Genomic DNA, 72089 nt, shown 5'->3' on the forward strand with positions numbered 1-72089 from the left:
AGCAGGGGGCTGGAGCCTGGTATAGCTGGGCCATGTGCTGCTAGGACTGAGCAGGGGGCTGGAGCCTGGTATGGCTGGAAGCTGATAGAGCTGAGCTGGGGTAGGCCTGAGCCGGAGACTGGTAGGGCTAAGCCGGGGTAGGGCTGACCTGGAGACTGGTAGGGCTGGGGTGGTAGTGCCCAACGGAGGTCAGGGGCCGACTGGGTTCTAGAATACCATTGAAGTTGTGGGTCTGTCCAGTATACTGGATGTAGGCTTGACTTTCTGACCTTTACTACAGCCCCTGGGTCAGACCAGGTGGTAAGGTGGCGAGGTAGCGGATGATGGTGGAGCCTGTAGGCCGCTGTGCTGGGATCCATGGGACTGGGGGATAGTGCTATCTAATCCGTAGGACTGGTTTGATCTACCCCTACTACTCATGGTGCAAACTGGTCTCTAGAGGGTTATGTGATATATCCGGAGGCGCTGAAGTACCGGAACAGATTGAGAAAAAAAGAGTCAAACAACGTGGCAGCCTGCTGTCTGTGGGGGTAAAACGGAGAGCACTCTGCAAGGTGCTATTAATTCAAAGCATTTTAGACGTCACTGCAGTATGCCACATACTTGAGTATAGCTGCAGGCCTTACACAAGTCCAATTTTCTAATAGCCTAATTTTCTAGACGTCAGTGTGCAGTGACATTTAGACAACACCCGCCATATGCACAAATACTCAGCAGTGGGGCTCACAAGACCCACATTTCATATAATTTTCAAGACACCAATGTAACAGTAGAACAGATATCACAATATCAGAATATAACTTCAAATAAAATATATCAATGTAGGCTACATCAGAACACACATATGAGAATATATAGGCCTCCTGCCTCTGTGATAATATGAAGCACATGTCATATTCATGTTCTTTGCTGGAAAGGTAAAGGGGAAAAATGTCCTACCTTAGTTTTCAAAACCTCCCACAATGACTCTCCCCATGTCAAGTCCATTTACCTCCTAAGAGTCAACTTGCTCAAGGCCATGTGCGGGCATGTGGCTGTGATGTTTAGCCTCCTTCTAAGGCTGTTCTGAAGACTGGCTGTAGTGTGTATTTACATTTTTGTTTGTAGGTTGTCCTCTTTAGCCTTGTCTACAAGGCTTGCTGCCACCAAATGCGCCTTGGTTCAGGCATGATCAAAACCTTTTTTCTGAGGGCTCTTTGTTGTTTTTGTCTTTTACATCTGATGCATAGAATGTTAATTCACTGTACATTCCACCCACTCTTTTGCTAGTTAAGAGAATTGCCTACCTCCCAGCTCCAGTCTCCCTCACCCGCTGAGTCTGACTAGCTAGGAGGCCTACTAGCTAGTGGAGGTGCTGATGCTGAACTGGTTTGATTAGCATCGCCTTCAGGAACAGTTTGCCCCTCACTCCTCTCCCCTGACGCTGACAGTTCTCTGGCTCGTTCTGTTTTCGATTCACCATCTTTCTCTGGATTTTTGGGCTTAAAAAATGTCATCCCTTGATTCTCTTTTCTTATAAACTTTTATTTGGTTTTACCACAATTCAAAATCAGTAGGGAGACGACTAGACTACGTGACGTGATTACGTCGGGACCTCTTCACTAACTGACCAGCACTACCAAGACCTGTGTCAAGATCAGTCACTTACCCTACTGGCCATCCCCATAACCTCAATGGACAAATAAGAGAGCAGGTCTGGAATCAGTGTAGCAGGATAGGATGATTACACAGAAGGATCACAAGGCTTTTACATGGTCTTTCTGGGGGGCGGGATAAATAACGAGGAGGCAACTTGATTTAATGCTGATTGCTTTTATTAGAATGTTACAGTGCGAACAGTGAAATAATCAATAAATCATGGTTCAGGATATAGAACAAAAACAGTGGAATCTGAGAGGCAGGATCCGGCTCAAATTAAACACTGCTTTTGAGCTTTTATTGAAAAAGGCTTGTTGGTCTTTCGTCGGCTTCAAATGATGAGAAATGCTTTAGCAGGAAGATGGAGTACTTATTTTTCACGTCTTGTGTTAAAACGTTGGCCAGATCTTTGACGTGTTTGGCTTGGGAACTCCTGTGACGTTCAGCACACTACAATGCAGCATTGGGAGAAGGAACTTTAATCAAGATTCTGTTATAGACCGCAGCACACATGAATCACTCAGTTGCAATTTTGGGATGTAAATCTTGGGACAAACGCAACATTTTGTTTGATGCATGCCAGCAAAGCCACTACACAACACATCACTAAACTATACATTAATTGCACTATAACGGTGACAACCGTTGCTCACAAACTAAATACAGCTGTCCTGACAGCGCAGCTTTCCTTTCAGCACCATGGAGTGAATCCTTACCACCGTTACACCTGGCTAATAGCGGTAACTCATCTGACAGCGAACAGTTCATTCAGCCTCATTTACTGACTTTTTAAAGCCATAGCTGTTATGGCTGACTTGTTTAAACAAATGTGGTTTCTACTGATTCCTTGTGGATTTGTGTAAGTCGATAAGAACCTCAATATCCTTCAATAAATACGAACGGCAACATGAGTTTTGAATTTTGAACTATACACAAACACTACATTTTTGTTCAGTAAATTCACAATGTTCTTATATCATTAACACTTAGCTCTAAGAAGAAGCAAGTGGAAGCAAACAAGCTGCGATGAGGTAGGCCTATTCGTTCAGCAATTTCAAAATGGACACAGATTCAGAAATACAGATAGATTCAGAGAGAGATGTGCTTAGCCTACCATTTGAGGTATTTTCTTAGGCCTATGTGGTCTAAAAAGGAAGTTAAATACAATTACGAGGATCCACTTTTGTAGACAATATACAGACACACAGACACCGCATTGCATTTGGTCTCATCTGACCACAACACTTTCACCCAGTTGTCCTCTGAATCATTCATATTTTCATTGGCAAACTTCAGATGGGCATGTATCTGAGCTTTCTTGAGCAGGGGGACCTTGCGGGCGCTGCAGGATTTCAGTCCTTCACGGCGTAGTATGTTACCAATTGTTTTCTTGGTGACTATGGTCGCAGCTGCCTTGAGATCATTGACAAGATCCTCCCGTGTAGTTCTGGGCTGATTCCTCACCGTTCTCATGATCATTGCAACTCCACGAGGTGAGATCTTGCATGGAGCCCCAGGCCGAGGGAGATTGACAGTTCTTTTGTGTTTCTTCCATTTGCGAATAATCGCACCAACTGTTGTCACCTTCTCACCAAGCTGCTTGGCGATGGTCTTGTAGCCCATTCCAGCCTACAATCTTGTCCCTGACATCCTTGGAGAGCTCTTTGGTTTTGGCCATGGTGGAGAGTTTGGAATCTGATTGATTGATTGCTTCTGTGGACAGGTGTATTTTATACAGGTAACAAACTGAGATTAGGAGCACTCCCTTTAAGAGTGGGCTCCTAATCTTAGCTCGTTACCTGTATAAAAGACACCTGGGAGCCAGAAATCTTTCTGATTGAGAGGGGGTCAAATACTTATTTCCTTCATTAAAATGCAAATCAATTTATAACATTTTTGACATGCGTTTTTATGGATTTTTTTGTTGTTATTCTGTCTCTCACTGTTCAAATAAATCTACCATTAAAATTATAGACTGATCATTTCTTTGTCAGTGGGCAAACGTACAAAATCAGCAGGGGATCAAATACTTTTCCCCCACACTATATATTTAGCAGCGGTAGGCGTTAATTTGACGTGTGCAGGACCGCTTGCAGCTGTTTTTTTAGCACATGTTGGATCGCCTGCAAGCACATTTGAACCCACTTATTTGACGCGTGTAGGCATTAATTTAGCGAGTGAAGATGTTAATTTAACGCGTACATGCGTTGATTTAGCGCCTGCACCTGTTTACTTTACACACGTAGCATTAAAAAGATTGCGTTTTGACCACGTGCTATAAGACCCAAACGGCGTTCAGGCACCAGGATAAAGTGACGTATGCGTTAGATCTCTCTCATGATGGACTGGACCGTATCAGAGGTTGATCCCTGACCTCCCAAATCAGCTGTGTGTGTGTGTGTGTGTGTGTGTGTGTGTGTGTGTGTGTGTGTGTGTGTGTGTGTGTGTGTGTGTGTGTGTGTGTGTGTGTGTGTGTGTGTGTGTGCGTGTGTGTGTGTGTGTGTGTGTATGTATATATATATATATGGGTTTAGGGAAAATTTAATCAGTTTCACGACTGGATACATTCAACCTAAATTTATCTTCCGTATTTAACCCATCCCCTCTGAATCAGAGAGGTGCAGCGGCGTACCTTAATTGATGTCATCAGCACCCGGGGAGAAATTGTTGTGGGGGTAACCCCCTTGCTCAAGAGCTGAACAGCAAATTATTCCACCAGGCAGACTCAGGGATTCGAACTTGCAACCTTTCGGTTACTAACCGCTAGGATACCTGTCGCCCCTGTCGTCTAGTTTATGTCGTCTAGTTTGCAGTAGTCTAATCTTGAGGTGACAAAAGCATGGATTCGCTTTTAAGCGTAATTTTTTGACAAAAAGTTTTTGCAATTGTAAGATTGCAAAAGATGGAGAAAAAAACCTGCTCTTTTGTGTAGTCTCAGTACTATGATAGGGTCTAAAACCAGGCTGGAGCATTTCTAAATAAATGATTTGTCTTCAGGAAGGCAGTGAGTTGCTGAGCAAAAGCTTTTTGTACATTTGTTTTAGTGGAATGGGAGTTTCGATATAGGATAATAAATAGTCAAAGAAAATTCTGTGTCAAGGTTTGACTTTTTCAGGACAGGCTTTATCACTGCCACTTTTAGTGAGTCTGGCACAGATCTGGAGGATAAGGAGACATTTATTATGTTCAACATAGGAGTGCAGAGCACAGGAAGTAGCTCTTTCAGTAATTTAGTTGGAATAGGGTCCAGTAGGCAGCTGGAACATTTAGAGGTCATGACTATTTTCGTGAATGCATCGAGAGATACAGGATTATAAAAACTTGTGTCTCCATTGATCTTAGGTCCTGGCAGTTCTGTGCAGACTGAGGACAACTGAGTTTTGGAGAAATACACAGATTCAAAGAGGAGTCTGTAATTTGATTTCTAATGACCATGATCTTTTCATCAAACACGTTCATGAGTTCATCACTGCTGAAGTGAAGTCCATCCTCTCTTGGGGAATGCTGCATTTTAGTTAGCTTTGCGACAGTATGAAAAATACATTTTGGATAGTTTTTATTCTCCTCAATTAGGTTGAAAAGTAGGATGATCGTGCAGCAGTTGATATTGCGCAGTACTGTCTTACCCAGCCAATTGGAAAACTTCCAGTTTGGTGGTGCGTCTTTTCCGTTCCAATTTCCTGGAAGCTAGCTTCAGGGCTTGATGTTGCTTGATGTCGTTTTTAAGTTTTGGAGGACTTTCTTAGCGGATGTACAATCATTGCAAATTGAATTATGGGGAGGTTCAGGCCCCTGAGTGAACGTAATTGTACACTTGCAAACTCGACTAAAAACAAGGGCTGAGGGGCTTACGTTGCAAACGTCCATTGCTTGTCTAATCATTTGGACCGCCTTCCAAAATTTACATTTTTAAATGTTTATTTTTATTAAACCTTTATTTAACTAGGCTGATGAGGATGGGGATTGGTGATGGTTTTAGGGATTCCCCCAAGGGCATAAGGAAAGGGTAAGTGGACGAGGGTTTGTTTTTTTATGAGTTTGACCTGCAGCCAGGTTTTCAATTTACTCTTGAACATTGTACTAGTAGCACAAGGTGCAATTTCGAAATTGGGTAGTGAATCAGTTGTTTCCCTCTTGTCATGTGAGTCATTGTTAACCTTAGTGAGATATTTATAACCGATCAACTAGCCCATATTTAATTAGCTAGCTTTTGTAGCCCATTGATTTTGTTGTAATGTTTGAGTCACTCAGTTAACCATGAACACATCTAATAAATGGCAAAATGTGTAGAATTGCAGGAAATAAGCTTTAAAATGCCAACAAGAGTGGTGTGAAAAGTTTGTGTCATGGACAGTGCTTGTGATGAAATGGGGGCATGAGGGAAAAAGTTTTTGGATCACTAATATATACTTTGTAATCATGAGTAAACATGCAGAGTTTGTATCTATATACTTTTCATCATATATACAGACTAGATTTATGTGGTTAGTTATATAGTTAATGTAACACAAGTATTTATTTTAGTCATATACTAGCAGTAACCATTTAAAAGTGAATGTATTAAGTATTTATTTTAATAGTAACTGAATCTGTTTATGTGGATTTATTAAGATAAATATCTCATATTACTATATTGTATTAATGTTATTTATTAATTGTCCACTCATCTCTCATACACACGTTTCTGTAGGCAAGCCAAGTGTCCTCTAATGTGGTAGCTCAGGTTGACCACTGGAGGCTGATAATTGTGCTGTGAAGGAGACAAGGCTTCTGTGACTTATACCTTTGTGCGTGTGTGTGCGTGTGTGTGCATAAAAATAACAGTCACCAATACAGTTGATAAGAATATATTGTAAATACAGTCCATTGATTAAGAACAATACATCAAGATGTTTTCATTAAGTTTAAAAAAAGCCAAGCACATCTGTGGCCCTGAAGCCTTATCTGTAGGCTATAAGAGAACTAAACAGGTGGAATTAATACATCTCCACAGAAGTGGACCTCTGGGCTCTGAGTGGGGGTGTGTCACTTGCTGAAGTCCCATTCAAACTTGGAACCAAACAGAGAAATGGATGTTTTCTTCCCAATAGAGAATCCTGTACCCAGAAATTGTGCCTCGATCCCATCCTTGCCTACTCCAAAGCCTGTATCAGCTGCCAGACGCACTGTGGCTGTCGCCTTCCCGTGGGACACAGAGGCACCTAGGAGCTCAGCTGTGGCCATGGCTTTAACTCCTTCATTAGTTATCCCAGCAGCAACACCGGCGCTGGGCAACCTGCCCTCCACCTTCAACTCGCCACCGAGGTCTAAATGAGTCTTTCCCAATTCGTAGTCAAGGTGCCCACTAACTCCCTTTTCCTTCGATGCCATACCACCAACACCCATGTTGGCCAACTTGGTCACCGACCTCACGCCACCGATGTCCAATTCACCCTTATACACTCCTGCCTCCCCGTGCCACTCTCCTTCCCTGTCTACCTCGTGGTCATACATCGTCTCAATGGATGCCTTTACAGGTATACTTGTTTCCTCGCTCCTTTTCATCTCTTCAATGGCAGTGATGACTAGAAAAAACACAAGACAGATGTGGGCACAGGAGAGAGATAGAGAGAGAGAGAGAGAGAGAGAGAGAGAGAGAGATTGAGAGAGAGAGAGAGAGAGAGAGAGATATGTAACAGCAACAAAAGTAATAGAATGACATTATGGATAAAAGAATGGCCAGTCTATGAGATCAACATGGTTGGGGTAGGGGGCAGTATTGGGTAGCTTGGATGAAAAACGTGCCCAGATTAAGCTGCCTGCTACTCAGCCGTAAACGCTAGAATATGCATATAATTAGTAAATTTGGATATAAAACACTCTGACTTTTAAAAAACTGTTTGAATGATGTCTATGAGTATAACAGAACTCATATAGCAGGCAAAATCCTGAGAAAAAATCCAACCAGGAAGGTTTGTAGTTTTTCAACGATAAAGTGCATATTTACATCCAAAAATCTCAGTTTATATTGGTGCTTTACGTTCAGTAATGTTTTGCTTCCAAAACATCCGGTGATTTTGCAGAGAGCCACATCAATTTACAGAAATACTCATAATAAACATTGATAAAAGATAACATACAGTAGGCCAACTCATTCTGTTCTTCTAAAATACATTTTCTTCACATCATAATGTTTATTTAGACCTGACTAAAATAAATAATGCTAAATGTGTTTACGTTAAAGGTAAATTACAGTGAGACCGGCAGCCTTTTGCATGACAATAACCGTCTGACAAAATGTAATGACCGCCACAGCCCTAGATACAACTCAATATTAGGAAGGTGTTCCTTCCTGTATACTCAGTGTACACAGTCATCCTTTTCTTTTTTTTACAACCCCAACCTCACAAATACTTCTCCACATAGTGTAAGTGTGGTGACACTAAAAGTTTGTTCAGAGTAGGTTCGTTTGATAATTACCTTTCTGCTCAGTCTGCAGCTGTTCTCAGGATTGGAATATTGAAGTGGATGTGATGTCCTGCTGTTGCTGCGCAAACATTTATAGTTAAACTTCTCTGTTATTATTAGCCCATGAAGTCGAACCAACCAATTAGTGTTCATGGTTTTATCAGAGGAGGGGACAGGAAATGGATAGGCTGGGTACTAAACGGTTTAGCTAACATACAGTATAAACGTACAGTATAAACGGGAAAAATAAACAAAAAAGAAGTGGGCACCCAACATCCCATCCCACTCCTCCAAACCCACCTAACCAACATGTCTCCATCCTCTAGCCCTATTCTATCAACACGCTTGTAGTCTGCGTCTTAGACAAATATGTTAACTCTTCCAATAACTCTGTAAAACCCAGCAGTTATTTTAAGAAGTAGAAAGTGAAAGTGTGGGAGCAACAGACTCTCTTGGGGCTGTCCCCCCCAATCCCCTGTGGCATTTTGAACTTTGAACTCACTGTTATAATAACTCAGTCAAATCCAGCAGTGATTTCTAAGAAGTGGAAAGTGAAAGTGTGAGAGCAGAACAAGACTCTCTCGTGTGTGTGGACATGTTTAACTATACTTCTGGGGACCAAACATACTTTGACACAATAAGGGTTTCTCGTGTGAAAAATAGCTTAAAGTCTGAGTACAATCCTCTCCCCTGTAACCTTTTCCCAGGTCGTTGTTGTAAATGAGAATGTATTCTTAGTCAACTTATCTGGTACCAGATGGGTTAAATCCAAAATAAATAAATGTCTGCAAGAACATAAGGGGAGGTGTTGGAGCGAACCATTAAGGAGAGAGCTGAGCATTAAATTGGTCTGGTTGCAAGGACATGCACATTAAGAGAAGATGACACCCAGGCCTCATGACACCCAGGCTATACTCTATTTTTGAAAGAGTACATTAACCAAGACCATACAAACATTTATGACAGCTGGACATACTATGGTCAGTAGGATACAGAAAGAAAGATGGAAGCAAGATAACTTTTTTATTTTATTTTATTTCACCTTTATTTAACCAGGTAGGCTAGTTGAGAACAAGTTATCATTTGCAACTGCGACCTGGCCAAGATAAAGCATAGCAGTGTGAACAGACAACACAGAGTTACACATGGAGTAAACAATGAACAAGTCAATAACACAGTATAATTTTTTTTTAAAGAGTCTATATACATTGTGTGCAAAAGGCATGAGGAGGTAGGCGAATAATTACAATTTTGCAGATTAACACTGGAGTGATAAATGATCAGATGGTCATGTACAGGTTATATATTGGTGTGCAAAAGAGCAGAAAAGTAAATAAATATAAACAGTTTGGGGATGAGGTAGGTAAAATTGGGTGGGCTATTTACCGATAGACTATGTACAGCTGCAGCGATCGGTTAGCTGCTCGGATAGCAGATGTTTGAAGTTGGTGAGGGAGATAAAAGTCTCCAACTTCAGCGATTCTTGCAATTTGTTCCAGTCACAGGCAGCAGAGAACTGGAACGAAAGGCGGCCAAATGAGGTGTTGGCTTTAGGTATGATCAGTGGGATACACCTGCTGGAGCGCGTGTTACGGGTGGGTGTTGCCATCGTGACCAGTGAACTGAGATAAGGCGGAGCTTTACCTAGCATGGACTTGTAGATGACCTGGAGCCAGTGGGTCTGGCGACGAATATGTAGCGAGGGCCAGCCGACTAGGGCATACAGGTCGCAGTGGTGGGTGGTATAAGGTGCTTTAGTAACAAAACGGATGGCACTGTGATAAACTGCATCCAGTTTGCTGAGTAGAGTATTGGAAGCTATTTTGTAGATGACATCGCCGAAGTCGAGGATCGGTATTATAGTCAGTTTTACTAGCGTAAGTTTGGCGGCGTGAGTGAAGGAGGCTTTGTTGCGGAATAGAAAGCCGACTCTAGATTTGATTTTAGATTGGAGATGTTTGATATGAGTCTGGAAGGAGAGTTTACAGTCTAGCCAGACACCTAGGTACTTATAGATGTCCACATATTCTAGGTCGGAACCATCCAGGGTGGTGATGCTAGTCGGGCGTGCGGGTGCAGGCAGCGAACGGTTGAAAAGCATGCATTTGGTTTTACTAGTATTTAAGAGCAGTTGGAGGCCACGGAAGGAGTGTTGTATGGCATTGAAGCTCGTTTGGAGGTTAGATAGCACAGTGTCCAAGGACGGGCCGGAAGTATACAGAATGGTGTCGTCTGCGTAGAGGTGGATCAGTGAATTGCCCGCAGCAAGAGCAACATCATTGATATTTACAGAGAAAAGAGTCGGCCGGAGAATTGAACCCTGTGGCACCCCCATAGAGACTGCCAGAGGACCGGACAGCATGCCATCCGATTTGACACACTGAACTCTGTCTGCAAAGTAGTTTGTGAACCAGGCAAGGCAGTCATTAGGAAAACCGAGGCTACTGAGACTGCCGATAAGAATATGGTGATTTACAGAGTCGAAAGCCTTGGCCAGGTCGATGAAGACGGCTGCACAGTACTGTCTTTAATCGATGGCGGTTATGATGTCGTTTAGTACCTTGAGCGTGGCTGAGGTGCACCCGTGACTGGCTCGGAAACCAGATTGCACAGCGGAAAAAGTACGGTGGGATTCGAGATGGTCAGTGACCTGTTTGGTGACTTGGCTTTCGAAGTTTGGGTCCAGGGTATCACCCCCTTTGAAGAGGGGGATGACAGCGGCAGCTTTCCAATCCTTGGGGATCTCAGACGATATGAAAGAGAGGTTGAACAGGCTGGTAATTGGGATTGCGACAATGGCGGCGGATAGTTTCAGAAATAGAGGGTCCAGATTGTCAAGCCCAGCTGATTTGTACGGGTCCAGGTTTTGCAGCTCTTTCAGAACATCTGCTATCTGGATTTGGGTAAAGGAGAACCTGCAGAGGCTTGGGCGAGTTGCTGCGGGGGGGGCGCAGAGCTGTTGGCCGAGGTTGGAGTAGCCAGGAGGAAGGCATGGCCAGCCGTTGAGAAATGCTTGTTGAAGTTATCGATAATCATGGATTTATCGGTGGTGACCGTGTCACCTAGCCTCAGTGCAGTGGGCAGCTGGGAGGAGGTTCTCTTGTTCTCCATGGACTTTCAAGTGTCCCAGAACTTTTGGGAGTTAGAGCTACAGGATGCAAATTTCTGCCTGAAGAAGCTGGCCTTTGCTTTCCTGACTGACTGCGTGTATTGGTTCCTGACTTCCCTGAACAGTTGCATATCGCGGGGACTATTCAATGCTATTGCAGTCCGCCACAGGATGTTTTTGTGCTGGTCGAGGGCAGTCAGGTCTGGAGTGAACCAAGGGCTGTATCTATTCTTAGTTCTGCATTTTTTGAACAGAGCATGCTTATCTAAAATGGAGAGGAAGTTACTTTTAAAGAATGACCAGGCATCCTCAACTGACGGGATGAGGTCAGGTCGATTAGAAAGGCCTGCTCGCAGAAGTGTTTTAGGGAGCGTTTGACAGTGATGAGGGGTGGTCGTTTGACTGCGGATCCGTAGCGGATACAGGCAATGAGGCAGTGATCGCTGAGATCCTGATTGAAGACAGCGGAGGTGTATTTGGAGGGCCAGTTGGTCAGGATGACGTCTATGAGGGTGCCCTTGTTTACAGATTTAGGGTTGTACCTGGTGGGTTCCTTGATGATTTGTGTGAGATTGAGGGCATCTAACTTAGATTGTAGGACTGCCGGGGTGTTAAGCATAACCCAGTTTAGGTCACCTAACAGAACAAACTCTGAAGCTAGATGGGGTGCGATCAACTCACAAATGGTGTCCAGGGCACAGCTGGGAGCTGAGGGGGGTAGGTAGCAGGCGGCAACAGTGAGAGACTTATTTCTGGAGAGAGTAATTTTTAAAATTAGTAGTTCGAACTGTATGGGTATGGACCTGGAAAGTATGACATTACTTTGCAGGCTCTCTCTGCGGTAGACTGCAACTCTTCCCCCTTTGACAGTTCTATCTTGACGGAAAATGTTATAGTTGGGTATGGAAATCTCAGAATTTTTGGTGGCCTTCCCGAGCCAGGATTCAGACACGGCAAGGACATCAGGGTTAGCAGAGTGTGCTAAAGCAGTGAGTAAAACAAACTTAGGGAGGAGGCTTCTGATGTTGACATGCATGAAACCAAGGCTTTTTCAATCACAGAAGTCAACAAATGAGGGTGTCTGGGGACATGCAGGGCCTGGGTTTACCTCCACATCACCCGCGGATATGAGGGTGCGGCTAAAGGCTATCAAAACTGGTCGCCTGGAGCGTTGGGGACAATGAATAAAACTGATGACTAACACGTGAAACATAAGCATGCAATGGATGACAGCGGAAAGAGTTCTAACATCATTATATCCTAACCAAAAATAATAAAAGGTCAAGGGAAGCTATTTTCATATAGAGGGAGGGGACTCTATATGTTGTGCAAAGACAGATTCCTATAAAGGCAGGACTCTGTAATATGAGAGGATGTTCTCTTTCCATGGAGGGGCTCGGCCCTGTTATGTTTGTGATGGGGTCTTTCCATGGAAAGGCTCAGTTTTGCTAATTTGTATTAAAGTGTATATTAAATTCACAAGTTCTTTTAAGAGTGTTATATTTCTGAGACGATTCTCCACGACAAAGGGTACCCTTTTGACCTGTTATTGAAACAGTTTTGTTGGTCTTTTGTAGGCTTCAAATGATGAGAAATGTCTGGCCGTCTGGGTTCGAGGGGGCCGGGATGGCCTTCTGGGGGGCCGAGATGGCCGGTGGGCTTTGGGAGGCCAAGATGGCCGTCTGAATTTGGGGGTCCGGGCGTATGAGCTGTAGGGGGCGGCGGCGGAGGCCACTGTACAGGGAGTGTTCAGGGGGTATAACACACTGGTCATTGTAGATGGAACTCTCTGGGGGTTTGGTCCAATGACCAGTGGAAGTACAGGGGGAACACTCTGGAGGGGTGGCACGTTGGGTTCATGACTAGGTGTCTGGTATCCATCCCATCTTGACTGAGGATGGTTGTAGCTGGCTGGCTGCTCAGGGTAGGCATAGGGAGCCTGGTAATGCTGAGCTGGTTGTTGGACTTAGGACTTGTAATGCTGAGTTGGTTGCTAAGCTGGAGCCACTGGGCTTGGTGCTAAATAAGGTTGGGCTGGGAGCTGAGCTGGGGTCAGGTAAGGTTGGGCTGGTAGCTGAGCTGGGGCCTGGGCTAGGGCCTGGCCTGGCTGGGTCAGAGGCTGATGGGGCTGAACTGGGGCGTGGGCTGGAGCCTGGTATAGCTGGGCCAAGTGCTGCTAGGACTGAGCAGGGGGCTGGAGCCTGGTATAGCTGGGCCATGTGCTGCTAAGACTGAGCAGGGGGCTGGAGCCTGGTATAGCTGGGCCATGTGCTGCTAGGACTGAGCAGGGGGCTGGAGCCTGGTATGGCTGGAAGCTGATAGAGCTGAGCTGGGGTAGGCCTGAGCCGGAGACTGGTAGGGCTGACCTGGAGACTGGTAGGGCTGAGGTGGTAGTGCCCAACGGAGGTCAGGGGCCGACTGGGTTCTAGAATACCATTGAAGTTGTGGGTCTGTCCAGTATACTGTATGTATGCTTGACTTTTTGACCTTTACTACAGCCCCTGGGTCGGACCAGGTGGTAAGGTGGCGAGGTAGCGGATGATGGTGGAGCCTGTAGGCCGCTGTGCTGGGATCCATGGGACTGGGGGATTGTGCTATCTAATCCGTAGGACTGGTTTGATCTACCCCTACTCATGGTGCAAACTGGTCTCTAGAGGGTTATGTGATATATCCGGGGGCGCTGAAGTACCGGAACAGATTGAGAAAAAAAGAGTCAAACAATGTGGCAGCCTGCTGTCTGTGGGGGTAAAACGGAGAGCACTCTGCAAGGTGCTATTAATTCAAAGCATTTTAGACGTCACTGCAGTATAGCTGCAGGCCTTACACAAGTCCAATTTTCTAATAGCCTAATTTTCTAGGCGTCAGTGTGCAGTGACATTTAAACAACACCCGCCATATGCACAAATACTCAGCAGTGGGGCTCACAAGACCCACATTTCATATAATTTTCAAGACACCAATGTAACAGTAGAACAAGTATCACAATATCAGAATATAACTTCAAATAAAATATACAGTGCCTTGCGAAAGTATTCGGCCCCCTAGAACTTTGCGACCTTTTGCCACATTTCAGGCTTCAAACATAAAGATATAAAACTGTATTTTTTTGTGAAGAATCAACAACAAGTGGGACACAATCATGAAGTGGAACGACATTTATTGGATATTTCAAACTTTTTTAACAAATCAAAAACTGAAAAATTGGGCGTGCAAAATTATTCAGCCCCTTTACTTTCAGTGCAGCAAACTCTCTCCAGAAGTTCAGTGAGGATCTCTGAATGATCCAATGTTGACCTAAATGACTAATGATGATAAATACAATCCACCTGTGTGTAATCAAGTCTCCGTATAAATGCACCTGCACTGTGATAGTCTCAGAGGTCCGTTAAAAGCGCAGAGAGCATCATGAAGAACAAGGAACACACCAGGCAGGTCCGAGATACTGTTGTGAAGAAGTTTAAAGCCGGATTTGGATACAAAAAGATTTCCCAAGCTTTAAACATCCCAAGGAGCACTGTGCAAGCGATAATATTGAAATGGAAGGAGTATCAGACCACTGCAAATCTACCAAGACCTGGCCGTCCCTCTAAACTTTCAGCTCATACAAGGAGAAGACTGATCAGAGATGCAGCCAAGAGGCCCATGATCACTCTGGATGAACTGCAGAGATCTACAGCTGAGGTGGGAGACTCTGTCCATAGGACAACAATCAGTTGTATATTGCACAAATCTGGCCTTTATGGAAGAGTGGCAAGAAGAAAGCCATTTCTTAAAGATATCCAAAAAAAGTGTCGTTTAAAGTTTGCCACAAGCCACCTGGGAGACACACCAAACATGTGGAAGAAGGTGCTCTGGTCAGATGAAACCAAAATTGAACTTTTTGGCAACAATGCAAAACGTTATGTTTGGCGTAAAAGCAACACAGCTCACACCATCCCCACTGTCAAACATGGTGGTGGCAGCATCATGGTTTGGGCCTGCTTTTCTTCAGCAGGGACAGGGAAGATGGTTAAAATTGATGGGAAGATGGATGGAGCCAAATACAGGACCATTCTGGAAGAAAACCTGATGGAGTCTGCAAAAGACCTGAGACTGGGATGGAGATTTGTCTTCCAACAAGACAATGATCCAAAACATAAAGCAAAATCTACAATGGAATGGTTCAATAATAAACATATCCAGGTGTTAGAATGGCCAAGTCAAAGTCCAGACCTGAATCCAATCGAGAATCTGTGGAAAGAACTGAAAACTGCTGTTCACAAATGCTCTCCATCCAACCTCACTGATCTCGAGCTGTTTTGCAAGGAGGAATGGGAAAACATTTCAGTCTCTCGATGTGCAAAACTGATAGAGACATACCCCAAGCGACTTACAGCTGTAATCGCAGCAAAAGGTGGCGCTACAAAGTATTAACTTAAGGGGGCTGAATAATTTTGCACGCCCAATTTTTCAGTTTTTGATTTGTTAAAAAAGTTTGAAATATCCAATAAATGTCGTTCCACTTCATGATTGTGTCCCACTTGTTGTTGATTCTTCACAAAAAAATACAGTTTTATATCTTTATGTTTGAAGCCTGAAATGTGGCAAAAGGTCGCAAAGTTCAAGGGGGGCGAATACTTTCGCAAGGCACTGTATCTCTATAGGCTACAGCAGAACACACATATGAGAATATATAGGCCTCCTGCCTATGTGATAATATGAAGCACATGTCATATTCATGTTCTTTGCTGGAAAGGTAAAGGGGAAAAATGTCCTACCTTAGTTTTCAAAACCTCCCACAATGACTCTCCCCATGTCAAGTCCATTTACCTCCTAAGAGTCAACTTGCTCAAGGCCATGTGCGGGCATGTGGCTGTGATGTTTAGCCTCCTTCTAAGGCTGTTCTGAAGACTGGCTGTAGTGTGTATTTACATTTTTGTTTGTAGGTTGTCCTCTTTAGCCTTGTCTACAAGGCTTGCTGCCACCAAATGCGCCTTGGTTCAGGCATGATCAAAACCTTTTTTCTGAGGGCTCTTTGTTGTTTTTGTCTTTTACATCTGATGCATAGAATGTTAATTCACTGTACATTCCACCCACTCTTTTGCTAGTTAAGGGAATTTTGTTATCAATGTTCATACATTTCAATGAATCTAATCGATCTGCAACATAGAGTTTGTAAAGATCTGGTTTAAATGAAACAGAATTTCCAGCTTACAAAAGTCAACTCAATGTTTATTCACGAGAGCTCTCAGTTGATATACAAAGACATTCATTTTACACCATGCTTCTTACTTACGCACACACATGCACACTAACATTAGGAGAGCTATCTTCTTCTCCAGAATTCTCACCACGGTTTATCACTACCCAGCCAACAGTTCCATTCCCCCTAGATTAAGGAAACCTGGAGGGGTACTCCCTGTCCTATCATATCGTAAATTCTAGCCGGGTCGGTTCTAACACAGTTTAATTGTTCTTCGTGTTTTCTTTAGGCACACACATTCTTTCCCCAGTCCAACCTAGTTGGACTTATGTTTAATATTTGTATTATTCCTTATATATGCTACACAACCTATACTCCCCAATGGTTAAGTTTCCGGGTAGAACTATTTAATCATTATCTTTAACCTTATAAATTATTTTATCACTAGTTTAATCCCTCCAGTCATCTCTAGACCAAAGCTCCCAACCTTTTTGCATGTTGTACAGCCCAACTTTGAATTCTGCATGACAAGCCAGGGGTTATACGTTTGCTTGTTCTTGAACTACAACTTGCACCTGCTCCAAACACTTTGTCGGTGAACGCACTGCCTACCTCCCTCCCAGCTCCAGTCTCCCTCACCCGCTGAGTCTGACTAGCTAGGAGGCCTACTAGCTAGTGGAGGTGCTGATGCTGAACTGGTGGGATTAGCATCGCCTTCAGGAACAGTTTGCCTCTCACTCCTCTCCCCTGACGCTGAAAGTTCTCTGGCTCGTTCTGGGTTCGATTCACCATTTTTCTCTGGATTTTTGGACTTGAAAAATGTCAAACTTGATTCTCTTTTCTTATAAACTTTTATTTGGTTTTACCACAATTCAAAATCAGTAGGGAGACGACTAGACTACGTGCCGTGATTACGTCGGGACCTCTTCACTAACTGACCAGCACTACCAAGACCTGTGTCAAGATCAGTCACTTACCCTACTGGCCATCCCCATAACCTCAATGTACAAATAAGAGAGAAGGTCTGGAATCAGTGTAGCAGGATAGGATGATTACATAGAAGGATCACAAGGCTTTTACATGGTCTTTCTGGGGGGCGGGAGAAATAACGAGGAGGCAACTTGATTTAATGCTGATTGCTTTTATTAGAATGTTACAGTGCGAATAGTGAAATAATCAATAAATCATGGTTCAGGATATAGAACAAAAACAGTGGAATCTGAGAGGCAGGATCCGGCTCAAATTAAGCACTGCTTTTGAGCTTTTATTGAAAAAGGCTTGTTGGTCTTTCGTCGGCTTCAAATGATGAGAAATGCTTTAGCAGGAAGATGGAGTACTTCTTTTTCACGTCTTGTGTTAAAACGTTGGCCAGATCTTTGACGTGTTTGGCTTGGGAACTCGTGTGACGTTCAGCACACTACAATGCAGCATTGGGAGAAGGAACTTTAATCAAGATTCTGTTATAGACCGCAGCACACATGAATCACTCAGTTGCAATTTTGGGATGTAAATCTTGGGACAAACGCAACATTTTGTTTGATGCATGCCAGCAAAGCCACTACACAACACATCACTAAACTATACATTAATTGCACTATAACGGTGACAACCGTTGCTCACAAACTAAATACAGCTGTCCTGACAGCGCAGCTTTCCTTTCAGCACCATGGAGTGAATCCTTACCACCGTTACACCTGGCTAATAGCGGTAACTCATCTGACAGCGAACAGTTCATTCAGCCTCATTTACTGACTTTTTAAAGCCATAGCTGTTATGGCTGACTTGTTTAAACAAATGTGGTTTCTACTGATTCCTTGTGGATTTGTGTAAGTCGATAAGAACCTCAATATCCTTCAATAAATACGAACGGCAACATGAGTTTAGAATTTTGAACTATACACAAACATTACATTTTTGTTCAGTAAATTCACAATGTTCTTATATCATTAACACTTAGCTCTAAGAAGAAGCAAGTGCAAGCAAACAAGCTGCGATGAGGTAGGCCTATTCGTTCAGCAATTTCAAAATGGACACAGATAGATTCAGAAATACAGATAGATTCAGAGAGAGATGTGCTTAGCCTACCATTTGAGGTATTTTCTTAGGCCTATGTGGTCTAAAAAGGAAGTTAAATACAATTACGAGGATCCACTTTTGTAGACAATATACAGACACACAGACACCGCATTGCATTTGGTCTCATCTGACCACAACACTTTCACCCAGTTGTCCTCTGAATCATTCATATTTTCATTGGCAAACTTCAGATGGGCATGTATCTGAGCTTTCTTGAGCAGGGGGACCTTGCGGGCGCTGCAGGATTTCAGTCCTTCACCGCGTAGTATGTTACCAATTGTTTTCTTGGTGACTATGGTCGCAGCTGCCTTGAGATCATTGACAACATCCTCCCGTGTAGTTCTGGGCTGATTCCTCACCGTTCTCATGATCATTGCAACTCCACGAGGTGAGATCTTGCATGGAGCCCCAGGCCGAGGGAGATTGACAGTTCTTTTGTGTTTCTTCCATTTGCGAATAATCGCACCAACTGTTGTCACCTTCTCACCAAGCTGCTTGGCGATGGTCTTGTAGCCCATTCCAGCCTACAATCTTGTCCCTGACATCCTTGGAGAGCTCTTTGGTTTTGGCCATGGTGGAGAGTTTGGAATCTGATTGATTGATTGCTTCTGTGGACAGGTGTCTTTTATACAGGTAACAAACTGAGATTAGGAGCACTCCCTTTAAGAGTGGGCTCCTAATCTTAGCTCGTTACCTGTATAAAAGACACCTGGGAGCCAGAAATCTTTCTGATTGAGAGGGGGTCAAATACTTATTTCCTTCATTAAAATGCAAATCAATTTATAACATTTTTGACATGCGTTTTTATGGATTTTTTTGTTGTTATTCTGTCTCTCACTGTTCAAATAAATCTACCATTAAAATTATAGACTGATCATTTCTTTGTCAGTGGGCAAACGTACAAAATCAGCAGGTGATCAAATACTTTTCCCCCACACTATATATTTAGCAGCGGTAGGCGTTAATTTGACGTGTGCAGGACCGCTTGCAGCTGTTTTTTTAGCACATGTTGGATCGCCTGCAAGCACATTTGAACCCACTTATTTGACGCGTGTAGGCATTAATTTAGCGAGTGAAGATGTTAATTTAACGCGTACATGCGTTGATTTAGCGCCTGCACCTGTTTACTTTACACACGTAGCATTAAAAAGATTGCGTTTTGACCACGTGCTATAAGACCCAAACGGCGTTCAGGCACCAGGATAAAGTGACGTATGCGTTAGATGCTCTGTTAGAGGCCCAGTGCTCTGGATCTCTCTCATGATGGACTGGACCGTATCAGAGGTTGATCCCTGACCTCCCAAATCAGCTGTGTGTGTGTGTGTGTGTGTGTGTGTGTGTGTGTGTGTGTGTATATATATATATATATATATATATATATGGGTTTAGGGAAAATTTAATCAGTTTCACGACTGGATACATTCAACCTAAATTTATCTTCCGTATTTAACCCATCCCCTCTGAATCAGAGAGGTGCGGCGGCGTACCTTAATTGATGTCATCAGCACCCGGGGAGAAATTGTTGTGGGGGTAATCCCCTTGCTCAAGAGCTGAACAGCAAATTATTCCACCAGGCAGACTCAGGGATTCGAACTTGCAACCTTTCGGTTACTAACCGCTAGGATACCTGTCGCCCCTGTCGTCTAGTTTATGTCGTCTAGTTTGCAGTAGTCTAATCTTGAGGTGACAAAAGCATGGATTCGCTTTTAAGCGTAATTTTTTGACAAAAAGTTTTTGCAATTGTAAGATTGCAAAAGATGGAGAAAAAAACCTGCTCTTTTGTGTAGTCTCAGTACTATGATAGGGTCTAAAACCAGGCTAGAGCATTTCTAAATACATTATTTGTCTTCAGGAAGGCAGTGAGTTGCTGAGCAAAAGCTTTTTGTACATTTGTTTTAGTGGAATGGGAGTTTCGATATAGGCTAATAAATAGTCAAAGAAAATTCTGTGTCAAGGTTTGACTTTTTCAGGAGAGGCTTTATCAGTGCCACTTTTAGTGAGTCTGGCACAGATCTGGAGGATAAGGAGACATTTATTATGTTCAACATAGGAGTGCAGAGCACAGGAAGTAGCTCTTTCAGTAATTTAGTTGGAATAGGGTCCAGTAGGCAGCTGGAACGTTTAGAGGTCATGACTATTTTCGTGAATGCATCGAGAGATACAGGATTATAAAAACTTGTGTCTCCATTGATCTTAGGTCCTGGCAGTTCTGTGCAGACTCAGGACAACTGAGTTTTGGAGAAATACACAGATTCAAAGAGGAGTCTGTAATTTGCTTTCTAATGACCGTGATCTTTTCATCAAACACGTTCATGAATTCATCACTGCTGAAGTGAAGTCCATCCTCTCTTGGGGAATGCTACATTTTAGTTAGCTTTGCGACAGTATGAAAAATACATTTTGGATAGTTTTTATTCTCCTCAGTTAGGTTGGAAAAGTAGGATGATCGTGCAGCAGTTGATATTGCGCAGTACTGTCTTACCCAGCCAATTGGAAAACTTCCAGTTTGGTGGTGCGTCTTTTCCGTTCCAATTTTCTGGAAGCTTGCTTCAGGGCTTGATGTTGCTTGATGTCGTTTTTAGGTTTTGGAGGACTTTCTTAGCGGATGTACAATCATTGCAAATTGAATTATGGGGAGGTTCAGGCCCCTGAGTGAACGTAATTGTACACTTGCAAACTCGACTAAAAACAAGGGCTGAGGGGCTTACGTTGCAAACGTCCATTGCTTGTCTAATCATTTGGACCGCCTTCCAAGATTTACATTTTTAAATGTTTATTTTTATTGAACCTTTATTTAACTAGGCTGATGAGGATGGGGATTGGTGATGGTTTTAGGGATTCCCCCAAGGGCATAAGGAAAGGGTAAGTGGACGAGGGTTTGTTTTTTTATGAGTTTGACCTGCAGCCAGGTTTTCAATTTACTCTTGAACATTGTAATAGTAGCACAAGGTGCAATTTCGAAATTGTGTAGTGAATCAGTTTTCCTCTTGTCATGTTAGTCATTGTTAACCTTAGAGAGATATTTATAACCGATCAACTAGCCCATATTTAATTAGATAGCTTTTGTAGCCCATTGATTTTGTTGTAATGTTTGAGTCACTCAGTTAACCATGAACACATATAATAAATGGCAAAATGTGTAGAATTGCAGGAAATAAGCTTTAAAATGCCAACAAGAGTGGTGTGAAAAGTTTGTCATGGACAGTGCTTGTGATGAAATGGGGGCATGAGGGAAAACGTTTGTGAGTCACTAATATATACTTTGTAATCATGAGTAAACATGCAGAGTTTGTATCTATATACTTTTCATCATATATACAGACTAGATTTATGTGGTTAGTTATATAGGTAATGTAACACAAGTATTTATTTTAGTCATATACAAGCAGTAACCATTTAAAAGTGAATGTATTAAGTATTTATTTTAATAGTAACTGAATCTGTTTATGTGGATGTATTAAGATAAATATCTCATATTACTATATTGTATTAATGTGATTTATTAATTGTCCCCTCATCTCTCATACACACGTTTCTGTAGTCAAGCCAAGTGTCCTCTAATGTGGTAGCTCAGGTTGACCACTGGAGGCTGATAATTGTGGTGTGAAGGAGACAAGGCTTCTGTGACTTATACCTTTGTGCGTGTGTGTGCGTGTGTGTGCATAAAAATAACAGTCACCAATGCAGTTGATAAGAATATATTGTAAATACAGTCCATTGATTAAGAACAATACATCAATATGTTTTCATTAAGTTTAAAAGAAGCCAAGCAAATCTGTGGCCCTGAAGCCTTATCTGTAGGCTATAAGATAACTAAACAGGTGGAATTAATACATCTCCACAGAAGTGGACCTCTGGGCTCTGAGTGGGGGTGTGTCACTTGCTGAAGTCCCATTCAAACTTGGAACCAAACAGAGAAATTGATGTTTTCTTCCCAATAGAGAATCCTGTACCCAGAAATTGTGCCTCGATCCCATCCTTGCCTACTCCAAAGCCTGTATCAGCTGCCAGCTGCACTGTGGCTGTCGCCTTCCCGTGGGACACAGAGGCACCTAGGAGCTCAGCTGTGGCCATGGCTTTAACTCCTTCATTAGTTATCCCAGCAGCAACACCGGCGCTGGGCAACCTGCCCTCCACCTTCAACTCGCCACCGAGGTCTAAATGAGTCTTTCCCAATTCGTAGTCAAGGTGCCCACTAACTCCCCTTTCCTTCGATGCCATACCACCAGCACCCATGTTGGCCAACTTGGTCACGACCTCACGCCACCGATGTCCAATTCACCCTTATACACTCCTGCCTCCCCGTGCCACTCTCCTTCCCTGTCTACCTCGTGGTCATACATCGTCTCAATGGATGCCTTTACAGGTATACTTGTTTCCTCGCTCCTTTTCATCTCTTCAATGGCAGTGATGACTAGAAAAAACACAAGACAGATGTGGGCACAGGAGAGAGATAGAGAGAGAGAGAGAGAGAGAGAGATTGAGAGAGAGAGAGAGAGAGAGAGATGGATATGTAACAGCAACAAAAGTAATAGAATGACATTATGGATAAAAGAATGGCCAGTCTATGAGATCAACATGGTTGGGGTAGGGGGCAGTATTGGGTAGCTTGGATGAAAAACGTGCCCAGATTAAGCTGCCTGCTACTCAGCCGTAAACGCTAGAATATGCATATAATTAGTAAATTTGGATATAAAACACTCTGACTTTTAAAAAACTGTTTGAATGATGTCTATGAGTATAACAGAACTCATATAGCAGGCAAAATCCTGAGAAAAAATCCAACCAGGAAGGTTTGTAGTTTTTCAACGATAAAGTGCATATTTACATCCAAAAATCTCAGTTTATATTGGTGCTTTACGTTCAGTAATGTTTTGCTTCCAAAACATCCGGTGATTTTGCAGAGAGCCACATCAATTTACAGAAATACTCATAATAAACATTGATAAAAGATAACATACAGTAGGCCAACTCATTCTGTTCTTCTAAAATACATTTTCTTCACATCATAATGTTTATTTAGACCTGACTAAAATAAATAATGCTAAATGTGTTTACGTTAAAGGTAAATTACAGTGAGACCGGCAGCCTTTTGCATGACAATAACCGTCTGACAAAATGTAATGACCGCCACAGCCCTAGATACAACTCAATATTAGGAAGGTGTTCCTTCCTGTATACTCAGTGTACACAGTCATCCTTTTCTTTTTTTTACAACCCCAACCTCACAAATACTTCTCCACATAGTGTAAGTGTGGTGACACTAAAAGTTTGTTCAGAGTAGGTTCGTTTGATAATTACCTTTCTGCTCAGTCTGCAGCTGTTCTCAGGATTGGAATATTGAAGTGGATGTGATGTCCTGCTGTTGCTGCGCAAACATTTATAGTTAAACTTCTCTGTTATTATTAGCCCATGAAGTCGAACCAACCAATTAGTGTTCATGGTTTTATCAGAGGAGGGGACAGGAAATGGATAGGCTGGGTACTAAACGGTTTAGCTAACATACAGTATAAACGTACAGTATAAACGGGAAAAATAAACAAAAAAGAAGTGGGCACCCAACATCCCATCCCACTCCTCCAAACCCACCTAACCAACATGTCTCCATCCTCTAGCCCTATTCTATCAACACGCTTGTAGTCTGCGTCTTAGACAAATATGTTAACTCTTCCAATAACTCTGTAAAACCCAGCAGTTATTTTAAGAAGTAGAAAGTGAAAGTGTGGGAGCAACAGACTCTCTTGGGGCTGTCCCCCCCAATCCCCTGTGGCATTTTGAACTTTGAACTCACTGTTATAATAACTCAGTCAAATCCAGCAGTGATTTCTAAGAAGTGGAAAGTGAAAGTGTGAGAGCAGAACAAGACTCTCTCGTGTGTGTGGACATGTTTAACTATACTTCTGGGGACCAAACATACTTTGACACAATAAGGGTTTCTCGTGTGAAAAATAGCTTAAAGTCTGAGTACAATCCTCTCCCCTGTAACCTTTTCCCAGGTCGTTGTTGTAAATGAGAATGTATTCTTAGTCAACTTATCTGGTACCAGATGGGTTAAATCCAAAATAAATAAATGTCTGCAAGAACATAAGGGGAGGTGTTGGAGCGAACCATTAAGGAGAGAGCTGAGCATTAAATTGGTCTGGTTGCAAGGACATGCACATTAAGAGAAGATGACACCCAGGCCTCATGACACCCAGGCTATACTCTATTTTTGAAAGAGTACATTAACCAAGACCATACAAACATTTATGACAGCTGGACATACTATGGTCAGTAGGATACAGAAAGAAAGATGGAAGCAAGATAACTTTTTTATTTTATTTTATTTCACCTTTATTTAACCAGGTAGGCTAGTTGAGAACAAGTTATCATTTGCAACTGCGACCTGGCCAAGATAAAGCATAGCAGTGTGAACAGACAACACAGAGTTACACATGGAGTAAACAATGAACAAGTCAATAACACAGTATAATTTTTTTTTAAAGAGTCTATATACATTGTGTGCAAAAGGCATGAGGAGGTAGGCGAATAATTACAATTTTGCAGATTAACACTGGAGTGATAAATGATCAGATGGTCATGTACAGGTTATATATTGGTGTGCAAAAGAGCAGAAAAGTAAATAAATATAAACAGTTTGGGGATGAGGTAGGTAAAATTGGGTGGGCTATTTACCGATAGACTATGTACAGCTGCAGCGATCGGTTAGCTGCTCGGATAGCAGATGTTTGAAGTTGGTGAGGGAGATAAAAGTCTCCAACTTCAGCGATTCTTGCAATTTGTTCCAGTCACAGGCAGCAGAGAACTGGAACGAAAGGCGGCCAAATGAGGTGTTGGCTTTAGGTATGATCAGTGGGATACACCTGCTGGAGCGCGTGTTACGGGTGGGTGTTGCCATCGTGACCAGTGAACTGAGATAAGGCGGAGCTTTACCTAGCATGGACTTGTAGATGACCTGGAGCCAGTGGGTCTGGCGACGAATATGTAGCGAGGGCCAGCCGACTAGGGCATACAGGTCGCAGTGGTGGGTGGTATAAGGTGCTTTAGTAACAAAACGGATGGCACTGTGATAAACTGCATCCAGTTTGCTGAGTAGAGTATTGGAAGCTATTTTGTAGATGACATCGCCGAAGTCGAGGATCGGTATTATAGTCAGTTTTACTAGCGTAAGTTTGGCGGCGTGAGTGAAGGAGGCTTTGTTGCGGAATAGAAAGCCGACTCTAGATTTGATTTTAGATTGGAGATGTTTGATATGAGTCTGGAAGGAGAGTTTACAGTCTAGCCAGACACCTAGGTACTTATAGATGTCCACATATTCTAGGTCGGAACCATCCAGGGTGGTGATGCTAGTCGGGCGTGCGGGTGCAGGCAGCGAACGGTTGAAAAGCATGCATTTGGTTTTACTAGTATTTAAGAGCAGTTGGAGGCCACGGAAGGAGTGTTGTATGGCATTGAAGCTCGTTTGGAGGTTAGATAGCACAGTGTCCAAGGACGGGCCGGAAGTATACAGAATGGTGTCGTCTGCGTAGAGGTGGATCAGTGAATTGCCCGCAGCAAGAGCAACATCATTGATATTTACAGAGAAAAGAGTCGGCCGGAGAATTGAACCCTGTGGCACCCCCATAGAGACTGCCAGAGGACCGGACAGCATGCCATCCGATTTGACACACTGAACTCTGTCTGCAAAGTAGTTTGTGAACCAGGCAAGGCAGTCATTAGGAAAACCGAGGCTACTGAGACTGCCGATAAGAATATGGTGATTTACAGAGTCGAAAGCCTTGGCCAGGTCGATGAAGACGGCTGCACAGTACTGTCTTTAATCGATGGCGGTTATGATGTCGTTTAGTACCTTGAGCGTGGCTGAGGTGCACCCGTGACTGGCTCGGAAACCAGATTGCACAGCGGAAAAAGTACGGTGGGATTCGAGATGGTCAGTGACCTGTTTGGTGACTTGGCTTTCGAAGTTTGGGTCCAGGGTATCACCCCCTTTGAAGAGGGGGATGACAGCGGCAGCTTTCCAATCCTTGGGGATCTCAGACGATATGAAAGAGAGGTTGAACAGGCTGGTAATTGGGATTGCGACAATGGCGGCGGATAGTTTCAGAAATAGAGGGTCCAGATTGTCAAGCCCAGCTGATTTGTACGGGTCCAGGTTTTGCAGCTCTTTCAGAACATCTGCTATCTGGATTTGGGTAAAGGAGAACCTGCAGAGGCTTGGGCGAGTTGCTGCGGGGGGGGCGCAGAGCTGTTGGCCGAGGTTGGAGTAGCCAGGAGGAAGGCATGGCCAGCCGTTGAGAAATGCTTGTTGAAGTTATCGATAATCATGGATTTATCGGTGGTGACCGTGTCACCTAGCCTCAGTGCAGTGGGCAGCTGGGAGGAGGTTCTCTTGTTCTCCATGGACTTTCAAGTGTCCCAGAACTTTTGGGAGTTAGAGCTACAGGATGCAAATTTCTGCCTGAAGAAGCTGGCCTTTGCTTTCCTGACTGACTGCGTGTATTGGTTCCTGACTTCCCTGAACAGTTGCATATCGCGGGGACTATTCAATGCTATTGCAGTCCGCCACAGGATGTTTTTGTGCTGGTCGAGGGCAGTCAGGTCTGGAGTGAACCAAGGGCTGTATCTATTCTTAGTTCTGCATTTTTTGAACAGAGCATGCTTATCTAAAATGGAGAGGAAGTTACTTTTAAAGAATGACCAGGCATCCTCAACTGACGGGATGAGGTCAGGTCGATTAGAAAGGCCTGCTCGCAGAAGTGTTTTAGGGAGCGTTTGACAGTGATGAGGGGTGGTCGTTTGACTGCGGATCCGTAGCGGATACAGGCAATGAGGCAGTGATCGCTGAGATCCTGATTGAAGACAGCGGAGGTGTATTTGGAGGGCCAGTTGGTCAGGATGACGTCTATGAGGGTGCCCTTGTTTACAGATTTAGGGTTGTACCTGGTGGGTTCCTTGATGATTTGTGTGAGATTGAGGGCATCTAACTTAGATTGTAGGACTGCCGGGGTGTTAAGCATAACCCAGTTTAGGTCACCTAACAGAACAAACTCTGAAGCTAGATGGGGTGCGATCAACTCACAAATGGTGTCCAGGGCACAGCTGGGAGCTGAGGGGGGTAGGTAGCAGGCGGCAACAGTGAGAGACTTATTTCTGGAGAGAGTAATTTTTAAAATTAGTAGTTCGAACTGTATGGGTATGGACCTGGAAAGTATGACATTACTTTGCAGGCTCTCTCTGCGGTAGACTGCAACTCTTCCCCCTTTGACAGTTCTATCTTGACGGAAAATGTTATAGTTGGGTATGGAAATCTCAGAATTTTTGGTGGCCTTCCCGAGCCAGGATTCAGACACGGCAAGGACATCAGGGTTAGCAGAGTGTGCTAAAGCAGTGAGTAAAACAAACTTAGGGAGGAGGCTTCTGATGTTGACATGCATGAAACCAAGGCTTTTTCAATCACAGAAGTCAACAAATGAGGGTGTCTGGGGACATGCAGGGCCTGGGTTTACCTCCACATCACCCGCGGATATGAGGGTGCGGCTAAAGGCTATCAAAACTGGTCGCCTGGAGCGTTGGGGACAATGAATAAAACTGATGACTAACACGTGAAACATAAGCATGCAATGGATGACAGCGGAAAGAGTTCTAACATCATTATATCCTAACCAAAAATAATAAAAGGTCAAGGGAAGCTATTTTCATATAGAGGGAGGGGACTCTATATGTTGTGCAAAGACAGATTCCTATAAAGGCAGGACTCTGTAATATGAGAGGATGTTCTCTTTCCATGGAGGGGCTCGGCCCTGTTATGTTTGTGATGGGGTCTTTCCATGGAAAGGCTCAGTTTTGCTAATTTGTATTAAAGTGTATATTAAATTCACAAGTTCTTTTAAGAGTGTTATATTTCTGAGACGATTCTCCACGACAAAGGGTACCCTTTTGACCTGTTATTGAAACAGTTTTGTTGGTCTTTTGTAGGCTTCAAATGATGAGAAATGTCTGGCCGTCTGGGTTCGAGGGGGCCGGGATGGCCTTCTGGGGGGCCGAGATGGCCGGTGGGCTTTGGGAGGCCAAGATGGCCGTCTGAATTTGGGGGTCCGGGCGTATGAGCTGTAGGGGGCGGCGGCGGAGGCCACTGTACAGGGAGTGTTCAGGGGGTATAACACACTGGTCATTGTAGATGGAACTCTCTGGGGGTTTGGTCCAATGACCAGTGGAAGTACAGGGGGAACACTCTGGAGGGGTGGCACGTTGGGTTCATGACTAGGTGTCTGGTATCCATCCCATCTTGACTGAGGATGGTTGTAGCTGGCTGGCTGCTCAGGGTAGGCATAGGGAGCCTGGTAATGCTGAGCTGGTTGTTGGACTTAGGACTTGTAATGCTGAGTTGGTTGCTAAGCTGGAGCCACTGGGCTTGGTGCTAAATAAGGTTGGGCTGGGAGCTGAGCTGGGGTCAGGTAAGGTTGGGCTGGTAGCTGAGCTGGGGCCTGGGCTAGGGCCTGGCCTGGCTGGGTCAGAGGCTGATGGGGCTGAACTGGGGCCTGGGCTGGAGCCTGGTATAGCTGGGCCAAGTGCTGCTAGGACTGAGCAGGGGGCTGGAGCCTGGTATAGCTGGGCCATGTGCTGCTAAGACTGAGCAGGGGGCTGGAGCCTGGTATAGCTGGGCCATGTGCTGCTAGGACTGAGCAGGGGGCTGGAGCCTGGTATGGCTGGAAGCTGATAGAGCTGAGCTGGGGTAGGCCTGAGCCGGAGACTGGTAGGGCTGACCTGGAGACTGGTAGGGCTGAGGTGGTAGTGCCCAACGGAGGTCAGGGGCCGACTGGGTTCTAGAATACCATTGAAGTTGTGGGTCTGTCCAGTATACTGTATGTATGCTTGACTTTTTGACCTTTACTACAGCCCCTGGGTCGGACCAGGTGGTAAGGTGGCGAGGTAGCGGATGATGGTGGAGCCTGTAGGCCGCTGTGCTGGGATCCATGGGACTGGGGGATTGTGCTATCTAATCCGTAGGACTGGTTTGATCTACCCCTACTCATGGTGCAAACTGGTCTCTAGAGGGTTATGTGATATATCCGGGGGCGCTGAAGTACCGGAACAGATTGAGAAAAAAAGAGTCAAACAATGTGGCAGCCTGCTGTCTGTGGGGGTAAAACGGAGAGCACTCTGCAAGGTGCTATTAATTCAAAGCATTTTAGACGTCACTGCAGTATAGCTGCAGGCCTTACACAAGTCCAATTTTCTAATAGCCTAATTTTCTAGGCGTCAGTGTGCAGTGACATTTAAACAACACCCGCCATATGCACAAATACTCAGCAGTGGGGCTCACAAGACCCACATTTCATATAATTTTCAAGACACCAATGTAACAGTAGAACAAGTATCACAATATCAGAATATAACTTCAAATAAAATATACAGTGCCTTGCGAAAGTATTCGGCCCCCTAGAACTTTGCGACCTTTTGCCACATTTCAGGCTTCAAACATAAAGATATAAAACTGTATTTTTTTGTGAAGAATCAACAACAAGTGGGACACAATCATGAAGTGGAACGACATTTATTGGATATTTCAAACTTTTTTAACAAATCAAAAACTGAAAAATTGGGCGTGCAAAATTATTCAGCCCCTTTACTTTCAGTGCAGCAAACTCTCTCCAGAAGTTCAGTGAGGATCTCTGAATGATCCAATGTTGACCTAAATGACTAATGATGATAAATACAATCCACCTGTGTGTAATCAAGTCTCCGTATAAATGCACCTGCACTGTGATAGTCTCAGAGGTCCGTTAAAAGCGCAGAGAGCATCATGAAGAACAAGGAACACACCAGGCAGGTCCGAGATACTGTTGTGAAGAAGTTTAAAGCCGGATTTGGATACAAAAAGATTTCCCAAGCTTTAAACATCCCAAGGAGCACTGTGCAAGCGATAATATTGAAATGGAAGGAGTATCAGACCACTGCAAATCTACCAAGACCTGGCCGTCCCTCTAAACTTTCAGCTCATACAAGGAGAAGACTGATCAGAGATGCAGCCAAGAGGCCCATGATCACTCTGGATGAACTGCAGAGATCTACAGCTGAGGTGGGAGACTCTGTCCATAGGACAACAATCAGTCGTATATTGCACAAATCTGGCCTTTATGGAAGAGTGGCAAGAAGAAAGCCATTTCTTAAAGATATCCAAAAAAAGTGTCGTTTAAAGTTTGCCACAAGCCACCTGGGAGACACACCAAACATGTGGAAGAAGGTGCTCTGGTCAGATGAAACCAAAATTGAACTTTTTGGCAACAATGCAAAACGTTATGTTTGGCGTAAAAGCAACACAGCTCACACCATCCCCACTGTCAAACATGGTGGTGGCAGCATCATGGTTTGGGCCTGCTTTTCTTCAGCAGGGACAGGGAAGATGGTTAAAATTGATGGGAAGATGCATGGAGCCAAATACAGGACCATTCTGGAAGAAAACCTGATGGAGTCTGCAAAAGACCTGAGACTGGGATGGAGATTTGTCTTCCAACAAGACAATGATCCAAAACATAAAGCAAAATCTACAATGGAATGGTTCAATAATAAACATATCCAGGTGTTAGAATGGCCAAGTCAAAGTCCAGACCTGAATCCAATCGAGAATCTGTGGAAAGAACTGAAAACTGCTGTTCACAAATGCTCTCCATCCAACCTCACTGATCTCGAGCTGTTTTGCAAGGAGGAATGGGAAAACATTTCAGTCTCTCGATGTGCAAAACTGATAGAGACATACCCCAAGCGACTTACAGCTGTAATCGCAGCAAAAGGTGGCGCTACAAAGTATTAACTTAAGGGGGCTGAATAATTTTGCACGCCCAATTTTTCAGTTTTTGATTTGTTAAAAAAGTTTGAAATATCCAATAAATGTCGTTCCACTTCATGATTGTGTCCCACTTGTTGTTGATTCTTCACAAAAAAATACAGTTTTATATCTTTATGTTTGAAGCCTGAAATGTGGCAAAAGGTCGCAAAGTTCAAGGGGGGCGAATACTTTCGCAAGGCACTGTATCTCTATAGGCTACAGCAGAACACACATATGAGAATATATAGGCCTCCTGCCTATGTGATAATATGAAGCACATGTCATATTCATGTTCTTTGCTGGAAAGGTAAAGGGGAAAAATGTCCTACCTTAGTTTTCAAAACCTCCCACAATGACTCTCCCCATGTCAAGTCCATTTACCTCCTAAGAGTCAACTTGCTCAAGGCCATGTGCGGGCATGTGGCTGTGATGTTTAGCCTCCTTCTAAGGCTGTTCTGAAGACTGGCTGTAGTGTGTATTTACATTTTTGTTTGTAGGTTGTCCTCTTTAGCCTTGTCTACAAGGCTTGCTGCCACCAAATGCGCCTTGGTTCAGGCATGATCAAAACCTTTTTTCTGAGGGCTCTTTGTTGTTTTTGTCTTTTACATCTGATGCATAGAATGTTAATTCACTGTACATTCCACCCACTCTTTTGCTAGTTAAGGGAATTTTGTTATCAATGTTCATACATTTCAATGAATCTAATCGATCTGCAACATAGAGTTTGTAAAGATCTGGTTTAAATGAAACAGAATTTCCAGCTTACAAAAGTCAACTCAATGTTTATTCACGAGAGCTCTCAGTTGATATACAAAGACATTCATTTTACACCATGCTTCTTACTTACGCACACACATGCACACTAACATTAGGAGAGCTATCTTCTTCTCCAGAATTCTCACCACGGTTTATCACTACCCAGCCAACAGTTCCATTCCCCCTAGATTAAGGAAACCTGGAGGGGTACTCCCTGTCCTATCATATCGTAAATTCTAGCCGGGTCGGTTCTAACACAGTTTAATTGTTCTTCGTGTTTTCTTTAGGCACACACATTCTTTCCCCAGTCCAACCTAGTTGGACTTATGTTTAATATTTGTATTATTCCTTATATATGCTACACAACCTATACTCCCCAATGGTTAAGTTTCCGGGTAGAACTATTTAATCATTATCTTTAACCTTATAAATTATTTTATCACTAGTTTAATCCCTCCAGTCATCTCTAGACCAAAGCTCCCAACCTTTTTGCATGTTGTACAGCCCAACTTTGAATTCTGCATGACAAGCCAGGGGTTATACGTTTGCTTGTTCTTGAACTACAACTTGCACCTGCTCCAAACACTTTGTCGGTGAACGCACTGCCTACCTCCCTCCCAGCTCCAGTCTCCCTCACCCGCTGAGTCTGACTAGCTAGGAGGCCTACTAGCTAGTGGAGGTGCTGATGCTGAACTGGTGGGATTAGCATCGCCTTCAGGAACAGTTTGCCTCTCACTCCTCTCCCCTGACGCTGAAAGTTCTCTGGCTCGTTCTGGGTTCGATTCACCATTTTTCTCTGGATTTTTGGACTTGAAAAATGTCAAACTTGATTCTCTTTTCTTATAAACTTTTATTTGGTTTTACCACAATTCAAAATCAGTAGGGAGACGACTAGACTACGTGCCGTGATTACGTCGGGACCTCTTCACTAACTGACCAGCACTACCAAGACCTGTGTCAAGATCAGTCACTTACCCTACTGGCCATCCCCATAACCTCAATGTACAAATAAGAGAGAAGGTCTGGAATCAGTGTAGCAGGATAGGATGATTACATAGAAGGATCACAAGGCTTTTACATGGTCTTTCTGGGGGGCGGGAGAAATAACGAGGAGGCAACTTGATTTAATGCTGATTGCTTTTATTAGAATGTTACAGTGCGAATAGTGAAATAATCAATAAATCATGGTTCAGGATATAGAACAAAAACAGTGGAATCTGAGAGGCAGGATCCGGCTCAAATTAAGCACTGCTTTTGAGCTTTTATTGAAAAAGGCTTGTTGGTCTTTCGTCGGCTTCAAATGATGAGAAATGCTTTAGCAGGAAGATGGAGTACTTCTTTTTCACGTCTTGTGTTAAAACGTTGGCCAGATCTTTGACGTGTTTGGCTTGGGAACTCGTGTGACGTTCAGCACACTACAATGCAGCATTGGGAGAAGGAACTTTAATCAATATTCTGTTATAGACCGCAGCACACATGAATCACTCAGTTGCAATTTTGGGATGTAAATCTTGGGACAAACGCAACATTTTGTTTGATGCATGCCAGCAAAGCCACTACACAACACATCACTAAACTATACATTAATTGCACTATAACGGTGACAACCGTTGCTCACAAACTAAATACAGCTGTCCTGACAGCGCAGCTTTCCTTTCAGCACCATGGAGTGAATCCTTACCACCGTTACACCTGGCTAATAGCGGTAACTCATCTGACAGCTTACAGTTCATTCAGCCTCATTTACTGACTTTTTAAAGCCATAGCTGTTATGGCTGACTTGTTTAAACAAATGTGGTTTCTACTGATTCCTTGTGGATTTGTGTAAGTCGATAAGAACCTCAATATCCTTCAATAAATACGAACGGCAACATGAGTTTTGAATTTTGAACTATACACAAACATTACATTTTTGTTCAGTAAATTCACAATGTTCTTATATCATTAACACTTAGCTCTAAGAAGAAGCAAGTGGAAGCAAACAAGCTGCGATGAGGTAGGCCTATTCGTTCAGCAATTTCAAAATGGACACAGATTCAGAAATACAGATAGATTCAGAGAGAGATGTGCTTAGCCTACCATTTGAGGTATTTTCTTAGGCCTATGTGGTCTAAAAAGGAAGTTAAATACAATTACGAGGATCCACTTTTGTAGACAATATACAGACACACAGACACCGCATTGCATTTGGTCTCATCTGACCACAACACTTTCACCCAGTTGTCCTCTGAATCATTCATATTTTCATTGGCAAACTTCAGATGGGCATGTATCTGAGCTTTCTTGAGCAGGGGGACCTTGCGGGCGCTGCAGGATTTCAGTCCTTCACGGCGTAGTATGTTACCAATTGTTTTCTTGGTGACTATGGTCGCAGCTGCCTTGAGATCATTGACAAGATCCTCCCGTGTAGTTCTGGGCTGATTCCTCACCGTTCTCATGATCATTGCAACTCCACGAGGTGAGATCTTGCATGGAGCCCCAGGCCGAGGGAGATTGACAGTTCTTTTGTGTTTCTTCCATTTGCGAATAATCGCACCAACTGTTGTCACCTTCTCACCAAGCTGCTTGGCGATGGTCTTGTAGCCCATTCCAGCCTACAATCTTGTCCCTGACATCCTTGGAGAGCTCTTTGGTTTTGGCCATGGTGGAGAGTTTGGAATCTGATTGATTGATTGCTTCTGTGGACAGGTGTATTTTATACAGGTAACAAACTGAGATTAGGAGCACTCCCTTTAAGAGTGGGCTCCTAATCTTAGCTCGTTACCTGTATAAAAGACACCTGGGAGCCAGAAATCTTTCTGATTGAGAGGGGGTCAAATACTTATTTCCTTCATTAAAATGCAAATCAATTTATAACATTTTTGACATGCGTTTTTATGGATTTTTTTGTTGTTATTCTGTCTCTCACTGTTCAAATAAATCTACCATTAAAATTATAGACTGATCATTTCTTTGTCAGTGGGCAAACGTACAAAATCAGCAGGGGATCAAATACTTTTCCCCCACACTATATATTTAGCAGCGGTAGGCGTTAATTTGACGTGTGCAGGACCGCTTGCAGCTGTTTTTTTAGCACATGTTGGATCGCCTGCAAGCACATTTGAACCCACTTATTTGACGCGTGTAGGCATTAATTTAGCGAGTGAAGATGTTAATTTAAAGCGTACATGCGTTGATTTAGCGCCTGCACCTGTTTACTTTACACACGTAGCATTAAAAAGATTGCGTTTTGACCACGTGCTATAAGACCCAAACGGCGTTCAGGCACCAGGATAAAGTGACGTATGCGTTAGATGCTCTGTTAGAGGCCCAGTGCTCTGGATCTCTCTCATGATGGACTGGACCGTATCAGAGGTTGATCCCTGACCTCCCAAATCAGCTGTGTGTGTGTGTGTGTGTGTGTGTGTGTGTGTGTGTGTGTGTGTGTGTGTGTGTGTGTGTGTGTGTGTGTGTGTGTGTGTGTGTGTGTGTGTGTGTGTGTGTGTGTGTGTGTGTGTGTGTGTGTGTGTGTGTGTGTGTGTGTGTGTATGTATATATATATATATGGGTTTAGGGAAAATTTAATCAGTTTCACGACTGGATACATTCAACCTAAATTTATCTTCCGTATTTAACCCATCCCCTCTGAATCAGAGAGGTGCAGCGGCGTACCTTAATTGATGTCATCAGCACCCGGGGAGAAATTGTTGTGGGGGTAACCCCCTTGCTCAAGAGCTGAACAGCAAATTATTCCACCAGGCAGACTCAGGGATTCGAACTTGCAACCTTTCGGTTACTAACCGCTAGGATACCTGTCGCCCCTGTCGTCTAGTTTGCAGTAGTCTAATCTTGAGGTGACAAAAGCATGGATTCGCTTTTAAGCGTAATTTTTTGACAAAAAGTTTTTGCAATTGTAAGATTGCAAAAGATGGAGAAAAAAACCTGCTCTTTTGTGTAGTCTCAGTACTATGATAGGGTCTAAAACCAGGCTGGAGCATTTCTAAATAAATGATTTGTCTTCAGGAAGGCAGTGAGTTGCTGAGCAAAAGCTTTTTGTACATTTGTTTTAGTGGAATGGGAGTTTCGATATAGGATAATAAATAGTCAAAGAAAATTCTGTGTCAAGGTTTGACTTTTTCAGGACAGGCTTTATCACTGCCACTTTTAGTGAGTCTGGCACAGATCTGGAGGATAAGGAGACATTTATTATGTTCAACATAGGAGTGCAGAGCACAGGAAGTAGCTCTTTCAGTAATTTAGTTGGAATAGGGTCCAGTAGGCAGCTGGAACATTTAGAGGTCATGACTATTTTCGTGAATGCATCGAGAGATACAGGATTATAAAAACTTGTGTCTCCATTGATCTTAGGTCCTGGCAGTTCTGTGCAGACTCAGGACAACTGAGTTTTGGAGAAATACACAGATTCAAAGAGGAGTCTGTAATTTGATTTCTAATGACCATGATCTTTTCATCAAACACGTTCATGAGTTCATCACTGCTGAAGTGAAGTCCATCCTCTCTTGGGGAATGCTGCATTTTAGTTAGCTTTGCGACAGTATGAAAAATACATTTTGGATAGTTTTTATTCTCCTCAATTAGGTTGAAAAGTAGGATGATCGTGCAGCATTTGATATTGTGCAGTACTGTCTTACCCAGCCAATTGGAAAACTTCCAGTTTGGTGGTGCGTCTTTTCCGTTCCAATTTCCTGGAAGCTAGCTTCAGGGCTTGATGTTGCTTGATGTCGTTTTTAAGTTTTGGAGGACTTTCTTAGCGGATGTACAATCATTGCAAATTGAATTATGGGGAGGTTCAGGCCCCTGAGTGAACGTAATTGTACACTTGCAAACTCGACTAAAAACAAGGGCTGAGGGGCTTACGTTGCAAACGTCCATTGCTTGTCTAATCATTTGGACCGCCTTCCAAAATTTACATTTTTAAATGTTTATTTTTATTAAACCTTTATTTAACTAGGCTGATGAGGATGGGGATTGGTGATGGTTTTAGGGATTCCCCCAAGGGCATAAGGAAAGGGTAAGTGGACGAGGGTTTGTTTTTTTATGAGTTTGACCTGCAGCCAGGTTTTCAATTTACTCTTGAACATTGTACTAGTAGCACAAGGTGCAATTTCGAAATTGGGTAGTGAATCAGTTGTTTCCCTCTTGTCATGTGAGTCATTGTTAACCTTAGTGAGATATTTATAACTGATCAACTAGCCCATATTTAATTAGCTAGCTTTTGTAGCCCATTGATTTTGTTGTAATGTTTGAGTCACTCAGTTAACCATGAACACATCTAATAAATGGCAAAATGTGTAGAATTGCAGGAAATAAGCTTTAAAATGCCAACAAGAGTGGTGTGAAAAGTTTGTGTCATGGACAGTGCTTGTGATGAAATGGGGGCATGAGGGAAAAAGTTTTTGAATCACTAATATATACTTTGTAATCATGAGTAAACATGCAGAGTTTGTATCTATATACTTTTCATCATATATACAGACTAGATTTATGTGGTTAGTTATATAGTTAATGTAACACAAGTATTTATTTTAGTCATATACTAGCAGTAACCATTTAAAAGTGAATGTATTAAGTATTTATTTTAATAGTAACTGAATCTGTTTATGTGGATTTATTAAGATAAATATCTCATATTACTATATTGTATTAATGTTATTTATTAATTGTCCACTCATCTCTCATACACACGTTTCTGTAGGCAAGCCAAGTGTCCTCTAATGTGGTAGCTCAGGTTGACCACTGGAGGCTGATAATTGTGCTGTGAAGGAGACAAGGCTTCTGTGACTTATACCTTTGTGCGTGTGTGTGCGTGTGTGTGCATAAAAATAACAGTCACCAATACAGTTGATAAGAATATATTGTAAATACAGTCCATTGATTAAGAACAATACATCAGATGTTTTCATTAAGTTTAAAAAAAGCCAAGCACATCTGTGGCCCTGAAGCCTTATCTGTAGGCTATAAGAGAACTAAACAGGTGGAATTAATACATCTCCACAGAAGTGGACCTCTGGGCTCTGAGTGGGGGTGTGTCACTTGCTGAAGTCCCATTCAAACTTGGAACCAAACAGAGAAATGGATGTTTTCTTCCCAATAGAGAATCCTGTACCCAGAAATTGTGCCTCGATCCCATCCTTGCCTACTCCAAAGCCTGTATCAGCTGCCAGACGCACTGTGGCTGTCGCCTTCCCGTGGGACACAGAGGCACCTAGGAGCTCAGCTGTGGCCATGGCTTTAACTCCTTCATTAGTTATCCCAGCAGCAACACCGGCGCTGGGCAACCTGCCCTCCACCTTCAACTCGCCACCGAGGTCTAAATGAGTCTTTCCCAATTCGTAGTCAAGGTGCCCACTAACTCCCTTTTCCTTCGATGCCATACCACCAACACCCATGTTGGCCAACTTGGTCACCGACCTCACGCCACCGATGTCCAATTCACCCTTATACACTCCTGCCTCCCCGTGCCACTCTCCTTCCCTGTCTACCTCGTGGTCATACATCGTCTCAATGGATGCCTTTACAGGTATACTTGTTTCCTCGCTCCTTTTCATCTCTTCAATGGCAGTGATGACTAGAAAAAACACAAGACAGATGTGGGCACAGGAGAGAGATAGAGAGAGAGAGAGAGAGAGAGAGAGAGAGAGAGATTGAGAGAGAGAGAGAGAGAGAGATGGATATGTAACAGCAACAAAAGTAATAGAATGACATTATGGATAAAAGAATGGCCAGTCTATGAGATCAACATGGTTGGGGTAGGGGGCAGTATTGGGTAGCTTGGATGAAAAACGTGCCCAGATTAAGCTGCCTGCTACTCAGCCGTAAACGCTAGAATATGCATATAATTAGTAAATTTGGATATAAAACACTCTGACTTTTAAAAAACTGTTTGAATGATGTCTATGAGTATAACAGAACTCATATAGCAGGCAAAATCCTGAGAAAAAATCCAACCAGGAAGGTTTGTAGTTTTTCAACGATAAAGTGCATATTTACATCCAAAAATCTCAGTTTATATTGGTGCTTTACGTTCAGTAATGTTTTGCTTCCAAAACATCCGGTGATTTTGCAGAGAGCCACATCAATTTACAGAAATACTCATAATAAACATTGATAAAAGATAACATACAGTAGGCCAACTCATTCTGTTCTTCTAAAATACATTTTCTTCACATCATAATGTTTATTTAGACCTGACTAAAATAAATAATGCTAAATGTGTTTACGTTAAAGGTAAATTACAGTGAGACCGGCAGCCTTTTGCATGACAATAACCGTCTGACAAAATGTAATGACCGCCACAGCCCTAGATACAACTCAATATTAGGAAGGTGTTCCTTCCTGTATACTCAGTGTACACAGTCATCCTTTTCTTTTTTTTACAACCCCAACCTCACAAATACTTCTCCACATAGTGTAAGTGTGGTGACACTAAAAGTTTGTTCAGAGTAGGTTCGTTTGATAATTACCTTTCTGCTCAGTCTGCAGCTGTTCTCAGGATTGGAATATTGAAGTGGATGTGATGTCCTGCTGTTGCTGCGCAAACATTTATAGTTAAACTTCTCTGTTATTATTAGCCCATGAAGTCGAACCAACCAATTAGTGTTCATGGTTTTATCAGAGGAGGGGACAGGAAATGGATAGGCTGGGTACTAAACGGTTTAGCTAACATACAGTATAAACGTACAGTATAAACGGGAAAAATAAACAAAAAAGAAGTGGGCACCCAACATCCCATCCCACTCCTCCAAACCCACCTAACCAACATGTCTCCATCCTCTAGCCCTATTCTATCAACACGCTTGTAGTCTGCGTCTTAGACAAATATGTTAACTCTTCCAATAACTCTGTAAAACCCAGCAGTTATTTTAAGAAGTAGAAAGTGAAAGTGTGGGAGCAACAGACTCTCTTGGGGCTGTCCCCCCCAATCCCCTGTGGCATTTTGAACTTTGAACTCACTGTTATAATAACTCAGTCAAATCCAGCAGTGATTTCTAAGAAGTGGAAAGTGAAAGTGTGAGAACAGAACAAGACTCTCTCGTGTGTGTGGACATGTTTAACTATACTTCTGGGGACCAAACATACTTTGACACAATAAGGGTTTCTCGTGTGAAAAATAGCTTAAAGTCTGAGTACAATCCTCTCCCCTGTAACCTTTTCCCAGGTCGTTGTTGTAAATGAGAATGTATTCTTAGTCAACTTATCTGGTACCAGATGGGTTAAATCCAAAATAAATAAATGTCTGCAAGAACATAAGGGGAGGTGTTGGAGCGAACCATTAAGGAGAGAGCTGAGCATTAAATTGGTCTGGTTGCAAGGACATGCACATTAAGAGAAGATGACACCCAGGCCTCATGACACCCAGGCTATACTCTATTTTTGAAAGAGTACATTAACCAAGACCATACAAACATTTATGACAGCTGGACATACTATGGTCAGTAGGATACAGAAAGAAAGATGGAAGCAAGATAACTTTTTTATTTTATTTTATTTCACCTTTATTTAACCAGGTAGGCTAGTTGAGAACAAGTTATCATTTGCAACTGCGACCTGGCCAAGATAAAGCATAGCAGTGTGAACAGACAACACAGAGTTACACATGGAGTAAACAATGAACAAGTCAATAACACAGTATAATTTTTTTTTAAAGAGTCTATATACATTGTGTGCAAAAGGCATGAGGAGGTAGGCGAATAATTACAATTTTGCAGATTAACACTGGAGTGATAAATGATCAGATGGTCATGTACAGGTTATATATTGGTGTGCAAAAGAGCAGAAAAGTAAATAAATATAAACAGTTTGGGGATGAGGTAGGTAAAATTGGGTGGGCTATTTACCGATAGACTATGTACAGCTGCAGCGATCGGTTAGCTGCTCGGATAGCAGATGTTTGAAGTTGGTGAGGGAGATAAAAGTCTCCAACTTCAGCGATTCTTGCAATTTGTTCCAGTCACAGGCAGCAGAGAACTGGAACGAAAGGCGGCCAAATGAGGTGTTGGCTTTAGGTATGATCAGTGGGATACACCTGCTGGAGCGCGTGTTACGGGTGGGTGTTGCCATCGTGACCAGTGAACTGAGATAAGGCGGAGCTTTACCTAGCATGGACTTGTAGATGACCTGGAGCCAGTGGGTCTGGCGACGAATATGTAGCGAGGGCCAGCCGACTAGGGCATACAGGTCGCAGTGGTGGGTGGTATAAGGTGCTTTAGTAACAAAACGGATGGCACTGTGATAAACTGCATCCAGTTTGCTGAGTAGAGTATTGGAAGCTATTTTGTAGATGACATCGCCGAAGTCGAGGATCGGTATTATAGTCAGTTTTACTAGCGTAAGTTTGGCGGCGTGAGTGAAGGAGGCTTTGTTGCGGAATAGAAAGCCGACTCTAGATTTGATTTTAGATTGGAGATGTTTGATATGAGTCTGGAAGGAGAGTTTACAGTCTAGCCAGACACCTAGGTACTTATAGATGTCCACATATTCTAGGTCGGAACCATCCAGGGTGGTGATGCTAGTCGGGCGTGCGGGTGCAGGCAGCGAACGGTTGAAAAGCATGCATTTGGTTTTACTAGTATTTAAGAGCAGTTGGAGGCCACGGAAGGAGTGTTGTATGGCATTGAAGCTCGTTTGGAGGTTAGATAGCACAGTGTCCAAGGACGGGCCGGAAGTATACAGAATGGTGTCGTCTGCGTAGAGGTGGATCAGTGAATTGCCCGCAGCAAGAGCAACATCATTGATATTTACAGAGAAAAGAGTCGGCCGGAGAATTGAACCCTGTGGCACCCCCATAGAGACTGCCAGAGGACCGGACAGCATGCCATCCGATTTGACACACTGAACTCTGTCTGCAAAGTAGTTTGTGAACCAGGCAAGGCAGTCATTAGGAAAACCGAGGCTACTGAGACTGCCGATAAGAATATGGTGATTTACAGAGTCGAAAGCCTTGGCCAGGTCGATGAAGACGGCTGCACAGTACTGTCTTTAATCGATGGCGGTTATGATGTCGTTTAGTACCTTGAGCGTGGCTGAGGTGCACCCGTGACTGGCTCGGAAACCAGATTGCACAGCGGAAAAAGTACGGTGGGATTCGAGATGGTCAGTGACCTGTTTGGTGACTTGGCTTTCAAAGTTTGGGTCCAGGGTATCACCCCCTTTGAAGAGGGGGATGACAGCGGCAGCTTTCCAATCCTTGGGGATCTCAGACGATATGAAAGAGAGGTTGAACAGGCTGGTAATTGGGATTGCGACAATGGCGGCGGATAGTTTCAGAAATAGAGGGTCCAGATTGTCAAGCCCAGCTGATTTGTACGGGTCCAGGTTTTGCAGCTCTTTCAGAACATCTGCTATCTGGATTTGGGTAAAGGAGAACCTGCAGAGGCTTGGGCGAGTTGCTGCGGGGGGGGCGCAGAGCTGTTGGCCGAGGTTGGAGTAGCCAGGAGGAAGGCATGGCCAGCCGTTGAGAAATGCTTGTTGAAGTTATCGATAATCATGGATTTATCGGTGGTGACCGTGTCACCTAGCCTCAGTGCAGTGGGCAGCTGGGAGGAGGTTCTCTTGTTCTCCATGGACTTTCAAGTGTCCCAGAACTTTTTGGAGTTAGAGCTACAGGATGCAAATTTCTGCCTGAAGAAGCTGGCCTTTGCTTTCCTGACTGACTGCGTGTATTGGTTCCTGACTTCCCTGAACAGTTGCATATCGCGGGGACTATTCAATGCTATTGCAGTCCGCCACAGGATGTTTTTGTGCTGGTCGAGGGCAGTCAGGTCTGGAGTGAACCAAGGGCTGTATCTATTCTTAGTTCTGCATTTTTTGAACAGAGCATGCTTATCTAAAATGGAGAGGAAGTTACTTTTAAAGAATGACCAGGCATCCTCAACTGACGGGATGAGGTCAGGTCGATTAGAAAGGCCTGCTCGCAGAAGTGTTTTAGGGAGCGTTTGACAGTGATGAGGGGTGGTCGTTTGACTGCGGATCCGTAGCGGATACAGGCAATGAGGCAGTGATCGCTGAGATCCTGATTGAAGACAGCGGAGGTGTATTTGGAGGGCCAGTTGGTCAGGATGACGTCTATGAGGGTGCCCTTGTTTACAGATTTAGGGTTGTACCTGGTGGGTTCCTTGATGATTTGTGTGAGATTGAGGGCATCTAACTTAGATTGTAGGACTGCCGGGGTGTTAAGCATAACCCAGTTTAGGTCACCTAACAGAACAAACTCTGAAGCTAGATGGGGTGCGATCAACTCACAAATGGTGTCCAGGGCACAGCTGGGAGCTGAGGGGGGTAGGTAGCAGGCGGCAACAGTGAGAGACTTATTTCTGGAGAGAGTAATTTTTAAAATTAGTAGTTCGAACTGTATGGGTATGGACCTGGAAAGTATGACATTACTTTGCAGGCTCTCTCTGCGGTAGACTGCAACTCCTCCCCCTTTGACAGTTCTATCTTGACGGAAAATGTTATAGTTGGGTATGGAAATCTCAGAATTTTTGGTGGCCTTCCCGAGCCAGGATTCAGACACGGCAAGGACATCAGGGTTAGCAGAGTGTGCTAAAGCAGTGAGTAAAACAAACTTAGGGAGGAGGCTTCTGATGTTGACATGCATGAAACCAAGGCTTTTTCAATCACAGAAGTCAACAAATGAGGGTGTCTGGGGACATGCAGGGCCTGGGTTTACCTCCACATCACCCGCGGATATGAGGGTGCGGCTAAAGGCTATCAAAACTGGTCGCCTGGAGCGTTGGGGACAATGAATAAAACTGATGACTAACACGTGAAACATAAGCATGCAATGGATGACAGCGGAAAGAGTTCTAACATCATTATATCCTAACCAAAAATAATAAAAGGTCAAGGGAAGCTATTTTCATATAGAGGGAGGGGACTCTATATGTTGTGCAAAGACAGAATCCTATAAAGGCAGGACTCTGTAATATGAGAGGATGTTCTCTTTCCATGGAGGGGCTCGGCCCTGTTATGTTTGTGATGGGGTCTTTCCATGGAAAGGCTCAGTTTTGCTAATTTGTATTAAAGTGTATATTAAATTCATAAGTTCTTTTAAGAGTGTTATATTTCTGAGACGATTCTCCACGACAAAGGGTACCCTTTTGACCTGTTATTGAAACAGTTTTGTTGGTCTTTTGTAGGCTTCAAATGATGAGAAATGTCTGGCCGTCTGGGTTCGAGGGGGCCGGGATGGCCTTCTGGGGGGCCGAGATGGCCGGTGGGCTTTGGGAGGCCAAGATGGCCGTCTGGATTTGGGGGTCCGGGCGTATGAGCTGTAGGGGGCGGCGGCGGAGGCCACTGTACAGGGAGTGTTCAGGGGGTATAACACACTGGTCATTGTAGATGGAACTCTCTGGGGGTTTGGTCCAATGACCAGTGGAAGTACAGGGGGAACACTCTGGAGGGGTGGCACGTTGGGTTCATGACTAGGTGTCTGGTATCCATCCCATCTTGACTGAGGATGGTTGTAGCTGGCTGGCTGCTCAGGGTAGGCATAGGGAGCCTGGTAATGCTGAGCTGGTTGTTGGACTTAGGACTTGTAATGCTGAGTTGGTTGCTAAGCTGGAGCCACTGGGCTTGGTGCTAAATAAGGTTGGGCTGGGAGCTGAGCTGGGGTCAGGTAAGGTTGGGCTGGTAGCTGAGCTGGGGCCTGGGCTAGGGCCTGGCCTGGCTGGGTCAGAGGCTGATGGGGCTGAACTGGGGCGTGGGCTGGAGCCTGGTATAGCTGGGCCAAGTGCTGCTAGGACTGAGCAGGGGGCTGGAGCCTGGTATAGCTGGGCCATGTGCTGCTAAGACTGAGCAGGGGGCTGGAGCCTGGTATAGCTGGGCCATGTGCTGCTAGGACTGAGCAGGGGGCTGGAGCCTGGTATGGCTGGAAGCTGATAGAGCTGAGCTGGGGTAGGCCTGAGCCGGAGACTGGTAGGGCTGACCTGGAGACTGGTAGGGCTGAGGTGGTAGTGCCCAACGGAGGTCAGGGGCCGACTGGGTTCTAGAATACCATTGAAGTTGTGGGTCTGTCCAGTATACTGTATGTATGCTTGACTTTTTGACCTTTACTACAGCCCCTGGGTCGGACCAGGTGGTAAGGTGGCGAGGTAGCGGATGATGGTGGAGCCTGTAGGCCGCTGTGCTGGGATCCATGGGACTGGGGGATTGTGCTATCTAATCCGTAGGACTGGTTTGATCTACCCCTACTCATGGTGCAAACTGGTCTCTAGAGGGTTATGTGATATATCCGGGGGCGCTGAAGTACCGGAACAGATTGAGAAAAAAAGAGTCAAACAATGTGGCAGCCTGCTGTCTGTGGGGGTAAAACGGAGAGCACTCTGCAAGGTGCTATTAATTCAAAGCATTTTAGACGTCACTGCAGTATAGCTGCAGGCCTTACACAAGTCCAATTTTCTAATAGCCTAATTTTCTAGACGTCAGTGTGCAGTGACATTTAAACAACACCCGCCATATGCACAAATACTCAGCAGTGGGGCTCACAAGACCCACATTTCATATAATTTTCAAGACACCAATGTAACAGTAGAACAAGTATCACAATATCAGAATATAACTTCAAATAAAATATACAGTGCCTTGCGAAAGTATTCGGCCCCCTAGAACTTTGCGACCTTTTGCCACATTTCAGGCTTCAAACATAAAGATATAAAACTGTATTTTTTTGTGAAGAATCAACAACAAGTGGGACACAATCATGAAGTGGAACGACATTTATTGGATATTTCAAACTTTTTTAACAAATCAAAAACTGAAAAATTGGGCGTGCAAAATTATTCAGCCCCTTTACTTTCAGTGCAGCAAACTCTCTCCAGAAGTTCAGTGAGGATCTCTGAATGATCCAATGTTGACCTAAATGACTAATGATGATAAATACAATCCACCTGTGTGTAATCAAGTCTAAATGCACCTGCACTGTGATAGTCTCAGAGGTCCGTTAAAAGCGCAGAGAGCATCATGAAGAACAAGGAACACACCAGGCAGGTCCGAGATACTGTTGTGAAGAAGTTTAAAGCCGGATTTGGATACAAAAAGATTTCCCAAGCTTTAAACATCCCAAGGAGCACTGTGCAAGCGATAATATTGAAATGGAAGGAGTATCAGACCACTGCAAATCTACCAAGACCTGGCCGTCCCTCTAAACTTTCAGCTCATACAAGGAGAAGACTGATCAGAGATGCAGCCAAGAGGCCCATGATCACTCTGGATGAACTGCAGAGATCTACAGCTGAGGTGGGAGACTCTGTCCATAGGACAACAATCAGTCGTATATTGCACAAATCTGGCCTTTATGGAAGAGTGGCAAGAAGAAAGCCATTTCTTAAAGATATCCAAAAAAAGTGTTGTTTAAAGTTTGCCACAAGCCACCTGGGAGACACACCAAACATGTGGAAGAAGGTGCTCTGGTCAGATGAAACCAAAATTGAACTTTTTGGCAACAATGCAAAACGTTATGTTTGGCGTAAAAGCAACACAGCTCACACCATCCCCACTGTCAAACATGGTGGTGGCAGCATCATGGTTTGGGCCTGCTTTTCTTCAGCAGGGACAGGGAAGATGGTTAAAATTGATGGGAAGATGGATGGAGCCAAATACAGGACCATTCTGGAAGAAAACCTGATGGAGTCTGCAAAAGACCTGAGACTGGGATGGAGATTTGTCTTCCAACAAGACAATGATCCAAAACATAAAGCAAAATCTACAATGGAATGGTTCAATAATAAACATATCCAGGTGTTAGAATGGCCAAGTCAAAGTCCAGACCTGAATCCAATCGAGAATCTGTGGAAAGAACTGAAAACTGCTGTTCACAAATGCTCTCCATCCAACCTCACTGATCTCGAGCTGTTTTGCAAGGAGGAATGGGAAAACATTTCAGTCTCTCGATGTGCAAAACTGATAGAGACATACCCCAAGCGACTTACAGCTGTAATCGCAGCAAAAGGTGGCGCTACAAAGTATTAACTTAAGGGGGCTGAATAATTTTGCACGCCCAATTTTTCAGTTTTTGATTTGTTAAAAAAGTTTGAAATATCCAATAAATGTCGTTCCACTTCATGATTGTGTCCCACTTGTTGTTGATTCTTCACAAAAAAATACAGTTTTATATCTTTATGTTTGAAGCCTGAAATGTGGCAAAAGGTCGCAAAGTTCAAGGGGGGCGAATACTTTCGCAAGGCACTGTATCTCTATAGGCTACAGCAGAACACACATATGAGAATATATAGGCCTCCTGCCTATGTGATAATATGAAGCACATGTCATATTCATGTTCTTTGCTGGAAAGGTAAAGGGGAAAAATGTCCTACCTTAGTTTTCAAAACCTCCCACAATGACTCTCCCCATGTCAAGTCCATTTACCTCCTAAGAGTCAACTTGCTCAAGGCCATGTGCGGGCATGTGGCTGTGATGTTTAGCCTCCTTCTAAGGCTGTTCTGAAGACTGGCTGTAGTGTGTATTTACATTTTTGTTTGTAGGTTGTCCTCTTTAGCCTTGTCTACAAGGCTTGCTGCCACCAAATGCGCCTTGGTTCAGGCATGATCAAAACCTTTTTTCTGAGGGCTCTTTGTTGTTTTTGTCTTTTACATCTGATGCATAGAATGTTAATTCACTGTACATTCCACCCACTCTTTTGCTAGTTAAGGGAATTTTGTTATCAATGTTCATACATTTCAATTAATCTAATCGGTCTGCAACAGAGTTTGTAAAGTTCTGGTTTAAATGAAACAGACAGAATTCCCAGCTTACAAAAGTCAACTCAATGTTTATTCACGAGAGCTCTCAGTTGATATACAAAGACATTCATTTTACACCATGCTTCTTACTTACGCACACACATGCACACTAACATTAGGAGAGCTATCTTCTTCTAAAGAATTCTCACCACGGTTTATCACTACCCAGCCAACAGTTCCATTCCCCCTAGATTAAGGAAACCTGGAGGGGTACTCCCTGTCCTATCATATCGTAAATTCTAGCCGGGTCGGTTCTAACACAGTTTAATTGTTCTTCGTGTTTTCTTTAGGCACACACATTCTTTCCCCAGTCCAACCTAGTTGGACTTATGTTTAATATTTGTATTATTCCTTATATATGCTACACAACCTATACTCCCCAATGGTTAAGTTTCCGGGTAGAACTATTTAATCATTATCTTTAACCTTATAAATTATTTTATCACTAGTTTAATCCCTCCAGTCATCTCTAGACCAAAGCTCCCAACCTTTTTGCATGTTGTACAGCCCAACTTTGAATTCTGCATGACAAGCCAGGGGTTATACGTTTGCTTGTTCTTGAACTACAACTTGCACCTGCTCCAAACACTTTGTCGGTGAACGCACTGCCTACCTCCCTCCCAGCTCCAGTCTCCCTCACCCGCTGAGTCTGACTAGCTAGGAGGCCTACTAGCTAGTGGAGGTGCTGATGCTGAACTGGTGGGATTAGCATCGCCTTCAGGAACAGTTTGCCTCTCACTCCTCTCCCCTGACGCTGAAAGTTCTCTGGCTCGTTCTGGGTTCGATTCACCATTTTTCTCTGGATTTTTGGACTTGAAAAATGTCAAACTTGATTCTCTTTTCTTATAAACTTTTATTTGGTTTTACCACAATTCAAAATCAGTAGGGAGACGACTAGACTACGTGCCGTGATTACGTCGGGACCTCTTCACTAACTGACCAGCACTACCAAGACCTGTGTCAAGATCAGTCACTTACCCTACTGGCCATCCCCATAACCTCAATGTACAAATAAGAGAGAAGGTCTGGAATCAGTGTAGCAGGATAGGATGATTACATAGAAGGATCACAAGGCTTTTACATGGTCTTTCTGGGGGGCGGGAGAAATAACGAGGAGGCAACTTGATTTAATGCTGATTGCTTTTATTAGAATGTTACAGTGCGAATAGTGAAATAATCAATAAATCATGGTTCAGGATATAGAACAAAAACAGTGGAATCTGAGAGGCAGGATCCGGCTCAAATTAAGCACTGCTTTTGAGCTTTTATTGAAAAAGGCTTGTTGGTCTTTCGTCGGCTTCAAATGATGAGAAATGCTTTAGCAGGAAGATGGAGTACTTATTTTTCACGTCTTGTGTTAAAACGTTGGCCAGATCTTTGACGTGTTTGGCTTGGGAACTCGTGTGACGTTCAGCACACTACAATGCAGCATTGGGAGAAGGAACTTTAATCAAGATTCTGTTATAGACCGCAGCACACATGAATCACTCAGTTGCAATTTTGGGATGTAAATCTTGGGACAAACGCAACATTTTGTTTGATGCATGCCAGCAAAGCCACTACACAACACATCACTAAACTATACATTAATTGCACTATAACGGTGACAACCGTTGCTCACAAACTAAATACAGCTGTCCTGACAGCGCAGCTTTCCTTTCAGCACCATGGAGTGAATCCTTACCACCGTTACACCTGGCTAATAGCGGTAACTCATCTGACAGCGAACAGTTCATTCAGCCTCATTTACTGACTTTTTAAAGCCATAGCTGTTATGGCTGACTTGTTTAAACAAATGTGGTTTCTACTGATTCCTTGTGGATTTGTGTAAGTCGATAAGAACCTCAATATCCTTCAATAAATACGAACGGCAACTTGAGTTTTGAATTTTGAACTATACACAAACATTACATTTTTGTTCAGTAAATTCACAATGTTCTTATATCATTAACACTTAGCTCTAAGAAGAAGCAAGTGGAAGCAAACAAGCTGCGATGAGGTAGGCCTATTCGTTCAGCAATTTCAAAATGGACACAGATAGATTCAGAAATACAGATAGATTCAGAGAGAGATGTGCTTAGCCTACCATTTGAGGTATTTTCTTAGGCCTATGTGGTCTAAAAAGGAAGTTAAATACAATTACGAGGATCCACTTTTGTAGACAATATACAGACACACAGACACCGCATTGCATTTGGTCTCATCTGACCACAACACTTTCACCCAGTTGTCCTCTGAATCATTCATATTTTCATTGGCAAACTTCAGATGGGCATGTATCTGAGCTTTCTTGAGCAGGGGGACCTTGCGGGCGCTGCAGGATTTCAGTCCTTCACCGCGTAGTATGTTACCAATTGTTTTCTTGGTGACTATGGTCGCAGCTGCCTTGAGATCATTGACAAGATCCTCCCGTGTAGTTCTGGGCTGATTCCTCACCGTTCTCATGATCATTGCAACTCCACGAGGTGAGATCTTGCATGGAGCCCCAGGCCGAGGGAGATTGACAGTTCTTTTGTGTTTCTTCCATTTGCGAATAATCGCACCAACTGTTGTCACCTTCTCACCAAGCTGCTTGGCGATGGTCTTGTAGCCCATTCCAGCCTACAATCTTGTCCCTGACATCCTTGGAGAGCTCTTTGGTTTTGGCCATGGTGGAGAGTTTGGAATCTGATTGATTGATTGCTTCTGTGGACAGGTGTCTTTTATACAGGTAACAAACTGAGATTAGGAGCACTCCCTTTAAGAGTGGGCTCCTAATCTTAGCTCGTTACCTGTATAAAAGACACCTGGGAGCCAGAAATCTTTCTGATTGAGAGGGGGTCAAATACTTATTTCCTTCATTAAAATGCAAATCAATTTATAACATTTTTGACATGCGTTTTTATGGATTTTTTTGTTGTTATTCTGTCTCTCACTGTTCAAATAAATCTACCATTAAAATTATAGACGGATCATTTCTTTGTCAGTGGGCAAACGTACAAAATCAGCAGGTGATCAAATACTTTTCCCCCATACTATATATTTAGCAGCGGTAGGCGTTAATTTGACGTGTGCAGGACCGCTTGCAGCTGTTTTTTTAGCACATGTTGGATCGCCTGCAAGCACATTTGAACCCACTTATTTGACGCGTGTAGGCATTAATTTAGCGAGTGAAGATGTTAATTTAACGCGTACATGCGTTGATTTAGCGCCTGCACCTGTTTACTTTACACACGTAGCATTAAAAAGATTGCGTTTTGACCACGTGCTATAAGACCCAAACGGCGTTCAGGCACCAGGATAAAGTGACGTATGCGTTAGATGCTCTGTTAGAGGCCCAGTGCTCTGGATCTCTCTCATGATGGACTGGACCGTATCAGAGGTTGATCCCTGACCTCCCAAATCAGCTGTGTGTGTGTGTGTGTGTGTGTGTGTGTGTGTGTGTGTGTGTGTGTATATATATATATATATATATATATGGGTTTAGGGAAAATTTAATCAGTTTCACGACTGGATACATTCAACCTAAATTTATCTTCCGTATTTAACCCATCCCCTCTGAATCAGAGAGGTGCGGCGGCGTACCTTAATTGATGTCATCAGCACCCGGGGAGAAATTGTTGTGGGGGTAATCCCCTTGCTCAAGAGCTGAACAGCAAATTATTCCACCAGGCAGACTCAGGGATTCGAACTTGCAACCTTTCGGTTACTAACCGCTAGGATACCTGTCGCCCCTGTCGTCTAGTTTATGTCGTCTAGTTTGCAGTAGTCTAATCTTGAGGTGACAAAAGCATGGATTCGCTTTTAAGCGTAATTTTTTGACAAAAAGTTTTTGCAATTGTAAGATTGCAAAAGATGGAGAAAAAAACCTGCTCTTTTGTGTAGTCTCAGTACTATGATAGGGTCTAAAACCAGGCTAGAGCATTTCTAAATACATTATTTGTCTTCAGGAAGGCAGTGAGTTGCTGAGCAAAAGCTTTTTGTACATTTGTTTTAGTGGAATGGGAGTTTCGATATAGGCTAATAAATAGTCTAAGAAAATTCTGTGTCAAGGTTTGACTTTTTCAGGAGAGGCTTTATCAGTGCCACTTTTAGTGAGTCTGGCACAGATCTGGAGGATAAGGAGACATTTATTATGTTCAACATAGGAGTGCAGAGCACAGGAAGTAGCTCTTTCAGTAATTTAGTTGGAATAGGGTCCAGTAGGCAGCTGGAACATTTAGAGGTCATGACTATTTTCGTGAATGCATCGAGAGATACAGGATTATAAAAACTTGTGTCTCCATTGATCTTAGGTCCTGGCAGTTCTGTGCAGACTCAGGACAACTGAGTTTTGGAGAAATACACAGATTCAAAGAGGAGTCTGTAATTTGCTTTCTAATGACCGTGATCTTTTCATCAAACACGTTCATGAATTCATCACTGCTGAAGTGAAGTCCATCCTCTCTTGGGGAATGCTACATTTTAGTTAGCTTTGCGACAGTATGAAAAATACATTTTGGATAGTTTTTATTCTCCTCAGTTAGGTTGGAAAAGTAGGATGATCGTGCAGCAGTTGATATTGCGCAGTACTGTCTTACCCAGCCAATTGGAAAACTTCCAGTTTGGTGGTGCGTCTTTTCCGTTCCAATTTTCTGGAAGCTTGCTTCAGGGCTTGATGTTGCTTGATGTCGTTTTTAGGTTTTGGAGGACTTTCTTAGCGGATGTACAATCATTGCAAATTGAATTATGGGGAGGTTCAGGCCCCTGAGTGAACGTAATTGTACACTTGCAAACTCGACTAAAAACAAGGGCTGAGGGGCTTACGTTGCAAACGTCCATTGCTTGTCTAATCATTTGGACCGCCTTCCAAGATTTACATTTTTAAATGTTTATTTTTATTGAACCTTTATTTAACTAGGCTGATGAGGATGGGGATTGGTGATGGTTTTAGGGATTCCCCCAAGGGCATAAGGAAAGGGTAAGTGGACGAGGGTTTGTTTTTTTATGAGTTTGACCTGCAGCCAGGTTTTCAATTTACTCTTGAACATTGTAATAGTAGCACAAGGTGCAATTTCGAAATTGTGTAGTGAATCAGTTTTCCTCTTGTCATGTTAGTCATTGTTAACCTTAGAGAGATATTTATAACCGATCAACTAGCCCATATTTAATTAGCTAGCTTTTGTAGCCCATTGATTTTGTTGTAATGTTTGAGTCACTCAGTTAACCATGAACACATATAATAAATGGCAAAATGTGTAGAATTGCAGGAAATAAGCTTTAAAATGCCAACAAGAGTGGTGTGAAAAGTTTGTCATGGACAGTGCTTGTGATGAAATGGGGGCATGAGGGAAAACGTTTGTGAGTCACTAATATATACTTTGTAATCATGAGTAAACATGCAGAGTTTGTATCTATATACTTTTCATCATATATACAGACTAGATTTATGTGGTTAGTTATATAGTTAATGTAACACAAGTATTTATTTTAGTCATATACAAGCAGTAACCATTTAAAAGTGAATGTATTAAGTATTTATTTTAATAGTAACTGAATCTGTTTATGTGGATGTATTAAGATAAATATCTCATATTACTATATTGTATTAATGTGATTTATTAATTGTCCCCTCATCTCTCATACACACGTTTCTGTAGTCAAGCCAAGTGTCCTCTAATGTGGTAGCTCAGGTTGACCACTGGAGGCTGATAATTGTGGTGTGAAGGAGACAAGGCTTCTGTGACTTATACCTTTGTGCGTGTGTGTGTGTGCATAAAAATAACAGTCACCAATACAGTTGATAAGAATATATTGTAAATACAGTCCATTGATTAAGAACAATACATCAAGATGTTTTCATTAAGTTTAAAAGAAGCCAAGCACATCTGTGGCCCTGAAGCCTTATCTGTAGGCTATAAGATAACTAAACAGGTGGAATTAATACATCTCCACAGAAGTGGACCTCTGGGCTCTGAGTGGGGGTGTGTCACTTGCTGAAGTCCCATTCAAACTTGGAACCAAACAGAGAAATTGATGTTTTCTTCCCAATAGAGAATCCTGTACCCAGAAATTGTGCCTCGATCCCATCCTTGCCTACTCCAAAGCCTGTATCAGCTGCCAGACGCACTGTGGCTGTCGCCTTCCCGTGGGACACAGAGGCACCTAGGAGCTCAGCTGTGGCCATGGCTTTAACTCCTTCATTAGTTATCCCAGCAGCAACACCGGCGCTGGGCAACCTGCCCTCCACCTTCAACTCGCCACCGAGGTCTAAATGAGTCTTTCCCAATTCGTAGTCAAGGTGCCCACTAACTCCCCTTTCCTTCGATGCCATACCACCAGCACCCATGTTGGCCAACTTGGTCACCGACCTCACGCCACCGATGTCCAATTCACCCTTATACACTCCTGCCTCCCCGTGCCACTCTCCTTCCCTGTCTACCTCGTGGTCATACATCGTCTCAATGGATGCCTTTACAGGTATACTTGTTTCCTCGCTCCTTTTCATCTCTTCAATGGCAGTGATGACTAGAAAAAACACAAGACAGATGTGGGCACAGGAGAGAGATAGAGAGAGAGCGAGAGAGATTGAGAGAGAGAGAGAGAGAGATGGATATGTAACAGCAACAAAAGTAATAGAATGACATTATGGATAAAAGAATGGCCAGTCTATGAGATCAACATGGTTGGGGTAGGGGGCAGTATTGGGTAGCTTGGATGAAAAACGTGCCCAGATTAAGCTGCCTGCTACTCAGCCGTAAACGCTAGAATATGCATATAATTAGTAAATTTGGATATAAAACACTCTGACTTTTAAAAAACTGTTTGAATGATGTCTATGAGTATAACAGAACTCATATAGCAGGCAAAATCCTGAGAAAAAATCCAACCAGGAAGGTTTGTAGTTTTTCAACGATAAAGTGCATATTTACATCCAAAAATCTCAGTTTATATTGGTGCTTTACGTTCAGTAATGTTTTGCTTCCAAAACATCCGGTGATTTTGCAGAGAGCCACATCAATTTACAGAAATACTCATAATAAACATTGATAAAAGATAACATACAGTAGGCCAACTCATTCTGTTCTTCTAAAATACATTTTCTTCACATCATAATGTTTATTTAGACCTGACTAAAATAAATAATGCTAAATGTGTTTACGTTAAAGGTAAATTACAGTGAGACCGGCAGCCTTTTGCATGACAATAACCGTCTGACAAAATGTAATGACCGCCACAGCCCTAGATACAACTCAATATTAGGAAGGTGTTCCTTCCTGTATACTCAGTGTACACAGTCATCCTTTTCTTTTTTTTACAACCCCAACCTCACAAATACTTCTCCACATAGTGTAAGTGTGGTGACTAAAAGTTTGTTGAGAGTAGTTTAGTTTGATAATTACCTTTCTGCTCAGTCTGCAGCTGTTCTCAGGATTGGAATATTGAAGTGGATGTGATGTCCTGCTGTTGCTGCGCAAACATTTATAGTTAAACTTCTCTCATTATTAGCCCATGAAGTCGAACCAACCAATTAGAGTACACGGTTTTATCAGAGGAGGGGACAGGAAATGGATAGGCTGGGTACTAAACGGTTTAGCTAACATACCTCTACTTGTACAGTATAAACGGGAAAAATAAACAAAAAAGAAGTGGGCCCCCAACATCCCATCCCACTCCTCCAAACCCACCTAACCAACATGTCTCCATCCTCTAGCCCTATTCTATCAACACGCTTGTAGTCTGCGTCTTAGACAAATATGTTAACTTGGACTCTTACAATAACTCTGTAAAACCCAGCAGTTATTTTAAGAAGTAGAAAGTGAAAGTGTGGGAGCAACAGACTCTATTGGGGCTGTCCCCCCCAATCCCCTGTGGCAATTTGAACTTTGAACTCACTGTTACAATAACTCAGTCAAATCCAGCAGTGATTTCTAAGAAGTGGAAAGTGAAAGTGTGAGAACAGAACAAGACTCTCTCGTGTGTGTGGACATGTTTAACTATACTTCTGGGGACCAAACATACTTTGACACAATAAGTGTTTCTCGTGTGAAAAATAGCTTAAAGTCTGAGTACAATCCTCTCCCCTGTAACCTTTTCCCAGGTCGTTGTTGTAAATGAGAATGTATTCTTAGTCAACTTATCTGGTACCAGAAGGGTTAAATCAAAAATAAATAAATGTCTGCAAGAACATAAGGGGAGTGTACCCTTTTGACCTTTTATTGAAACAGTTTTGTTGGTCTTTTGTAGGCTTCAAATGATGAGAAATGTCTGGCCGTCTGGGTTCGAGGGGGCCGGGTGAGCCTTCTGGGGGCCGGGATGGCCGATGGGCTTTGGGAGGCCAAGAAGGCCGTCTGGATTTGGGGGTCCGGGCGTATGAGCAGTAGGGGGCGGCGGCGAAGGCCACTGTACAAGGGAGTGTTCAGGGGGCATGACACGCTGGTCATTGTAGATGGAACGCTCTGGGGGTTTGGTCCAATGACCAGTGGAAATACAGGGGGAACACTCTGGAGGGGTGGCACGTTGGGTTCATGACTAGGTGTCTGGTATCCATCCCATCTTGGCTGGGGATGGTTGTAGCTGGCTGGCTGCTCAGGGTAGGCATAGGGAGCCTGGTAATGCTGAGCTGGTTGTTGGACTTAGGACTGGTAATGCTGAGCTGGTTGATAAGCTGGAGCCACTGGGATTGGTGCTAAATAAGGTTGGGCTGGGAGCTGAGCTGAGCTGGGGTCAGGTAAGGTTGGGCTGGTAGCTGAGCTGGGGTCAGGTAAGGTTGGGCTGGTAGCTGAGCTGGGGTCAGGTAAGGTTGGGCTGGTAGCTGAGCTGGGGTCAGGTAAGGTTGGGCTGGTAGCTGAGCTGGGGTCAGGTAAGGTTGGGCTGGTAGCTGAGCTGGGGCCTGGGCTAGGGCCTGGCCTGGCTGGGTCAGAGGCTGATGGGGCTGAACTGGGGCGTGGGCTGGATCCTGGTATAGCTGGGCCATGTGCTGCTAGGACTGAGCAGGGGGCTGGAGCCTGGTATAGCTGGGCCATGTGCTGCTAGGACTGAGCAGGGGGCTGGAGCCTGGTATAGCTGGGCCATGTGCTGCTAGGACTGAGCAGGGGGCTGGAGCCTGGTATGGCTGGAAGCTGATAGAGCTGAGCTGGGGTAGGCCTGAGCCGGAGACTGGTAGGGCTAAGCCGGGGTAGGGCTGACCTGGAGATTGGTAGGGCTGGGGTGGTAGTGCCCAACGGAGGTCAGGGGCCGACTGGGTTCTAGAATACCATTGAAGTTGTGGGTCTGTCCAGTATACTGTATGTAGACTTGACTTTCTGACCTTTACTACAGCCCCTGGGTCGGACCAGGTGGTAAGGTGGCGAGGTAGCGGATGATGGTGGAGCCTGTAGGCCGCTGTGCTGGGATCCATGGGACTGGGGGATAGTGCTATCTAATCCGTAGGACTGGTTTGATCTACCCCTACTCGTGGTGCAAACTGGTCTCTAGAGGGTTATGTGATATATCCGGGGGCGCTGAAGTACCGGAACAGATTGAGAAAAAAAGAGTCAAACAATGTGGCAGCCTGCTGTCTGTGGGGGTAAAACGGAGAGCACTCTGCAAGGTGCTATTAATTCAAAGCATTTTAGACGTCACTGCAGTATGCCACATACTTGAGTATAGCTGCAGGCCTTACACAAGTCCAATTTTCTAATAGCCTAATTTTCTAGGCGTCAGTGTACATGGACATTTAAACAACACCCGCCATATGCACAAATACTCAGCAGTGGGGCTCACAAGACCCACATTTCATATAATTTTCAAGACACCAATGTAACAGTAGAACAGTTATCACAATATCAGAAGATAACTTCAAATAAAATATATCTCTATAGGCTACAGCAGAACACACATATGAGAATATATAGGCCTCCTGCCTCTGTGATAATATGAAGCACATGTCATATTCATGTTCTTTGCTGGAAAGGTAAAGGGGAAAAATGTCCTACCTTAGTTTTCAAAACCTCCCACAATGACTCTCCCCATGTCAAGTCCATTTACCTCCTAAGAGTCAACTTGCTCAAGGCCATGTGCGGGCATGTGGCTGTGATGTTTAGCCTCCTTCTAAGGCTGTTCTGAAGACTGGCTGTAGTGTGTATTTACATTTTTGTTTGTAGGTTGTCCTCTTTAGCCTTGTCTACAAGGCTTGCTGCCACCAAATGCGCCTTGGTTCAGGCATGATCAAAACCTTTTTTCTGAGGGCTCTTTGTTGTTTTTGTCTTTTACATCTGATGCATAGAATGTTAATTCACTGTACATTCCACCCACTCTTTTGCTAGTTAAGAGAATTGCCTACCTCCCAGCTCCAGTCTCCCTCACCCGCTGAGTCTGACTAGCTAGGAGGCCTACTAGCTAGTGGAGGTGCTGATGCTGAACTGGTTTGATTAGCATCGCCTTCAGGAACAGTTTGCCCCCCACTCCTCTCCCCTGACGCTGACAGTTCTCTGGCTCGTTCTGTTTTCGATTCACCATCTTTCTCTGGATTTTTGGGCTTAAAAAATGTCATCCCTTGATTCTCTTTTCTTATAAACTTTTATTTGGTTTTACCACAATTCAAAATCAGTAGGGAGACGACTAGACTACGTGACGTGATTACGTCGGGACCTCTTCACTAACTGACCAGCACTACCAAGACCTGTGTCAAGATCAGTCACTTACCCTACTGGCCATCCCCATAACCTCAATGGACAAATAAGAGAGCAGGTCTGGAATCAGTGTAGCAGGATAGGATGATTACACAGAAGGATCACAAGGCTTTTACATGGTCTTTCTGGGGGGGCGGGAGAAATAACGAGGAGGCAACTTGATTTAATGCTGATTGCTTTTATTAGAATGTTACAGTGCGAACAGTGAAATAATCAATAAATCATGGTTCAGGATATAGAACAAAAACAGTGGAATCTGAGAGGCAGGATCCGGCTCAAATTAAGCACTGCTTTTGAGCTTTTATTGAAAAAGGCTTGTTGGTCTTTCGTCGGCTTCAGATTATGAGAAATGCTTTAGCAGGAAGATGGAGTACTTATTTTTCACGTCTTGTGTTAAAACGTTGGCCAGATCTTTGACGTGTTTGGCTTGGGAACTCGTGTGACGTTCAGCACACTACAATGCAGCATTGGGAGAAGGAACTTTAATCAAGATTCTGTTATAGACCGCAGCACACATGAATCACTCAGTTGCAATTTTGGGATGTAAATCTTGGGACAAACGCAACATTTTGTTTGATGCATGCCAGCAAAGCCACTACACAACACATCACTAAACTATACATTAATTGCACTATAACGGTGACAACCGTTGCTCACAAACTAAATACAGCTGTCCTGACAGCGCAGCTTTCCTTTCAGCACCATGGAGTGAATCCTTACCACCGTTACACCTGGCTAATAGCGGTAACTCATCTGACAGCGAACAGTTCATTCAGCCTCATTTACTGACTTTTTAAAGCCATAGCTGTTATGGCTGACTTGTTTAAACAAATGTGGTTTCTACTGATTCCTTGTGGATTTGTGTAAGTCGATAAGAACCTCAATATCCTTCAATAAATACGAACGGCAACATGAGTTTAGAATTTTGAACTATACACAAACATTACATTTTTGTTCAGTAAATTCACAATGTTCTTATATCATTAACACTTAGCTCTAAGAAGAAGCAAGTGGAAGCAAACAAGCTGCGATGAGGTAGGCCTATTCGTTCAGCAATTTCAAAATGGACACCGACAGAAATACAGATAGATTCAGAGAGACGTGCTTAGCCTACCATTTGAAGTATTTTATTAGGCCTGTGGGGTCTAAAAAGGAAGTTAAATACAATCATGAGGATCCACTTTTGTAGACAATATACAGATACACAGACACCGCATTGCACAAACAAAGCAACTCTCGCAATATCAACTGGAATTACATGGTCTATTACTTCACTATTTGTTGAAAACAAATACTTGAATGAGAAGAGACTGTTAATGGCAAACATGGTTACAGACTCAACATTATATAGTATCCCCTCATGAAGAAAAGCACGAGCTGATTTATGCAGCAGCATACAAGACATTTTTGGACTCCCCGTTGTTGTGCTCACTTGAACAGGAAGGTGCGGTGGTCCTTCTTGTGGGCAAATTTTGTCATCAAAGACAACTGGGAACTCTGAAAAAAACAAGGTCGAATCATGACGTCAGTGATCTTTTGGTTGGAGCTCAAGAAAGAGGCCCGAGTTCCCGGCTTGGAATTTCCCTGTTTATTTCAGAGTTCCCAGTTGCCTTGAACTCAATGAAGTCTGAGATTCAGGTCGAGGTTTCTATTTGTTTTGAATGCGGCAGAAGTCATGCTGGATTGAGAGCATGGCCAATGTATTCAACATTTTCTGAAACATTGTGTTGCGAGTGAATGTTTATGCTTTCAAGATTGGAAAAGAGACCATTGTAGACAGATGTTTTAAATCCTAAAAACCCAGACCATTTACACCCTCTCCAATGAATATCAGGCAGGGCAAGCAAAATAGTGATTGTTTTGCAAAGCCTGCAGTTAGCAACTGATTCCTTCCAAACCACTCATTGTTGTATTTGCGATTTCCGACTTGTGTAATGTTTATGTCCAATGGCCGATGATTACCGATACCTTTATCTATAATGAATCTTCATATGACAAGGATTGAAGAGGTTTGCCAGTAGACTGTCGATGTGATTTATGATGACGACTGCATGTCTAGCTTAGTAGCTATGATTTAGAAAGTAACATGATCAATCCAATCAAAGCTACAGTAGATATGTGATTTGACGTAATTTATCTGTAGCTAATTACCTCGTGCTTTCTTGGATGGGCACTTCTAATGTAAATACATGGCAGCACCCTGTAGATTCTGCTGTGAAGTTTTGTCCCCATGAGTGGCAGATCACTGAGCCAATCACAGCACAACTAGAGAAGATTACCAACACCTATATTCCTCTGGCTGACCCTCCACCTGTAACGGCTTTCTTCGGTCGAAGGAGAGGAGGACCAAAATGCAGCGTGGTTAGAGGTCATGGTGTTTAATAAGAGAAACTAAACATGAACACAATTACAAAATAACAAACATGGCAAAAACCCAAACCAGTCCTATCTGGTGCATAGAACACATAGACATGAAACAACCACCCACAAACCCAAACACAAAACAAGCTACCTAAATATGGTTCCCAAACAGAGACAATGACTAACACCTGCCTCTGATTGAGAACCATATCAGGCCATACATAGAAACGGACAAACTAGACACACAACATAGATTGCCCACCCAGCTCACGTCCTGACCAACACTAAAACAAAGAAAACACAAAATAACTATGGTCAGAACGTGACACCACCACAGAAAGGACTGAGCTAGGCTGAAACACCTGCATTTTGGAGCTGCCTTACTCAAGAAAGAGACCATATTTGTATGCAGCTTTATTAACTCAATATAATTTTACTTACATTGTTTGCAAACTGATATGTGACATGAATTAATGCCCAAATAACATATTGTTATAATTTTAGCTAAACAGGTGGGGCTCTGCCACTGGAATCACTCGATTCCCAGTATTTTGAATCGGTATAACATGATGGCACCGGAGGGGATGGCTGCCGTTTTACCGTCCCCTAACCAACTAGACAAAAAAATCAGCGTTGTTTGTAACTTATTTTTTAAAATTATTTTGTACATAATGTTGCTGCTACCATGTCTTATGATGGAAAATAGCTTCTTGACATCAGAACAGCGATTACTCACCTCAAACTGGACAAAGATGTTTTCTTTAACGAGTCTGACGCAAAGAATATTCTGCTTTCTCAAGATCAGGCCCAAATCCCAGTCATTTGCATGAAGAAAAGACAGAGAAAAAGGGGGCGGAGATTGGACTGCCTTCTGAGAATTCGTAGGCGAGTGAGTAAACCTCCACTGCCATCCGTTCTATTGGCCAACATTCAATCATTGGAAAATAAAATGGACGATCTACGATTAAGTCCATCCTAACAACAGGACATTAAAAACGGTAATATATTATGTTTCACCGAGTCGTGGCTGAAAGATGACATGGGTAATATAGAGCTGGCTGGGTTTGACGTGTATCGGCAGGACAGAGAAGCTACGTCTGGTAAGACGAGGGGCGGGGGTGTGTGTCTTTGTCAAAAACAGCTAGAGGGCGATGTCTAATATTAAAGAAGTCTCAAGATATTGCTCGCCTGAGGTAGAGTACCTCATAATAAGCTGTAGACCACACTATCTATCGAAAGAGGTCTCATCTATATTATTCGTAGCCGTCTATTTACCACCACACACCAATGCTAGCACTAAGACCAGACTCAACAAGATGTATAAGGCCATAAGCAAACAAGAAAATGCACATCCAGAAGCGGTGCTCCTAGTGGCCAGGGACTGTAATGCAGGCAAACAAATCTGTTTTATCTCATTTCTACCAGCATGTCACATGTGCAGCCAGAGGGGAAAAAAACCTCTAGAACACCTTTACTCCACACACAGAGACACATACAAGGCTCTCCCTCGCCCTCCATTTGGAAAATCGGACCATAATTATATTCTCCTGATTCCTGCTTATAATCTAAAACTAAAGCAGGAAGTACCAGTGACTCACTCAATACAGAAGTGGTCAGATGACACGGATGCTACACTACAGGACTGTTTTGCTGGCACAGACTGGAATATGTTCTGGGATTCATCCAATGGCCCTGAGGAGTATACAACCTCAGTCACTGCATCTACATCGTCGTCCCCACAGTGACCGAGTGTACAATAAGATATCAGTCGCAAATGGGTCTTCCAAATGGACAATGACAACAAACATACTTCCAAAGTTGTTGGCTTACGGACAACAAAGTCAAGATATTGGAGTGGCCATCACAAAGCCCTGACCTCAATCCTATAGAACATTTGTGGGCAGAACTAAAAGAGTGTGTGCCAAAACTCACCCAACTCATTGTGGGAAGCGTGTGGAAGTCTACCCGAAACGTTTGACCCAAGTCAAACAATTTAAAGGCAATGCTATCAAATACTAATTGAGTGAATGTGAACTTCTGACCCACTGGGAATGTGATGAATAAATAAAAACTGAAATAAATCATTCTCTCTACTATTATTCTGACATTCACCATCCTTAAAATAAAGGGGTGATCCTAACTGACCTAAGACAGGGAATTTTTACAAGGATTAAATGTCAGGAATTGTGAAAAACTGAGTTTAAATGTATTTGGCTATGGTGTATGTAAACTTCCGACGTCAACTGTACATGTTTCAAGAAGACCACCATAATTCCTCTGCCCAAGGAAGCGAAGGTAACCTGGCTAAATGTTTACCGCCCCGTGGCACTGAATTGCTTTGAAAGGCTGGACATGGCTCACATCAACACCAACATCCCAGAAACCCTAGACGGCCCCAACAGATCCACAGATGACACAATCTCAATCGCACTCCACACTGCCATTTCCCACCTGGACAAAAGGAACACCTATGTGATAATGCTGTTCATTGACTACAGCTCTTCGTTCAACACCATAGTGCCCACAAAGCTCATCACTAAGCTAAGGACCCTGGGACTAAACATCTCCCTCTGCAACTGGATCTTGGACTTCCTGACGGACCACCCCCAGATTGTAAGTGTAGGCAACAACACATCCGCCACGCTGATCCTCAACACTGGGGCCCCTCAGGGGTGTGTGCTTAGTCCCCTCCTGTACTCCCTGTTCACCCATGACTGAGTGGCCAAACACAACTCCAACACCATCATTAAATTTGCAGACGACACAACAGTGGTAGGTAGGGCTGATCATTACAGACAATGATGAGACAGCCTATAGGGAGGAGGTGAGAGCCCTGCCAGTGTGTTGCCAGGACAACAACCTCTCCCTCAGTTTGAGTAAGACAAAGGAGATGATCGTGGACTACAGGAAAAGGCTGGCCAAACAGGCCACCATTAACATGTAGTGGCTGTAGTGGATTGGGTCGAGAGTTTCAACTTCTTTGGCCAACAAACTATTATGGTCCAAACACACCAATACAGTTGTGAAGAGGGCACAACAACACCTTTCCCCCTCAGGAGACTGAAAATATTTGGCATGGGTCCTCAGATCCTCAAAAAGTTATACAGCTGCACCATCGAGAGCATCCTGACCGGTTGCATCACCGCCTGGTATGGCAACTGCTCTGCCTCCGACCGCAAGGCATTACAGAGGGTAGTGCGTATGGTTCAGTAGATCACCGGGGCCAAGCTTCTATACCAGGCGGTGTCCCACTCTTCAATGGCTGTGCAAAGTGAATGGCACCGTATCTCTGTGCATTTAAATAGATTTTGATAAAATGCAATTGGGTTGTTGTCCGCAGCTTATGCCTGCCCATACCATAACCCCACCGCCACCATGGGGCACTCTGTTCACAACGTTGACATCAGAAAACCACTCGCCCACACGACGCTGTACAGTTGAAACCGGGATTCATCCAGTTGAAACCGGAATTCATCTCCAGCTTACCAGTGGCCATCCAAGGTGAGCATTTGCCTACTGAAGTCGGTTACAACACCAAACTGCAGTCAGGTCAAGACCCTGGTGAGGACGACCAGCACGCAGATTACCTTCCCTGAGACGGTTTCTGACATTTTGTGCAGAAATTCTTCAGTTGTGCAAACCCACAGTTTCATCAGCTATCCGGGTGGATGGTCTCAGAAGATCCCGCAGGGGAAGAAGCCAGCTGTGGAGGTCCTGGTCTGGTGTGGTTACATGCAGTCTGCGGTTGTGAGGCCGACTGGACGTACTTCCAAATTCTCTAAAACGAAGTTGGAGGAAGCTTATGTTAGAGAAATTAACATTAAATTATCTGACAACAGCTCTGGTGGACATCCTCGTTAGCATACCAATTGCACACTCCCTCAACACTTGAGACATCTGTGACATAGTGTTGTGTGACAAAACTGCACATTTCAGAGTGGCCTTTTATTGTTCCCAGCACAAGGTGCACCTGTGTAATGATCATGCTCTTTAATAAGCTTCTTGATATGCCACACCTGTCAGGTAGACAGATTATATTGCTTACTAACAGGGATGTAAACACATTTGTGCACAACAAATTAGAGAAATAAGCTTTTTGTGCTTATGGAACATTTCTGGGATCTTTTATTTGAGTTCATGAAACAATGGACCAGCACTTTACATGTTGCGTTTATATTTTTGTTTCGTGTAGATTGAGTTGTAAAAAGTCATTTCCGCATAGGCCTGAAATTGCCTGGCTATAAAGAAGTGTCAAATGCCCTATAAGTTCTGTGAACTCCACACTTGAGAAAAAAACCTCAACAGATACTTATGCAATATCGCAAATATGACTCTGAGACCATTTCTTGGTGTGCTGTGTCCTTCGTGTCTGAATCATAACAACAAACCAATAGAGGACATTCTTCATGAGGCACCTGATAGTCCTAGTAGTCATATGGATACATTTTCCAACCAGAGGATTCGACTGAATATTGTGAAAAGCTTTTCAGACCAAAACCTGGAGTTTTTACCTCCATTTTGTATGAGAGAATGTCTTAGGATACACTTGGCTCTATTTCAGATGGATCATGCACTGAGTGGATTTTCCCTGCCTGGTTATGCTGCCTACGAGTCACATCTTTAGCCTATAGTCAAGAGATACGATTTAGGTTGTTCAGAATGTGCAAATGCCACAAAGTCTGTTAACTCATTTGTGTTTTCAGACGCTTGCACACAGGTCAATTTCTATGAACCTGTGTTTCATTTCAGGTGGCGAGATTGGTTTAGGGTGCATGATATGTTCCAACAAGTGCTGAGACCCTCCTGTTTAGCTAAAAAGAAAAAGCATGTTATATTGACATTAATTCATGTCACATATCAGTTTACAATTATCATTTTTTTAAATGTTCATTGTGTTAATAAAGCTGCATACAAACATGGTCACTTTCTTGAGTAAGGCAGCTCCAAAATGAAGGTGTTTCAGCCTAGCTCAGTCCTTTCTGTGGTGGAGGGGCAACCAGCGGAATATACAGAGCGTAGGCGTTAGTAATCTTCTCAAGTTGCGCAGTGATTGGCTCAGTGTTCTGTCACTCATGGGGAAACTATGCCACAGCAGAATCTACAGGAAAGCTAGGCAGTTCAAGAACCCTTGGGTACTGCCATAGATTTACAGTAGAAGTGTCCATCCAAGAAGGCTTAAGGTCATCAGAAACAGATACAATCACGTCAAATCACATTATATCTACCGTAGATTTGATTGGACTGATCATGTTACTTTCAAAATCTTAGCATCAAGCTAGACATCATGAATCACGATGACAATCTAGTGGCAAACCCTCTTCCAACCTTGTCATATGAAGATGAATTGTCATATGAAGATGAATTATAAATAAAAGGTATCTGTGCTCATCGGCCATTTGGACATAAACATTACACAACAAGTCGGAAATTCAACAATGAGTGGTTTGGAAGGAATCAGTGGCTAACTGCAGGCGTTGCAAAACAATCCCTATTTTGCTTGCCCTGCATGATATTCGTTGGAGAGGGTGTAAATGGTCCAAGTCTGGGTTTAAGGAATTAAAACATCTGTCTGAAATGGTCTCTTTTCCAATCTTAAAAGGATAAACATTCCCTCGCAACACCATGGGCCAGAAAAGGTTGAATACATTGGCCATGCTGTCAATCCAGCATGACTTGTGCCGGGTTCAAAACAACTGGAAACTCGGAACTGGGAAATCTCAGTGAGTTGAAGACAACTGGGAACTCTGAAAAAAAATAGCTCAGAATGGGAAAATATGTTTTGAAAGGTCATCCAACTCAGAATTCCAAGCCGGGAACAGAGTTCCCAATTGTCTTGAAAGCACCTTTGATGACAAAATTTGAAGAAGGACCGCTGTGCCACCTTGCTGTTCATGTGAGCACAACAAAGGTGAGTCCAAAAATGTATTATATTCTGCTGCATAAATTAGCTTGTGCTTTTCGAGGAAACTAACAAATGTCACTGAGGGTGAGAGGGTAATGTATAATGTTTACATTATGTCAGGATATGTTATAGTTAGCCATCCGGGATCCTCTGGGAGGAGAAGAGACACAGTCTGGTATCAATAACCATGACAGCCTTGAGTTGGGGAGAAGTGAGGAAGAACAGATATCCCTGAGGTTCTGTCTAGCAACAGGGATGCATTGGCTGTTCGGTTGTGGAGGAGGAGACTCAGCCTGGGAGAAAGGGTTAAATATCAGTGCTTGTGTGAAATGTTCTTTTTTGTGTCTGAATTACAGCTGTAACGACCCTTTGGAGGAAACAATTACTTGGTTAAGTTTCTCTAGTGTTTGTGAGTTATTTACTCTGAAAAATAAGAACCTAACACCATTCAAATATTTGTTTTCAACAAAAGGTTCAGTAATAGACCATGTAATTCCAGTTGATATTGCGAGAGTTGTTTTGTTTGTGCAATGCGGTGTCTGTGCGTCGGTATATTGTCAATAAAAGTGGATCCTCGTATTGTATTTTCCTTCCTTTTTAAATCACATAGGCCTAATAAAATAATTCAAATGGTAGGCTAAGCGCATCTCTCTATATTTCTGTCATGGTCAATTTTGAAAATGCTGAACGAATAGGCCTACATCTTCGCAGCTTGTATTTCTTATACTTAGAGCTGTGTTAATGATATAAGAACAAACATTAGGAATTTACTGAACATAAAAGTAATAATGTTTGTGTATGGTTCAAAACTCATGTTGGCGTTTGTTATTATTGAAGGACATTGAGGTTCTTATCGACTTACACAAATCACAAATCCACAAGGAGTCAGTAGAAACCACATTTGTTTAAACAAGTCAGCCATAACAGCTATGGTTTTAAAAGGTCAGTAAATGAGGCTGGATGAACTGTTCGCTGTCAGACGAGGCGCCGCTGATAGGCAGGATTCACTCCATGGTGCTGAAAGGAAAGCTCTGCTGTCAGGACAGCTGTATTTAAGCCCAAACAGTTTGTGGGCACCGTTTGTTACCTTTTATAGTGTAATGAATGTATTCTTTAGTGATGTGTTGTGTAGTGGCTTTGCTGGCATGCATCAAAAGGAATGTTGGGTTTGACGCACCAAGATTTACATGCTAAAATCGCCACTGAGTGATTAGTGTGTGCTGCGGTATATCACAGAATCTTGATTATTAAAGTTCCTTGGGGAGGGGGAAACTGATAGGCTGGGAAGTCATCTGTTTAGCTAACCTGCCACTATACTTGTACAGTATAAACAGAAAAAAAAGTTGGCCTCCACCCCCCAACCTATCAAATCACCCCAACCCAGCCAACATATCCCCTTGCTCCAGCCCTATTGTATCAACATGCTTGTAGTCCGTGTCTTAGACAAATATGTTAACTTTGACTCTTACAGTAAATAGAAAAACCTAGTAGTGATTTCTAAGAAGTGGAAAGTGAAAGTGTGAAATCAGACTCTCTGGGTCTTTTGTGGTTGTGTGTGTCAGACTCGGCACCAGGATAAAGTGACTAAGGAGGCAGTTGAAATCGCAGTGTGGGTAAAAAAAAATAGGATTCTTGCATTCGAATTATATTGAAATCTGCTTATATGTTATACCATAATAAATATAGAGTTGAAATGCAGAGACTCTGAGATCATTGAGTGCTTTTGAAATCTGTAGCATATCATCTCTGCTGCGCTGTATCAGCACAATGTACAGGCCCCTACAGCAATGCCGTTTGGATGGGCAATTACCCTATTACCAGTGGTGATTTTTACATGTATATCTTGGTGGGGCAAACAAAAAAAGTGGGATGCATGCCAACAAAGCCACAACACTAAACAATACATTAATTGCACTATTACAGTGACAAACGGTGCCCACAAACTGTTAGGACCTACATAAAGCTGTCCCAACAGCAGATTCCCAACAGCAGTCCCAACATCTTACCACTGCTACACCTGCCTATCAGCAGAGCCTTGTCTGGCAACGAAACAGGTAATTCAGCCTCATTTACTGCCTTTAAAAAAAACAGGCTTACCTGCTTAAAGAAATGTTGTTTCTACTGACAATTGAGATGTCTAAACTATGGCATAAGGGGACGACAAGCGGATAAAGGCCATCTGTAATTTCAGTCAAGACATTAATGAGTGATCTTGGGCGGCCGTAGCCAATATAACTATTTGTTCAGCACTATAACAATGACGCTGTGAGTTAAGAAGCAGGTGCAGATGAAACGTTTAATAAAGCAACAAACGAGACAGCGTAACAGTGTCGATATAGCATAAACACAGGAACAATACCGACTGAGTAATGAACCCAAGGGAGTGACAAATAAAGGGAATATATCCTAATGATCTGCAGGTGTGCGTAATGATGGATGCCAGGTGTGCATAATGATGAATCCCAGGACCGGTGGTTAGTTCATGCTCCGTACTGTTACATTGATGCTGTTGACCCGGATTACTGGTTGCTGCGGAAAAAGGAGGAAGGTCAAAAGGGGGGTGAGTGTAACAGATGTGAAACGGCTAGCTTAGTTAGCGTGGGCGCTAAATAGCGTTTCAATCAGTGACGTCACTTGCTCTGAGACCTTGAAGTAGTAGTTCCCCTTGCTCTGCAAGGGCCGCGGCTTTTGTGGAGCGATGGGTAACGATGCTTCGAGGGTGACTGTTGATGTGTGCAGAAGGTCCCTGGTTCGCGCCCGGGTACTGTTACACTTACACAAGAAACATACCATGTTTGTATGCGGCTTTATTAACTATATATATTTCTTAACATTGTTTGCAAACTGATATGTTGCACGTATTAATACCAAAATAACATGCAAGCCCCCCACATTTTTTTTGTTTTTTTTTAGCTAAAAATGTGGGGCTCAAAACAGAATGATGGGTCGCTCCTGCCTATTACCAACAGCCAATGTGAATGCAGCCCTACACACAGCTGTTTTTACCAAAATAATGCAAACTAAATGATAAAAATAGTAGCCTAGTTTTCATGCACGCAAACAAAAATACAGAATATTAGTTCGGTATAGAATACAGACACAACTGCAAATGCGAATGAATGCGAACAGAACAAAACAGCGGTACCAAGTAGGAAAGACAAATAAAACATGTATAGGAAAAGGAAAGTTTGACATTTTTCAAGTCCAAAAATCCAGGGAAAGATGGTGAATCGAACCCAGAACGAGCCAGAGAACTGTCAGGGGAGACGAGTGAGGAGCAAACTGTAGGCCTACTAGTGAGTCAGACTCCGCAGGAGAGGCAGACGGAGAGCTGGGGGGAGGGGGGCAGTGCATCCACCGATGAAGTGCTTGGAGCAGGTGCAATTTGCATTTTCAAGAACAAACAAAAGTATAACCCCTGACTTGTCATGCAGAATTCAAAGTTGGGCTGTACCACATCCAAAAGGTTTTGGAGTTTGGTTCAACTGGAGGGATTAAACAAAACAAAGAGCCCTCAGAAAAAAGTTTTTTAACATGCCTGAACCAAGGCACATTTGGTGGCAGCAAGCCTTGTAGACAAGGCTCAAGAGGACACCCAGGTTAACACTCAAAAAGAAGGGAGAGTCATTGTGGGAGGTTTTGAAAACTAAGGTAGAATTTTTTTTTCCTTTACCTTCACAACACAACTAGTTTGTAATCTGAATATGTGCTTCATATTATCACATAGGCAGGAGGCCTATATATTCTCATATGTGTGTTCTGATGTAGCCTACATTGTTTTATTTTATTTGAAGTTAGATTCCGATATTGTGATGTTTGCTCTACTGCTACATTGATGTCTTAAATTATATGAAATTGTCCCACAGCTGAGTATGTGTGCTCATGGCAGATGCTCTGCAGTGTCGTCTAAACATTTTGCTGTACATTGATGTCTAGAAAATTAGACTATAAGAAATATCGGACTTGTGTAAGCCCTGCAGCTATACCCAAGTATGTGGGCATACTGCAGTGACGCATATAATGCTTTGAATGTATTAGCACCTTGGAGAGTGCTGTCCGTTTCACCACCATAGACAGTAGACTACTTGGCAGCTACGTTGTATTTGACCCTTTTTTCAGACCCACGACTTCAATGGAATTCTAGAACCCAGTCGGCCCCTGACCTCCATTGGGCACTACCAGTATCCCGGTCAGCCCTTTCCCGGCTCAGCACTGCCAGTCTCTGGCTCAGCATTAGCCCGGCTCAACCCTACCAGCCTCCAGCCATACCAGGCTCCAGTCAGGCCCCAGCTCAGCCCCATTAGCCTCCAGCCCAGCCATGTTAGGCCCTAGCCCAGGCTCAGCTCCCAGCACAACCTTACTTGACCCCAGCTCAGCTCCCAGCCCAACCTTACCTGACCCCAGCTCAGCTCCCAACCCAGCTCCCAGCCCAACCTTATTTAACGCCAAGCCCAGTGGCTCCAGCTTAGCAACCAGCTCAGCATTACCAGGCCATAGTCCAACAACCAGCTCAGCATTACCAGTCCTAAGTCCAACAACCAGCTCAGCATTACCAGTCCTAAGTCCAACAACCAGCTCAGCATTACCAGGCTCCCTATGCCTACCCTGAGCAGCCAGCCAGCTACAGCCATCCCCAGCCAAGATGGGATGGATACCAGACACCTAGTCATGAACCCAACGTGCCACCCCTCCTGAGTGTTCCCCCTCCAGTGGCCAGTGTCAAGCGCTCTACCTTCAGTGGTCATTGGACCAAACTCCCAGAGTGCTCCCTCTACAATGACCAGTGTGTCATGCCCCCCGAACACTCTCTGTGCAGTGGCCTTTGCCCCCCCTAAAGCTCACCCACCCGAATCCCCAATTCCAGATGGCCATCTTGGCCCCCCAGAGACCACCGGCCATCCCGGCCCCCCAGAAGGCAATCCCAGTCCTCCGAACCCAGTCAGCCATCCCGAAACCCCGAATCCTGACGGTCAGCTCCACCAGAGCCACCACCTACATTGACCACAAGTTCTCAATGGGATTAAGGTCTGGGAAGTTTCCTGGCCATGGATCCAAAATATCGATGTTTTGTTCCCCGAGCCACTTAGTTATCACTTTTGCCTTATGGCAAGGTGCTCCATCATGCTGGAAAAGGCATTGTTCGTCACCAAACTCTTCCTGCATGGTTGGGAGAAGTTGCTCTCGGAGGATGTGTTGGTACCATTCTTTCTTCATGGCTGAAGGGGTTTCAGGGGATTCATCAGAGACAATGGCTTTACCCCAGTCCTCAGCAGTTCAATCCCTGTACCTTTTGCAGAATATCAGTCTGTCCCTGATGTTTTTTCTGGAGAGAAGTGGCTTCGTTGCTGCCCTTCTTGACTCCAGGCTATCCTCCAAAAGTCTTCACCTCACTGTGCGTGCAGATGCACTCACACCTGCCTGCTG

General features: G+C 43.5%; 4 long non-coding RNA genes across 4 annotated transcripts; all 4 read right to left on the bottom strand.

Annotated features, from left to right (window-relative positions):
• Window positions 1–6469: 6469 nt before the first annotated feature.
• Window positions 6470–8563, bottom strand: LOC149970364 (uncharacterized). The gene is made up of 2 exons (XR_016493145.1): window positions 8098–8563; window positions 6470–7202 (listed from the first exon to the last, which is right to left on the bottom strand). It is a non-coding gene; the product is annotated as an uncharacterized LOC149970364 (long non-coding RNA).
• Window positions 8564–22134: 13571 nt separating this feature from the next.
• LOC149970365 (uncharacterized) lies at window positions 22135–23954 on the bottom strand. The gene is made up of 2 exons (XR_016493465.1): window positions 23754–23954; window positions 22135–22866 (listed from the first exon to the last, which is right to left on the bottom strand). It is a non-coding gene; the product is annotated as an uncharacterized LOC149970365 (long non-coding RNA).
• A 13916-nt stretch (window positions 23955–37870) lies between these two features.
• Window positions 37871–39893, bottom strand: LOC149970366 (uncharacterized). The gene is made up of 2 exons (XR_016493228.1): window positions 39498–39893; window positions 37871–38602 (listed from the first exon to the last, which is right to left on the bottom strand). It is a non-coding gene; the product is annotated as an uncharacterized LOC149970366 (long non-coding RNA).
• A 13631-nt stretch (window positions 39894–53524) lies between these two features.
• On the bottom strand, window positions 53525–55550 carry LOC149970367 (uncharacterized). Its single transcript, XR_016493229.1, has 2 exons — window positions 55133–55550; window positions 53525–54257 (listed from the first exon to the last, which is right to left on the bottom strand). It is a non-coding gene; the product is annotated as an uncharacterized LOC149970367 (long non-coding RNA).
• Window positions 55551–72089: the final 16539 nt, after the last annotated feature.

This window comes from Oncorhynchus mykiss, chromosome 29 (genome assembly GCF_057628025.1).
Source record: "Oncorhynchus mykiss isolate SJ-2025 chromosome 29, ASM5762802v1, whole genome shotgun sequence".
Classification (NCBI taxonomy): domain Eukaryota; kingdom Metazoa; phylum Chordata; class Actinopteri; order Salmoniformes; family Salmonidae; genus Oncorhynchus; species Oncorhynchus mykiss.